This window comes from Gossypium raimondii, chromosome 7 (assembly GCF_025698545.1).
Source record: "Gossypium raimondii isolate GPD5lz chromosome 7, ASM2569854v1, whole genome shotgun sequence".
Classification (NCBI taxonomy): Eukaryota; Viridiplantae; Streptophyta; class Magnoliopsida; order Malvales; family Malvaceae; genus Gossypium; species Gossypium raimondii.
In genome coordinates, this window is record NC_068571.1 from 41952625 (window position 1) to 42013572 (window position 60948).

General features: G+C 31.1%; 8 protein-coding genes and 1 long non-coding RNA gene across 12 annotated transcripts; 3 read left to right on the forward strand and 6 right to left on the reverse strand.

The window, feature by feature from the left end:
- Nucleotides 1–11023: 11023 nt before the first annotated feature.
- LOC105770647 (uncharacterized) lies at nucleotides 11024–12001 on the forward strand. Its single transcript, XM_012591945.2, has one exon. It carries the CDS (start codon nucleotides 11024–11026, stop codon nucleotides 11927–11929), a length of 906 nt encoding a protein of 301 aa, XP_012447399.1. The 3' UTR covers nucleotides 11930–12001.
- A 4171-nt stretch (nucleotides 12002–16172) lies between these two features.
- LOC105790591 (60S ribosomal protein L32-1) lies at nucleotides 16173–18259 on the reverse strand. 2 transcript variants are annotated; one of them, XM_012618289.2, is made up of 4 exons: nucleotides 18099–18259; nucleotides 17880–17975; nucleotides 16571–16752; nucleotides 16173–16494 (listed from the first exon to the last, which is right to left on the reverse strand). In XM_012618289.2, the coding sequence occupies exons 2-4, from the start codon at nucleotides 17967–17969 to the stop codon at nucleotides 16365–16367; spliced, it is 402 nt and encodes a 133-aa protein (XP_012473743.1). In that variant the 5' UTR covers nucleotides 17970–17975; nucleotides 18099–18259; the 3' UTR covers nucleotides 16173–16364. The 2 variants fall into 2 exon arrangements, with proteins under 2 accessions (XP_012473743.1, XP_012473758.1); XM_012618304.2 differs by having other exon boundaries at nucleotides 17880–17978; nucleotides 18099–18140.
- Nucleotides 18260–21026: 2767 nt separating this feature from the next.
- Nucleotides 21027–21869, reverse strand: LOC128031935 (L10-interacting MYB domain-containing protein-like). Its single transcript, XM_052633215.1, has 2 exons — nucleotides 21504–21869; nucleotides 21027–21428 (listed from the first exon to the last, which is right to left on the reverse strand). Exons 1-2 carry the CDS (start codon nucleotides 21867–21869, stop codon nucleotides 21303–21305), a joined length of 492 nt encoding a protein of 163 aa, XP_052489175.1. The 3' UTR covers nucleotides 21027–21302.
- Nucleotides 21870–23473: 1604 nt separating this feature from the next.
- On the reverse strand, nucleotides 23474–27301 carry LOC105790628 (uncharacterized). Of its 3 annotated transcripts, XR_008197636.1 has the most exons (6): nucleotides 27124–27301; nucleotides 26791–27035; nucleotides 26162–26211; nucleotides 25195–25288; nucleotides 24729–24790; nucleotides 23474–23741 (listed from the first exon to the last, which is right to left on the reverse strand). It is a non-coding gene; the product is annotated as an uncharacterized LOC105790628 (long non-coding RNA). The 3 variants fall into 3 exon arrangements; XR_008197638.1 differs by lacking the exon at nucleotides 26791–27035 and having other exon boundaries at nucleotides 26162–26269; XR_008197637.1 differs by lacking the exon at nucleotides 25195–25288.
- Nucleotides 27302–28459: 1158 nt separating this feature from the next.
- On the reverse strand, nucleotides 28460–30548 carry LOC105790611 (60S ribosomal protein L32-1). Its single transcript, XM_012618317.2, has 4 exons — nucleotides 30415–30548; nucleotides 30196–30291; nucleotides 28852–29033; nucleotides 28460–28774 (listed from the first exon to the last, which is right to left on the reverse strand). The coding sequence occupies exons 2-4, from the start codon at nucleotides 30283–30285 to the stop codon at nucleotides 28645–28647; spliced, it is 402 nt and encodes a 133-aa protein (XP_012473771.1). The 5' UTR covers nucleotides 30286–30291; nucleotides 30415–30548; the 3' UTR covers nucleotides 28460–28644.
- A 2163-nt stretch (nucleotides 30549–32711) lies between these two features.
- LOC105790617 (60S ribosomal protein L32-1) lies at nucleotides 32712–34589 on the reverse strand. The gene is made up of 4 exons (XM_012618325.2): nucleotides 34454–34589; nucleotides 34236–34330; nucleotides 33098–33279; nucleotides 32712–33019 (listed from the first exon to the last, which is right to left on the reverse strand). The coding sequence occupies exons 2-4, from the start codon at nucleotides 34323–34325 to the stop codon at nucleotides 32890–32892; spliced, it is 402 nt and encodes a 133-aa protein (XP_012473779.1). The 5' UTR covers nucleotides 34326–34330; nucleotides 34454–34589; the 3' UTR covers nucleotides 32712–32889.
- Nucleotides 34590–37921: 3332 nt separating this feature from the next.
- On the forward strand, nucleotides 37922–41144 carry LOC105790587 (cytochrome b561 and DOMON domain-containing protein At3g25290). The gene is made up of 3 exons (XM_052633254.1): nucleotides 37922–38738; nucleotides 39482–39736; nucleotides 40428–41144. The coding sequence occupies exons 1-3, from the start codon at nucleotides 38091–38093 to the stop codon at nucleotides 40737–40739; spliced, it is 1215 nt and encodes a 404-aa protein (XP_052489214.1). The 5' UTR covers nucleotides 37922–38090; the 3' UTR covers nucleotides 40740–41144.
- Nucleotides 41145–47507: 6363 nt separating this feature from the next.
- Nucleotides 47508–56228, forward strand: LOC105790542 (uncharacterized). Its single transcript, XM_012618196.2, has 14 exons — nucleotides 47508–47957; nucleotides 48188–48297; nucleotides 48567–48629; nucleotides 48712–48892; nucleotides 49079–49183; nucleotides 49262–49392; nucleotides 49491–50061; nucleotides 50599–50664; nucleotides 50833–50909; nucleotides 52208–52489; nucleotides 53304–53643; nucleotides 53727–53879; nucleotides 54360–54896; nucleotides 55745–56228. The coding sequence occupies exons 1-14, from the start codon at nucleotides 47685–47687 to the stop codon at nucleotides 55928–55930; spliced, it is 3075 nt and encodes a 1024-aa protein (XP_012473650.1). The 5' UTR covers nucleotides 47508–47684; the 3' UTR covers nucleotides 55931–56228.
- A 92-nt stretch (nucleotides 56229–56320) lies between these two features.
- LOC105790565 (asparagine--tRNA ligase, cytoplasmic 2) lies at nucleotides 56321–60554 on the reverse strand. Its single transcript, XM_012618231.2, has 8 exons — nucleotides 59928–60554; nucleotides 59613–59855; nucleotides 59074–59529; nucleotides 58175–58360; nucleotides 57307–57371; nucleotides 57067–57196; nucleotides 56924–56982; nucleotides 56321–56628 (listed from the first exon to the last, which is right to left on the reverse strand). The coding sequence occupies exons 1-8, from the start codon at nucleotides 60360–60362 to the stop codon at nucleotides 56445–56447; spliced, it is 1758 nt and encodes a 585-aa protein (XP_012473685.1). The 5' UTR covers nucleotides 60363–60554; the 3' UTR covers nucleotides 56321–56444.
- Nucleotides 60555–60948: the final 394 nt, after the last annotated feature.

Below are 60948 nucleotides of genomic sequence, written 5' to 3' on the forward strand. Positions count from 1 at the left end.
AAAACGCCTTGGCTCTACATTTTATGTTATTTCTGCCATATTTGTATATAAATGAAAATGCAAACCGAACTTTCTTCTTATTGGATGGCAAAGAGTAATAAATATAATATAATGCATGTTGATACTTTAATATGTTTACATCCAATCCCAACACTGTCACTTGCCGTAACCATTTACAAATCAAAACCCTCAAATTAAACAAATGCTTTTAAACATGATTCTACATTATATTTGAGTTTATTCTTTTTTTATTACTACCAATGCACTCTTAAAATTTTAGTATTTTAGACATTAGGAGTGAGCATTCGATTGAGTCGACTTGAATCGAGTAAAAATATTTCGAGTTGACGAATCTTATTTTAGCAACCGAACTCAATTTTATTTTTTTTCGAATCGAGTCAAATTGAGTCAAGTTAACGAATTCTCTTATTTATGCTCAATGTTGTGTTTACATGGACCAGTTATTTAACTAGTAGACGAAATACAAGATTGTTTAACTACATAAGGTTGATGGGTAAACATTTATTAAAACGACGTAGTTTTGCCTTTTGACTTAACTTTAGAAAAGATAAACATTTATCAAAACGATGTAGTTTTTGTCTTTTCTTATTCAAATTTTTAAATAACTCGAATTGTGTAATTCATATTCGAGTTAAACCGAAAATTTTAATTTTTTTTTGAGTTAATATGAATAACTCAAACTATTTAATTCAAAATTTAAATTTAGACTAGCTCCAAGTGGTATCACATCTAGATTCATATCCTAGAAGTCATGGATTTGATCCATGCCTTACACTCTTCAAAGTCATGAATTTTCATCATGCTCTTCGACCACAATCCTTCTGCACTTTTAAGCATAATTTAGTCCAAATAAATTCAAATCAAATTTCAATAAAATTAGCATTAACTATTTAAAGATACCATTTAATGTCTAATATATCAATTGGTTCCAATTCAACAGGCAGTGCAGGCCAGCTTGTTAGATCATCACTGACCACTACCTTTTTTTTTCTTTTACTATATTCCATAAATTTATTTTATCTTAACAATAATTAAATTTGTCAAAAAAATTATTGACATTATTACTTTAATTCCGGATGTTCTGTTTCTTGTCTAGTACCTGACATGACATGGGTTTAATAAATTAAAGGTGAGTTTGGATGGACGATTGGGTGTGGTGCGGTGCGGTGTGTTTAGTTTATTTTTTATCTCACGCTACAGTATCTAATCTCACCGCCACCGCTGTTTTTACACTAACCGCAGGTAAATACACCGTCCATCTAAACTCACCCTAAACCAGTTTAATACGACAAATCAAACCCCACAAGAAAAGGTAAAAGATGATAAAATGAAAATGACATGTAATTTGAAAGGTTAATTTCATGATAAATCTATTAATTTTATATTTTTTATGTTAATTAACTAAATATAAAATATTATCAAAAATTTGTGTAAACTATATCATAGTCAGTCAATTATCAATAAATTCTTTTTTGTCACTCTATGAAAAATTACAAAATACTCACTCAAGATTTTGTCTTTCTTGATCACTAGTCGTTAAACTAGTAACAAAAATAACTTGGTAACTTTTAATATTGGCATATTAGCAACTTTAACCCTCAACATTTATACATTGCATCAATTTAATATTGATTCTAAAAATTTAGTCTCTTTTTTTTGTAGTTTTGCTTTTCTTTGTGACATTAAGGGTTAATTTTAGAAAAATGAGAAAATATAAAAATTATTATCTTAAATTTTAAGTATTTTTATTTGGTATATTTTCAATTAAATTTAACCGATAAATTCATTTTTTAACTTTTTAAATAAACTATAAAGCAAACTAAATTATACAATTTATAAATGTTAACGGTCATATATTTTTAAAATCAATACTAAATTGACACAATGTATAAATGTTGAATATTAAAGTTACTATTATGTCAAATTTAAAACTAACGTATCATCTTTCCATTAGTTATTTAACAATTGATGATTAAAAGGACAAAATCAAATAATTGAGAAATTATTTTATAAATATTAATTTTATATTGATAAGCAAGTCTTGTGTTTGTTGCGTGATTTGGTGTTCATTTTTATTCGAATGTAATGATGGGTTAGTGGTGGAGTGCTTTTGTTGCTTTAGGGTAATTTAAAAATGATTTATTAGCTTAATTAAGTGATTAAGAAAGTATTATAATATTTAATTGTTTAATTTAAAATATATATATTTCTTTTGGGTTAAAAGCGGTGGTCGGTGCTTGGTCCAAAACCAGAAATTGTTAAAACTAGCGGCGGCGACACGAAGAGTAAACCGCCATATTGGAATATTTTAAATGTGTGTATATTTATAAAACACTAATACGCGGGAGAGGAGTTTTGATAAGTTCCCCAATGAGTTCACCGTCACAGATCTCTGGTTTGACATTGACCTTTTTAATTTTTTAATTAATTAATTTATTACATAATGTCTAATTTAACCTTTAATTATTTTAGTTAAATTTGACTTTAACTTTTTAAAAAGAGTCAAAATTGATTATTATTTTTCTTTAAAGAGTTGAATTAATTTTTTACACAATTCTTGACAAAAATGTTAAAATTTTAAATATGATAGTCCGCATGACAATTTACGTGTACTTCGTGGTAATTTTTATGAATTTCTTTTGTACTTTTGAGTTTTTTAATATTTTATAAATTTTAAATTATTTGCTAATGTGGCATATAGGATAAATAATGTTATATCATAATGAAATGCATGTGATTTACCCAACAAGTTATCACGTCAACATCATTAAAATTTATTTTAGTCGATATTTTCGTTAAAGAAAACCAATTTAACTATTTTAACAGGTTCATAACTAAATTTAGCTCAAAATACGAATAAGAGTCAAATTGATAGAAAATGTAAATATTAAGGACTAAATTTATCATTATATCATAGTTAATCAATTAACCATGTTTAAACCACTCTTTAGGAGTGAGCATTTGATCAAATCGAGTAAAAAATTTTCAAGTTAATTGAGTGGACGAGTTCTATTTTATCATTCTAACTTGATTCGAAATTTTTTCGAATTAAGTCGAGTGAAATGAAATTTGAGTCGAGTCGAATCAAGTGAAATCGTTCGAGTTAAATTAAAAAATTAAACATGTCAAATTAAAATATTGTTACAGTACTATAACTAATTCCATGTTAGATCACATAAATTTGAAACCATATATATTTAAAAACTTTTTCAAAGAAAAATGATAAAAAAAGATACTTTAGTATGATAAACTTGAATCATTATTTAACTTATTTAGGTCCCAAAATTATTATTTTAGAAATTTTTATAATATTTTAAAATATAAATTTTAGAATTTTAAAATTATTTTGAAATTATTTTGTAATTTTGTTGAGAGAGACCAATTTGCTTATTTTCAAAATTGAGGAACCAAAGTGGTATTTACATCAATCATTATTCAAATTGTAAAATTCAACTTGACTCAAAACTTAAATTACTTATTCAAGTTTACTTGAATAACTCGATTTGATTAACTCAAAATTCAAAAAAAAAAATTTCGAATCAAATCGAGTTTTTCTCACGCTATCACTCTTAACTGTTAAAATTTAGCAGCAGGACCAAACTTTTAGCTTGAAATTTGCTCAAAATTTGCCCAATTTATTATTAACTAAATTTAGGGTAAGTTACTCAGTTTTTGTTAATAACTTCACAATATAATTTAGATTGGTAACCAAAGATAATATGGGCTCCAATGCTTTTTATGTTATTACCCATGACGAATCTTTTAATTAAGTTTAGAGGATTTAATTAAAATTTTAAAAATTTTAAGAGTTTGATTAGAATTTTTTTAAAAAAAATTGGGAGCCTAATTAAATTTTATTGAAATTTTTCTAAGGAAAATTGAAGTTTTTAAAAAATTTGTGCCCCTGGCCACCATTATGGTCCGTCCTTGGTTCTTACAAGATAAACATATGTTCTCTAATATTTAAGTTAGTACCAAAGTTTCATAAAACAAACAAACAAAAGAAAAAAGCAAGAGCCTAAAATAGTAAGAAAGAAGTGAAAATGGAGATAAAAGAAAGACCATGTGAGAGTAATACTTACAACTTGTGCCCCTAGACACGGGGATGGATGCAGGGGGGGCTGAAGGGCAGTCACCCCCTTTGGAATTTTCAGATTTTAAATGTTATATATAAATTATCATTTATTTTAGATTTGGTGTCTATATTGTATAACATTCGCCTCCTTGGTCAAATTGTACTTCATACAATTCGCCCCCTTAAGCTATAATGTTATTTTTATAATAACAGAGTATCTTCAGTTTTTAATTATATAACTTTAATAATAATAATAATAATAATAATAATAATCAAATATTAATGTATGATGGACCTTGAAAAACTAAACTTAAAGGCTCAACATGGACTTTAAAGTCAAATTTCAAAATTAATTGATCTAGCCCATACCCATACATATTAGGTTAGTGATTTTCTTGTATTTTGATTTGTATGTCTTGCTAAGGAATTATCTTCCTCTGGTAAGGCGCCGACATTGCTGAAACAAAAAGAAAGGAGCTTGATACCGAAACTCAGAGTGCAAAGTAAAAAATACAAATTATCTTCCTCTTGGTTCCTTACGCAAAAGACCTCTCGATAATTTTTTGCATAAATTATGTTCTTTATTTATTTGACTTATTATTTTTTTATTTTTCCTATTATGTTGTTGTTTAATATATTATTACAGTCTTCAGGTTTTTCGATTAAATTATGGTCAACAACAAGATTGAATATTTTTTTCAAGGGTTCAAAAAGCACTAATGATCAATCGGTTCCTCAACCTTTTGTTATTAGTGGAGAAAAATCAAATATCAGATCTTCCCAAGCTCCTGAACGAGATATCAGATCTTCTCAATCTCAAGATCTTGAATGAGATATCAAATCTTCCCAAGCTCCTGAATGAGATATCGGGTTTTCTCAAGATCCTAAACATTCTCGTAATCTGTCGAAAGTCGAAACAAAGGAGTTTGATCCTTCTTCTTTGGAGCATGATCTGGGACTTCGAAAATCTATTTGGGATTACCCTCCAAATCAATAGGACGAAATCCGTCGAGCTTACAATAAGTTTGGTGTTATCACCCGATTTCCTCCAAGTGAGGCTCCAACATCTCCTTAGTATATTGACAAGAATGTATGTCAATTTCTCCCGTCTTGGTACAAGTTATTCTCGGATTGACTCAAGTTTTCACCAAGTAATATTGTCTCATATTGCCTTCCTTGTTTTCTTTTCAACAAGTCATTTAGGCATCATGGAAATACTTTTACCAGCCAAGGATTTCGATCATGGAATAAGGTCGATGAAGGATCTAATGTCATTTTGTTACTCATGTGGGCAAGGATACAAATTCTTTATATAAGAATGCAATGAAAAAATATATCGATCTTCAGAATTCATTAAAAAATATTGAGAGGATTATTGCGAAACAAAATTCTGAACAAGTTGCAAAGAATCGACTATAGCTCAAGGTGTCAATAGATGTTGTCAAGTAGCTTGTATTTCAATGTTGTGCCTTTAGGGGACACGATGAAGCACAAGATTCAAGAAATCGAGGTAACTTTCTTAAACTAATAAAACTCCTAACTTCTTATAATAAAGATGTGTGGGCAATTGTCTTAAAAAATTCCCCTCAAAATGCATAATATGTCAGTTCGACTGTTCAGAAGGACATTATTTCTATTTTGGGGAGTAAAATCCTGGGATTCATTCGGGAAGAGATTGGAGATTCAAAGTTTTGCATTATAGTGTATAAAGCTCGTGATGAGTCATAGAAAAAACAAATGGCAATCGTATTGTAGTTTGTTGACAAAGAAAGTTTTATACGTGAACAATTCTTTGATTTGGTTCATATGAAGGACACCACATCGTTAGCTTTGGAGAAGGCAACCTATGAAGTTCTTTTACATCATTGCCTTAATGTAGATGATATTCGTGGTCAAAGATATGATGGTGAAAGTAATATGCGTGGAAAATGGAATGGCTTGCAAGCGTTATTTGCTAAAAAGTGTCGGTTTACAAACTATGTTCATTGTCTCGCTCATCGTCTCCAATTAACTCTAGTAGTTGTATCCAATGAGGTTATTCATATTTGTCAATGTTTTTCATACTTGACTGGTATAATCAATTTGGTTGCTTCTCCAAGAAAGCGACATGATCAATTAAGAGACATTGAGGCATCTTATATCGTGGAGTTGATTGACAATGGTGAGCTTGAAAACTGGCAAAGGAAAAAATCAAGTCGATACTCTCCAATGTCCAGGCAATACCTAATAAGGGTCTCATTTAGCTTCTCTCAATAGATTGATGAAAATGTTCGATTCCGTCTATGTTGTATTACAATATATCATCATGTCCAACAACCTTACTAAAAGGAGTGAAGCTGATAGAATATAAGATGCAATGACATCCGTTGAATTTGTTTTCATATTGCATTTCATGATTGAGATGCTTGAAATCACTGATGATCTGTGTCAAGCATTGCAGTATAAATCGCAAGATGTACTAAACGCGATGCAACTGATGTTATCTACTAAAACGCTTCTCCAAAAATTAAGAGAACCTATGTGGGATCCTTTGTTTGAGAAAATAAAGTTATTTTGTAAAGTTCATAAAATAGAAGTCCCTAATTTAAATGCTCTATACAAAGCTGGTCGAGGTCGGTCTCACATCCAGAGAGATAACCTCACAATTAAGCATCACTATCGGTTTAATATATTCATTACTGGGTATTCATTCATGGCTAATAGAAATGAATTCTCGCTTTAATGATAAGGTAGTGGAGTTGTTCTTATCTTTGCTTTGGATCCACGCGATAATTACAAAGCTTTTCGGATGGAAGATATCTGCAAGCTTATGAATGATTTTTATCGAAATGATTTTATAGAGCAAGAAAAGCTACACATGAAGATTCAATTGGAGAATTTTCAACTTGATGTTGATCAAAGCACGGAGTTGCAGAAAGCTTTTACAATTGTCGAGTTATGTCAAGTGCTAGCTAAGACAAAGAAGTTAATTATTTATCATCTTCTTGATAGAATTGTTTGTCTTGTGCTAACTCTTATCGTGTCTACTGCAACAACCGAATAAACATTTTTAGCCATAAAAATTGTGAAGACAAGTGCTAGCTAAGACAAAGAAGTTAATTATTTATCATCTTCTTGATAGAATTGTTCGTCTTGTGCTAACTCTTATCGTGTCTACTGCAACAACCGAATAAGCATTTTCAGCCATAAAAGTTGTGAAGACAAGGCTTCGCAATACAATGGAAGATAATTTTCTTTCAACTTACTTGGTGGCATACATCGAAAAAGAGATAGCTGGAGAATTTTAACATATTCTATCATTGATGAGTTCGATCTTATGGAAAAACAGAGGGTGCAATGTAGGATGTCTAGTGTTGAGAAATAAGACTAAGGCTAAGTCTTTTTAATTTAATTTTTGGAATTATAATGATATTTATGAAATTTTTAGTATAGTATTAGTCATTCTTTTTAACTTAGTGGAAAGAAATATTTAATTTTCTATAGTTTAATTTTTTTTCTTTTAATTTTTTTACAGTTAAATCATTCATGCTTTTTATATAATATTAAATTAATTTATTTGATAAGAAAAAAAAGTATCCGAAAAGAATTTACATCTTTTTGCGTTAAAAAAAAGGTCATTTGAATTTAAAAATTTCGCTCCCTTACTTATATCCGTACATGTCTACTTAAGGGCTAGTTTGGATGGGCGGTGTGTTTACCTCCGGTGAGGTTAAAAACAGCAGTAGCGGTGAGATTAGTTACTGTAGCGGTGAGATTGGATACTGTAGCGGTGAGATTAGAAACAATGGTGGAGTGTGTGTTTGGATTCAAACGCAGCTGTAGCGATGATGTGAGAATAAAAAATTACTATTAAGGACATCAGATTAGAATTGATATATAATAGAATTTTTTAAAATTATTTTAATTTTTTAAAATTATTAAAATATGTGAATTTATAAATTCATTTAATAAAATATTAAAATGTATCTTCTAATATTTTAATGAATTATATAATCAATTTAAATTATTTATTAGATAAAATGATAATTATTTTTAATTTTTTATAGTTAAATTATTTATTAGATTTTACAAATTTAAAAGTGTACAACCTTCTTTATTATCATTACTCACCACTAATTTTTGCCAAGTACCCCACTTATTTCTGATGCAGAAACACCATGCAGTTCCTTTGACCTTTCCTATTTGAAGCATATATCTTCTAATTTTTGTTGCAAAATTTTTTGAATGTAGAAAAGAGAAGATAGAAGAAAAAGCTGCAGTGAGTGAATGCGATCCTACTCCGGCATTGGGTGATAAATACATTTTATTATTGTGCTTCTAAATATTGTTAGTATTTGCTAGTCTCTAAATGCTTGCCCGAGACTTGTTTGATAAAATGCCTGAGAAAGGTTGCTTGCCGAATGAGTTTAGCACTTTACTGCACGGCTACTGTCGTAAAGGGAAGTTATCTGAAGCAAATGCTATTGTAAATGAGATGATGAGAAATGGTTGCGTCCCTAATACTTGTAATATTTTGCTGCATAGCCTATGGAAAGAGGGTAAAATATTGGAGGCAGAAGAGTAAGGGTATTTTTGTCTGTTAAAAATACCAACAGCTGAAATCTCCAACTGAAATCTCCATTGCTGCTAAAATCTACAGCTGATTTTCAGCTGACCAGCGTGGTGGAGATGCCTTATCACTGGACTGACCTGCTGAACCAAACAGCATACCAGTGAGGTTGGCACCATATTTTCCCCCTCAACTGCACCTCACTAGCATTAAAAGCCAAACTAAAAGAAGCCTAAGTTTGTTGGATTGCCTAACCATTTACAATATGTCTGCGTCATCTGTCAAATGGTCAGCAGTCATTTTCTTGAGAAATCTCAATTTTAATTATGCTTGACGATTAGAATTCAGTTTTATTAATCTTTTGGTATAACAAGTTTGATTATAGATTTCTTAGCATTGATTAATGGGTTAGATTAATCTTGTCAGCTTCTTAAATCTCTAATTTAATTGATTAGATAACCCGAATAACTAAGCTTGGAAATTCGAGTAAGTTGAGAGCATCTCTATGTCCGCCTCTAGCCAGATTAGTCAGATAGTTTGGTGAGGCATATGAAATTATAATCTGGGCCGAGGCTTCAGGATCCAAAATATAATTTGGGCCAGTGAAACTGTCTTAAGTAACTACAACAAAGCTAAGATAAAATAGTAATGTTTAAATTCGTGGAAATCATATGCAGTGGTTGACATCGCATTCATCTTTATTATTTGTTCCAACTAGATTTGATTCTATATGAAGGTCTATTCCAAATGTATAAACTCAGATTTAGATAATAAAAATTAGGTTATTTTTTATAGTTTCAACTTTGAGTAGGATTTTAGCTCAACTCATATAAATTATTTTTTTGTTATTTCGCAATTGTTTTGCTATCACTTCGTTGTTATATTTCTATTGTTTTATTGTTATTATTTAGATATTATATAATTCTTGTTTTATTGTCAATTTTACTATTATTTTAGAGACATTTGTTTGTTAAGTATAATGTCTGTTTTAAATATATTTTCAATTTGTTGAGAAAGCAGTTATTTCAATATTTTTAGTGTATTTGATGTATTATATATTTTAAATTTGTTTTTATATAAAAAATAATCTAAAAAATCTCAATACAGACATGCTTGGTCGAGCTCGAGTTTTACATTTTTAATCTAAGTTGAACTTGGACAGAATTTTAAGTCTATTAATTTTTGAGCTGAACCGAGCCCAGGTCTAAAAACGAACTTACAATTTTACATCGATCTAGCTCAAACTCGACTCAACTCATAATCAAATCTAGTTCCAAGAAAACAATTATTATTTTAGTATATAAGTTAGGGTAATATGAAGTCGGTTTTGATGTATGATTGTTACATTAAAATCTAAGCATTATCGGTTTTCATCTTTTGAGAAGTTTTACTTGATGATTTTGAAAAATACATAAAGTAAATATTTAATCATACTCATGCTCGGCGTGTAATAAATTGTTGTCCACGAATCTAATACCAAAGAAGAAACTTGAGTTTCGCAAGTGGTACCATTTATGTACTACGCACCCTCGCTGGAAATAAAATTAAACTTATTCGTGAGATAAAATTTTCATTGAAAATTAAATTAAATTTATTCAAGAGTCTAAATATAATATCCAACTTGATGACTGATGATATTTCATAAATTTGTCTTAAAGAATCTAAAATTTCTCAATAAATATGTACCAAACATCAAAGATGAAGCTTGGAGATAGGAAACATACAATAAAAGAGCTGAGCCGGGGAAGGAGGAAGGTCAAATGTGATAAAATATAACATAAAATAACGAGGACAGGGAAAGTTAGGAAGCAAATGTTAGTGCAGGTTGGGTCAAGTGGTAAGATATTCAGTGTTCCTGTAGTAAAATTTTGAGTTAAAGGAGAAAACAACATTTAAAGAACTTTTAATCTTATTTAGTAATTTCACTTAAATTTAATTGAAACCCAAATCAAAACTCAACCAATATATCAAACACTAGATATTTCGAGTAATATTTTAGGTAAGCATCAATTTATTCCAGTCATTCAATTAAGAAATATAATATCTAAAAGGAATAAATAAACACATTAAAATTAAAACAACTCAAGTCAAATCAAATAATGTCAGCCAACAAGTCGAATAAACCTTAGGTACTGTTGAATATGCTATAGTACATTTAGAACCTAAAAGCCGAATATAAAAGGGGTATAAGTATATCCTCTCTTTTTTGGGGTCAGTAAATTCATTCAATTTAAACCCTAACTGATGCCAAAAACTTAATTGGAATATTCCACTTTTAATCCCCAAAATACTCTAATTTAAGCACCTCATCCTCAGATAAACTAAATCCATACTAAAACCCAAACCCTTACAAAGCGACGTCATTTTTAAAACTTCTAATGGCTAGAAGAGTAAAACGAGTTACTGACCCGCTTGACGACAGAGTCAAAGCTCAACTCGTCGGCGCTGGTTACTTTAGTAGCGGAAGCGAACACTCTGGCTCCGACGCCGTAGCCGGAGATGACTCTCCCTGCCTCTCTGAACTCGTTGATAGTTTCCTGGAAGATAACCACTATGGTACTGATGAGACTGGTGGCGGTAATGGTAGTACTACTTACATCTCCGATGCCGATTGCGTCGATTCGAATTATGACAATACGGCGTTGTTGGAGATCATCGTCAGGTCAAACGCTGTTAACGATAGGGATTGTTATAGGAATCTGCTCGTGGATCGCGTTTTGGAAGCAAAGGAAATGGTGTCCGTTTTCAAAATGGATAAAGCTGTTTTTAAGCGTAAAGTAATGGCTCACCTTCGCGAAGCAGGTTACGACGCGGCGATCTGCAAAACGAAATGGAGTTCCTCGGGAGGCATAGCGGCTGGGAACTACGAGTTCATTGACGTGATGCGATCGGTGTCATCGTCGAGGCAAAACAGGTACTTCGTTAACCTCGATTTTGCCTCTGAGTTTGAGATCGCGATGCCGACCGGCGAGTACTCGAGGTTGTTGCAGTATTGCCCTAAAGTTTTCGTTGGAAAAAGCGAGGAACTGAAAAAGATCGTGAGGGCCATGAGTGATGCAGCGAAAAGATCGTTGAAGAGCAAAGGATTGTCCCTTCCTCCTTGGAGAAAAAACCGTTACATGCAAAACAAATGGTTTGCTTCGTACCGCCGGACGACAAATCAAACTCCGGCAGACTCCGGTTCGCTGACCACGATGACGATCCATTCCGTCAACGTCGTTCAATGCCGCTACGTTGGCTTCGACGACGCCGTCAACAGTCGTATGTTTGTCCGTACGAGATAATAATTTTGACAAACGAAAAAAAAAACATTTTTCATGAAATTAATATTTAATAAAAAAAAAAAACTTAGTAAGATGCGAGGAATATTTGTAGTCTCTATCTTTTTTTTTTATCGTTAAAAAAATTGTAATAAGAAATTAGATAAAGTGGTTAAAATATGTGATAGGTTACCGTACTCTGTACAAATTTGTAAATTAGTCCTTGTATTTTATTTAGTTCTTCTACTTTTCATATTTGGTGGTGTGAAATTTTGAAATTAGATAAAGTTCAATTTTAATTTTTTTGTTAAATTTGATGGTGTGACATTTTAAAATAAAAAATAGTTGGTAGCAATGTAACTAAAAATGACATTATAATAAACACGAATTTAAAATAATTTTAATAGTATTAACAGTTGGATGTAAAGTTTGAAATATGAAAAATAGAGGACTAAATTTCTAAAATATAAATATAAATACTAAATTATAAATTTATGAAGAATATAGGAATTATGAAATATTTGATATATAGAATAAAATTATGTTTATGTTTCGATTGCAGAAAACACACTAAACATGTCCTGTGGCAAAGTAAAAAAAAATTAGAGGGGCATAATTAAATTGTATATTTTATGACAGTAAAAATGTAATTTCATCATTTTAATAGCCTATACATTTATAATTTATAAAGGGTTAAATCAAATATTTATTATTTTAGGAAGGCCAAAGTGCAATTTTACCATATTAATTTAAAATTTTACAAATAGTAAAATGCCTAATTAAAATTTACTAGGCTCCGCCATTGAACACGTCATTTTATTCACATAAATATGACATTTAAGGAAACTATTTAGCATACTATCGGTGGAGTTTTTAAATTTTACAAGTAGATTCCATTATAATCTAGCAAAAAAATATATGAAAGATTACAAGGATAGATTAAAGTGGGAAAGAGGTGAAAATGTTTTAACTATGTATTTATAAATCAAAGAGTAATTGCACATACATGCCTAAACTTATAACATTCTTTTAAATCAATCCCTAAACTTTAAATCATTTCAAATACATCGAGGTTATATCAATAAAGTCTTTCCATTATTAAAATTGATAATTTAATAAGTATATGAGATGCCAAATCTTATGTTGTGTGGTTCAAAATGAAAATTTTAAAGAAAAAGAATACTACAAGCAAAAATCTTGATTTTAAGCCTTTCAATGCTTTCATAAAAGCTTTATCATTACTCTCCTTTTTTTATTTCACTTTGTTTTAACAATTAAATTAATAATTTTAATAATGGCAAGATTTAGCTAATATAATATTAATAATTTAGGAACACAATTAAAACATTTTAAAAGTTTTGAGGACCAATTTAAAATTTTAAAACATTATTTTTTTAATAGTAAAATATAAAAAGTAATAGAATATTATAGAAAGAAAGAAAACACATATTGTTGTGTGCCCTCTTTGTAATGGTCGTTGTTGACACCATTTTTTGGATGAAAACGGGGTCGACTTGGGTTTTGAAAAATGAAATGGGAGTCGCCACCAATCCTTTTTTATGAGGTGTGATTGGATCACCTCGAAAAGTGGTTGTTTTTAATAAATGGTTTGATTTTATTAAAACAACAAGTTTGGTCCACGAAATTCAGAAAAACGGGTTCGGGAGTCGGTTACGCACGAGGTAGGATTAGCACCCTCGATACGCCCAAAATTGGTACCTAGTTGATTACTTAATGTCTTAGTGTCGAAAAACTGAAAACTTTAAAGAAATTTAAAAATACGATCCTTGTATTAAAATGTTGAAAATTTTGGGAAAATGGGCACGTTCCACGTTAATCGAGAAAGAAAGCATCATATCCAGTAAGTTAGGACACAATGTCTCGAATTCCCGATATGCGAATGAATGTCAAATTTTACTTATTTAAAAGATATTTAATTATCTCGGGTTTAGAAAAGGGAACATGCCCAGTAAGTTAGGACACGATCTTTTCTTAATTCCCGAGATTGTTTGAAACTTGAGTTTGAAAAGATTTGGGTATTTAGATTTATTGTGAAAATCGAAACCCAGTAAGTTAGGGTACGACCTTCTCGAATTTCAAAATGCAAAATTTTGTTCATTTTAAAACCATATTAAATAAAATTAATTTAGCATGAAATGGTAGGAGTAAACACAATATTAACTTGTATAACAAAATGATGATGATGATACAAGCACAAATAATATAAGCAATAATCAAAAGAAATAAAATACATAAATAAAATAATCAAGTATATGAAATAACAAATAAATAAATAAACAATAAAAGAAAAACTAAAACATTTCCTAAAAATAATAACAAACATATGAATAAATAAACAAATAAATATCAAATAGGAAGACAAAACAATACGAAAAGATAAAATACATATGTATGTATGTCCATACAAATTAAAAAGTACAAAAATACAAGAACGTACATATATGTATAAGTAAATTATAAAATATACACATGCAAATATATATACTTTAAGCTTATAAAATATAAGAGTATGTAAACATCTATATATATATATATATATATAAAGCTAAAATAATTAAAAAAAAACTAATTAATATATTAACAATAGTAATGAATAAATAAAAGAAAAATAAGACTAAGAATAATAAATAGTAATAATATATTAAAATGATCAATTTAATAATAAAACTAAAAATATTAAGGAGAGGATTAAATTGAAACTAAACAAAAACCTTAATGCAGAAATCGAAATTGGAAACAGAGAAAAGGATCAAATTGTGACACACGCAAAGGAACGGGGACCAGAACGGAAAATATCCCTCCCTCCAAAACGCATCACTTTGATCGGAACTAAAATGAAACAAAAGTAAAGTTATGCGGCTAAATTAAAAAACAAAAAGGGACCAGATTGCACTAAGGCGCAAAAGCGGAAGGACCAAAAGGATAAATAACCCAAATTTCAAAAACACGCGGATCCCCAGATTGGGTCGGGTCAACGCGTGGGTAAAAGGGCACTAAGGCCAAAGTGACGCCGTTTCAACCCTTTATAAAAACCAAATTTTTTTTTTAAAAATTTCATTTTCTTTCTTCCCTAAAAAAAACTCAGAAATTTTCTCTCAAGTCTCTCTCTCTCCCTTTTGAAAATTCGGCCAGGAGTCCGTTCATCAGCCGCCGCTCCGGCCGCCGGCCGTCGGCGACGGCGCCACCGCGCACGGTGGCCGAAAAACTAAAAAAGCACTTTTTCACTCTTTTTTTTCGAGCAAAGCCCCGATTTGGGGTTAAAATAGCTCAAAAGGCTCTCAAAAGTCAAAAAAGAGAAGAAGAAAAAAAGAAAAAAATAAAAACCCTTCGGTTTCTCCTCGCCGCCGGCGGGGTCCTTTCGGCAAGCCAGTTGGCCTGACCAACCTCAAGACGAAGGAGTCTCCGATTACACCCCAAAGGTAACAAATTTCTTTTTCTTATTATTTCCTTTATTTTGAAATAAAAATAAATAAATAAATAAAGCACCTTTGTTTCTTTGAATCTGTTTTTTTGCTTTTTTATTTCTTGAAATTGTGAAGAAAAGGGTGGGGAACCCCTGTTACAGAAATGATACTTGGCTTTATAGCCAATGCTATTTTAGTTTTCTTTTTTCATTTTTCTCTGTTTGCTACTGTTCTTTGCGTGTTTTCTTCTCATTGCAGGTGGAGCAGGTGCACGGCGCCGGTGCAGATGGGACGTGCGGCGATGGGACAAGGGCAGTGGTAGCAAGTCCTAGCATGCGGCGCCCTAGGGTTAGGTTTTTTTGATTTTTGCTGAAATTGTTTTAAGTTTGGGCCGTTTGGGCTTGTAATGACATTTGGGTATTGGGCTAGCGTTTAGGTGGGTAGTGGGCTAAGTTTATTGGGTAATGGGCCGGGCAAGTATTGGGCTTGTACAGTCGTTATGAGAATGTGGAATACAATCTCCACACCTGTCTTTGTGCTATTACATAATCGATTTGACTTGAATTGTAGCTTTGTTAAATACGACTCCCGTGATTTACTTGACAAAACTTGCCTAGTGGTCAACGAATATTTACCCATAAAACTTGTCCAAATTCAAGCTTACGGATTTTTGCCCGGTCCAACCGATTTGTACCAATTCTCAAGTTAATCGATTCAATTCCCTTCTCCAAACTAATACTCCGGACAACTCAACCAACCGGTCCGACCAGATGGACAGGTTCAAACAACCTTGCCGGTATCTTAAACCTTTAATTATTGTAGAAAAGCATGGACAAAGAAGAGATCCCTCAAAACATCAAGGATACATTAAATTAGAAATGGGGTTCTATATTCAAATCACAACAACAAAAAAAAAGAGACAATGCTACTCAGATAAAAATATAATAATTTTAACATTGGACCAAAAGTTCTTACTTCCTAAACAAGAGAATATCATACTAAAAAGAGCAAAATCAACATTCAAGAACCGACCTTCACTCGTTCTCCTGGCTGCGCAACCTAGCCAATTTGTTGGTAACGACAACATCCAACTGAGCTGCTCGCTCAACGATTTCCTTCCTCTTCTTCGTTGAAACATCATGTGCTATCTCAGCACAGTATGTCCTAAGAATGCAGTAATAATAAGAAACAATCTAGAAAATTGCTGATCAAAACAAGGGTTAAACATCATGTATTATACCTGTTGTGCATCATGAGAAGCTCTAGCTCTTGGACATTGTGCACCACAAATTTCTTAAATCCATTGGGAAGATAGTGGCGTGTTTTCTTGTCTGACCCATAACCGATGTTGGGCATCAAAGTGCATCCCTTGAACTTCCTCCTAACACGGGAGTCGATACCCTTGGGCCTTCGCCAGTTTGTCTGCACATATGTAAGTTTGTTAACAATATAGCTGAGAGCTAGTTTGTGTGGTTTTGGCTAAACGAGACTTCAACTAACAAGGATGTGCCAAATTGTCGTAATAAACATATTTAAAGACCATAAGACATATAGGCTGAAGCATGGCATCGGACATCAAAATAACACAGAAGCATGAAAGAAAGAGCTTAGTTTCAACACAGCACTGAAACAAAAAGAACAATTATCCTTCGCCGCTACACCCTAACTAAATGTGAAGTCGCATAAGCATGTATCTAAAAGGTTTACCCTGCATAAATTTATTAACACAAAAGGAACAAAAAAAAAAAAGATTTCTATACTTATGTTTGCTTCACCTAGTTAAATAGAGAAGATAATGTGAGGCTAGGCTCATATTGTGAGAAATAAGTATCAATAAGATGATTGACATTGCTTCTATACAAATATTATTCCACTTACAATCAATAAAACCAGAATAACATATCGATAAAGCAATTTTCATATGCAATTCATAAGCTCACCTAAAGGAGCCATGTCTAATCTTCACGATCTTAATGGAGAATAGTGATCATCGAGCAAAACAAGCAGCCAGAAGTGTGCTAATTCTGCTAACATTCTCTCATTGAAGTTAAATGAATTCAAACCCATTCTGTGGAACAGGCAACCCCAAAGATTGCACGTTCAGTGGCAGTCATGTTATACATCAACTTGAAAAAGTCTTAAAAAAATAATTCTAGGCTTTTAGGCTTCTACCAGTAAAAAATCCACATTAAAACAGCAGAGAAAAAGAAAACAGAGTCCACTAGCATCCTCTGTAATAATTTCTACAATGCAAACACGAGTACACCATTGAAACATCCTGAATTGATTATATTTGTTCTTCTATATATACATCCTCAAAATTACGCTCGAACCCCCAGCAACAATGCCAACTGCGCTAGTACTCAATCGGCATTCATATTTTTTCTTTGTAACCTCAATTCTCTATAGCATTCTAAGGGAAAACACACATATTCTTCAGCTAGGGAGATACCCCAATTAAGATATTAAGATCACAGTAAAAAAGAACCCAGTAATACCAATTACAGCAAAATACTATAAGAAAGATAAGAATTATCTTTTGCTATAACCTTGACGGAGATCTTGCGATCACTTTGGGGCCTCTTGAACTTCTTAACACGCTTCTTCACAATCTTCTTCGACAGCAAAGGGACCGCCATTTCTTCCTGCTTAACGAATCAATTAAATGACAGCCAATTTGCAAAGAGAAATCATTTCGAAGATTCAGACGACAAATTAAACTCTGATATAACAAATTGAAGTAATAAATCGAATGAAAAATGAGTTACCTTATGGAAACGCTAAGCTGGCGTGCGGCTGTTGTAAACCCTAAAGGTGAAGAAGATAGGAGTCAAGCGGGAATTGTGTATATATGGGGAAGAGGAGCGATCTGGTGTTTAGGTTTGAGAGTAGAGATTATTGTTCTCATTTCAAAGTCCAGCCCCTAGGGGGTTGGATTCAAACCCGAACTTTTCTACTTGAAATTCAAAACTTAATATTTAGGCTTTATTAAATTCGTTTATCAAATTGTATATTTAATACTCGAGCTTAATTAAATTATTTAGTAATATTTGTGCTCGGTTAAATTCGTTTATCAAATTGTGTATTTAATATTCGAGCCTAATTAAACTATTTAGGTATGATAAAGGATTAAAGTATAATTTTATAATAAAATATTTATATTAAAGTGAAAAGATTAATTTTTTCTTGAGAGCCATTCAAATAAAATATTATAATACTTAAATTAAGCTCGATCTATATCAAGTTATTCGATCAGTTAAATGAAACATTTAATAATTATAAAAAGAAAGTTGCCAATAGAAGAGAGTAATCGGTTTAATCGGTTAGTTTGGTCAATTTTTTGAACCGATTTAACTAATTTTAATATGAGAAAATCGACCCAACCGATTTGCGCTGAGAAAATTGACCAAACTGAACTGATTTGATTTGATTTGGTTTGGTTGGGTTTAGGGTTATTGGGTTGGTTTTATATGATTACATATTTATTATATACTAGAAAATATAAATATATTTAAAATATTATAAAAATAAGTTGGTTATGTTCTAGGATTCAAAAATGATTAATTGATCGAATTAACCGATTAAACTGAGATCAAAACTAACCAATAGAATTGTAAATAAACCGAGCTTGAACAAGCAGACCTCTGTTCATGTTTGTTTGTTTAATTTCATGTTCATTAAGAATTTCAAAAATGTGTTTATTTATTTAGAAATATGTATATTCATGTTTGTTTATTTAAGTTAAACGAACATGTTCGCTAACATATAATTGAACATTTTCACGAATAATGTTCATTAATAATAATAATAAATAAATAAACGTGTATCTTATTTTTAGACATAAAATAATCAAATATAAATATTAATAACATATTATAAATAAATAAAATAAGGATACAAATAAAAAATTATGAATATATAACAATCTTAAACAAGCTTTAAACGAACATAAACGAGTTTATTCATTAACCTAAATGAACTTATTTAGTAAATAATTAAATGGGGTATTGAATAGTATAAGAACTAAATTGATGGTATATTAAACTAGTGGAAATTGATTTAGAATTGAGCAAGGACTTAGATGGTTATTTAACCAAGGATAATTGAAATATGGTTATCATGGTAAAGAATTTTGAGAAATTGTTGTAGGAAGCTATGAAATCTTGATGGTTGAGCTTGGTTTAAGTAGGAAGCACACTGATAGTTAAGTGGACAATGATGTAACAATGTTAATTAAGTTTACTGGTTATTTTTTAGCATTTAGAGATAAACTTGAATGGAATGCTATGGATTAACACTATGAGATCCCTAAAGAATAAATACGAAGTCGAATTTTGATTCGATTAAGTTAATAACGAGATACGAGTATTTTGGATGATAAGATTATAAGGGAACTTAATTGCATAACTAATGAGGAGAGTGAAATAGTGGAATCAGATTGTGCTAGCATAATTTGCTTTATTTAAGTTATAAAAATATTGATAATAAAAGATAGTTAGGTTTTGAGAATGATGGATGGGAATGTGTAGCTATTTTCATTTGATAATCTTTCGTGAAATTAATAATTTAAGTGTGTGTAAGGTAAATTAGTAATTAAGCTTAGATAAATTTTGTTATAACATAATGAATTGAGTCATAGTAGCATTATTAAATGAAACAGGTTATACCATGGCATAATGTTGATGCTTAATTTCGTGGAAGGTAAAATAACTTTTAACCAATTAAGATGCTTTATACTTATTCTTGCGATTAGGCGATTTATTGAGTTGATATGTATATGTATGTTCGTGTTGTGATTTAGTGAAAATCATAAAAAATAAATATTTGAAAATGAATATAATGGTACGTTTGGTTCATTGTAATGGAATAAAAGCTGTAATCAATAATTCAATTGTTGGGTTGAATGGAATGGAATAGAACTGTAATAGTATTCTTGTATTTGGTTGAATGGAATGATGTTGTAATATCATAGGAAAAATTAAAATGACTAGAATACCCTTAGCAAAATTTTTCTAGGTAGATTGTTATTGTTATTAAATTTTAATAAGATTATTATTAAAATAGTTTAATAAAAATAATAAATAATTTAACCATATTTTAACATAATTATTATATGAATTAAAAATCATAATATATAATACTATAAAAATAATATATAATCTACTTTATTATTTTTAAACTGCAATACATATTTAATTTGCTAAAATATCATTAGTAAAACAAATAATTTAATTATTCTACAATAAAAAACAAAATATTAGAAGTAATAAATAATTTGGGAATTATATTTTACATCCAAACATAATATTCATATATTAACAAAAGTTACATGATTTCATTAGTTTATATGTCATAATCCATATGTTATAAAATTTTACAACATCAAAAAGTTACAACATTGTAATGACATTCTATCATGTCATTATACCATCCAAATATTACAAACAAAAAAAGTTACCAAAATATCATCAACACAACCATGATTTTTAATGGTTAGCAAGAAATCTTCTAACTCATTCCAATCGCACAGAAGAAAGTAAACTAAAGAAAATGAGCATTTGCATTGGATGACCTAAAATTTTGCTCAATGCGCGATAGCGCTCATCCACAATTAAACCTTCTACTTTACATAATGTTGGATATAATGTTAGAGCTCTTTCTTGAATGGTCATTTCTAACTTTTTTTGAAATAGCACTTCGGAGGCAATACTCCTACTGATTTCAACGCCAACAGTCCGTATGTTTTCCGCCAATAAAGTGGCAGCATCGTGAAATGAAGTAGAAGAAATATGATCACTTGCATCAAAAATCTTTTTTTTCTTCTTTGAAAATGTGGAATCACCTTGGCTTCTAGCTGGTTACGGTTGTTTAGCTGAAAGATCCATGTCATCCAAAGAAACATCAGCTTCGCATCCATAGAAATCGTTTCTTTCTTCATGAGTATTTGTAGTAGCTACATCCTCAACATCTATTTATTCAATAATATCAGCGGCTATTTGAGCATCTTTCCTAGTGGCTCGATCTTTTGCGTAAATGGCAGTAAGTTGGTCATAATAAGGGAAACTACGATGTTTGAATTGACCGGCTTCTTTATGACTCTGTAAAAATGAGGAATTCATATTAGTTATAAGTTTGGTCAAAATAATATAATAAAGACTTGAAATAATTCTTACATTTATATATGAGTTCCACACCGCATCTTCAACAACAACAAGCTGCCTATGCTCATCCCAACCAAAACCGCTATTGTTTTTTCCACTAAGCATGTCATAAACGATTGACCAATCTTTTTTCAATGTCCTAATCCTCGATTCAAGATTAGGTTTAGCCTTCAACATGGCATTGGGTAAAACTTTTTTTAACATTTTTTTCAACTCATTTAAATAACCAGCTTTGAATCCCGTATCAACATTGAAGGTTCCAACATTGTGCAAGTCGACCATACAGGCAACCAATGCAACATCTTCTTCTGGAACCCATTTCCTTTTGGTTCCTCGAGAATTTTGGGAAGAAACACTTGATTGTGAAAAACTTGACATAACTATCTTAAGAAAAAAAAACAAATTAAAATTAAGTTCAATAGTATGAATCAAAAGGTCAACACTTTATAAAATTGTAACACATGATGAATCAAAAGAAAATAAATTATAATTCAACAAGTCTAGTACAATACAAAAAACAATTCAAACACCACCAAAATTTCATAAACTAGATACATGAAATAACATAAACATATTAACGTTTACTATTTTTACCCTAAACCTAACTAATTTCTAGATGCTTGCCATTCATCGAACATTTGGTTGGCTAGTTTCATCCTCCAAGTAGCCCATGCATCCGATGGATGCATATTTATGATATTCGATTCATCGTCATCTATCACATTACTAGGTAATCCTTCTCCCAACTCCGCTTCAATAGGATCAAGACTCATATAGGTTCGAATAAAATTATGGAGCAAACAACATACAATAATGATTCTATTGTGCACCTTCACAGGATAGAATGATGGACTCCTAAGTATTCCCCATCTAAGGTTTAATAACCTAAAGACTATTTCAATAACATTACGTGTTGAAGCATGTTTCATATTGAAAAATTCTTCCGGAGTACTTGGCTGGTAACCTTGACACCACCCATTCAAATGATATCTTTATCCTCTAAAAGGTGCAAAAAATCCCTCACAATTTGTGTATCCAGCATTAACTAGATAATAACAACCTATAAAAAAACTATTTGTCATGGTTAATTTCCCAAAAAAGTATGATCTTAAAGATTAATTCAAAGTCCTCTAATTTTGCACTTTACCATGAGGAACTTTTAGTTCATATCTCCTACTAATGGCATCTCAAAGAACCCGTCCATCAGCAACAGAACCTTCCCAACCAGGAAGAACATAAACAAAATGCATATCAGGTGTACAAACACCTAACATATTATACATGTGATGTAGAATTGCTTAGGTGCTTTAGATGGAATCCACATCAAGATTAGGGTTCCAACAGTTGATAAACCTAGATATCGAACGCGAAAAGGTGACATAGCAATCTTGATGTGGGTTCCATCTAAAGCACCTAAGAATTTCTACATCACATGTATAAAACTTTGAGTTAGGATATTATATTTAAATCTAAATCAACTAAATTATGTACAAGCTATATATAGAACTCACTCCAATACCTTGAACCATTTCCACCTTGGGTCTGTAAAATTAGTTGTAATTGGCTCTGCCTTTTTAAATAACACATCTTGTAAGCATATGATAGCATTTAAAACATTGTGAAATGATCTGCTAACGGTTTCCCCAGACCTATTAAAGTGATGATTGATAACTCGATTTTTAAGGTGATGGATATGATATGTAAAAACATTGCCACTTGCTCATCAACAAGCATGTTCCTTGACGACTTCAATTCCCCTAAAGTTTGTAACATCTCACATAGTTTAAAAAAGGTAATTCTATTCATCCTAACTTGTTCAATACAGGTCTCGTCACTAGCATATACAAGTCTTTTCACATAATCTTGTTTTGCATAAAAATCTAAAATATAGGATCTAATCCTTGGTCTATAAGTATGTAGGCTATGGAGGACACCCAATGTAACTAAGAACCAACTCGCAACTGTACACATTTGCAACCATATTGTCAATACAATACCAATTCTTTTATGCCTCACACTTTGTACTATTAAAGGCAGACGAGCCATTACCGTAAGATATTAAAGTGTTACATATCTTTAAATCGTAGTAAAAGGGTCATATTTCTCCAATACTAATTTCAATAACAGTAAAATAAAATCAAAGAATTTAATTGCCAAAGAACTTACAGTGATTCAGTGAATACAAGACGCTCAATTGTGGGTGGAGGAAGCAATCAGACAAGCCAAAGAAGAAGAGGAAGCAATAACACACTATCAAAGAAAAATTAACAATACATATTAAGAATCTTTACAAAGCACAAAATAGAAATTACAAGTATCTTTGCAAGTAAAAAATTTGAAATTCATTTCTTTATCAATCACCCAAAAAAAAGAAAGAAAAGAAAAGAATGTGTTTTGTGGATTTGATTAATTGATGATTGACGTTTACTAATTATTTTTAAAAAAGTACCCATTTAATACATCCACATCCAAATAACATAGTTTCAGTTCTCTGAAATATACATATATTATATGAAAATTTTAAAATATTCGATCTCTAATTTACCTTCTAAAACGTTTGTATCCATCCTCACATTGTAATTAACTAATGTTTTATTTGAATTAATAATTGTGAATAGAAAAATATATATTATTTTGTTTGAATAGTTAAAATTAGTAAAAGGAAAAAATAATATGAATTTAATAATTTTTATGAGAAAAGAAAATAAGGTCTTAATTTCTTTTATTTTGTATTAACTCAATTCGATTATAGGTATATAGTGTGTTAAATATCTTAAAAATTATGTATTTTAAAATATTCGATTATTATTTGTATTTAAATAAAATCTAAAACTCCATATACATTACATTCTTACCATAACATGATTTGTTTGTAGCATTTTACTTTCTTTATTTTTTTTTGGTTTCGTTTGTTGAGATAATTTTGTAGTGTTAATTATAATTTTAATCAAATAATATAAGTAATACAAAATATTGTTTAATTATAATTTTAATCAAACAATATAAGTAATATAAAACATTATTTGAAGACCAAAATTAAATATAACATAAATTAAAGATATCGAAAATAAAAATAGTTTAAAAATATATTAAAAGATTAAAATAGTTTTAAATGAAACATATCAAAAATAAAACATATCAAAAATTAAATATAACCAAAATGTTCTTGCTTAAAGTAAAAAGATCAAATCCAAATTGTAAATGTAGTTTAACATGTATATTTTGTCTTGTTGCTACCTTAGCACACCCTTGAGTGATATTTTTCCCCTTCTTGTTGCTACCTTCAATCACTCATTTAGCTAAAACACAAACCATTCCATTATTTCAAGAGGATACACATTTAACACATAATGGTTCCAACTAAAAAAATCCAAATAAAAATAAACTTAACAAAAAACCAAAGGCAACATGAATGGAAAACATGAAACCAATAAAACTAAAAATAACACATAATGTTACATAAGGTTGAACAATTAAAGCATACTCATCTAGCATATGACTAAACTAGAATAAGAAAAAGGCTTGCATAGATGACTAGACTAGAATGAGAAACACAATGTTACAAGTTCTATCAAGCGGTTAAATACCCATTTTCCCTCAATTTTATGAACAACCAAACAAGGAAGAATGAGAAACACAATGTTACAAGTTCAAAACCACAATAATTCAATAATCATGATAAGATACAACATGCACTACTTACAACTGAACATGGCATCGAGAAACAGTGAAAAAAAAAGTTGTCAGAAGAGAAACATGAACACTATCAGCTTCTGAAGAAATTAAATATATGAAACCTGGAAAATGAGAATAGAAATGGATAAAGAATTAATCATTCCAAGAAAATGTCCTTAGCAACCATGTAAATTCCAGATAAAATCTGTAACTTTTGAATCAATCAAAATAGATGAAAACCAGTGGAAAATGAGGGAAATAAACGATTGCCTGCAACTCAATACAAAAATCTTACGATAGACTGGTGATCAAGTTATAATGTCTTTGTCCAATCAACTATCAACATTATGAACAATACCCTTAATTTAAATTGCATAAAACAAATGAAGATAGGTACAAAATATGATCATGCTTTCATTAGTTTTTAAGGAGAATTACTATACAACCTTAGAAAATAGAAACTCAATTATTTGTTGCCTTCAAAATGTAGGGACAGACTAATAACAAAGAAAACTAGTAGAAATTTACAACTACGAACTTAAATATTAAATATTCGAGATTCGTTGTGCCAATTCAATATTAAAAAAATTGAAACTTTGAAATTATAAATGAACGAAGCATACTAGATCAAATTAGATTTAAATTAAATATACTACCATTGACTCACTGTGGTAAGCAATCACCAATGATTTGAGCACACATATATGCATAATATATATTTGAAGTCAATATGGTAAGATGGTCCATCCTCATGCAAATGTTATCAATACAAATTAGCAATGATTAAAAAAAACCAGCCCACATTAGCTGCAATCTCAGAGTCAGATCATACAAACAATTGACTATCAAATGATTAAGATGGACTAAGATTCATGCTTGTGCTAAGTAAGAATTGCAAAAGCACAAAGCCTGAGTAAGTTTTCAAATACAGAGATACTAGTTAAAAGAAATCCAAATAATAAAGCAGAAAGCTATAAATGTAATGAGTAACTTACTCTTCTTCACCAGAAGAATCAACAGATTCCATTGATGGTATCTTTCTGGCCTGTATGACAAAGCAAATGAAGATTCAAGTGAGTATGGTTTTCCTCTGTCAACAGAAACTGTAAAAATAAATAAAACATCTCATTGCATTTTCGCATGAAACCAAAGCACATATACATCCACCAGCAAAATAAGGTACAACATTCAAGATGCACATATGCTTTACCGAGGAGCACAGTAATAGTTTGTAGAAATAGGCTTGTTCTATTATATAGTCCAAATATAATGATTTAATTAGTTGACTAACTTTGAAAGAATTTTTTTTGCTTACTTGCGGTAAACAACTTCATAAGAATTCAATTTAATTAATTAAGCTCGAAAAGAAACAAACTATAAGGTTTCAAATGCAATTCGATTTTCTTTTCAAATTTCTTAACAGGTAATCAATGACAATAAAGCTCAAAGTCTACACGATTCATGAGATAGGTACTGACTCAGAAAGAATCAAATTGTACCATATTTAGGTTAAATTTTTTATCTTTTCTAGGACTAAGAAAGAAAAATTAAATAACGTTGTTTTAAAGAAAAAGGTTGGAGGTGAGAGAGAAAGAGAGCTAGCAGCGCCAAAAGAGGTACTAACTCAGTTTAATCCGCCAGAGGTCGTTTGCTGCTCTGACAAGCCAACACCGCTTTTTCCTTTCAAGCTTCTTAAGCAAAGGATTAGCGTACTACCGTAACGTCGTACGGTTCAACCTCCTTACAGAGTGTTTCAATTTCAAACCAGGTCTGAAATTTCACCTCCCTCTCACACGCTGAGCTAGCAAGGGCCCACTCAACCCCTTCCCAAGCCAACTGGTTGTTCGATTCTCTCTCGTCTCAAGCCACCTTAATGCCCCCACTCGGCACAGAACTTGGGTAAGAAAAAAAAGACTGACAGGAAAATGAAAGGAACAGTAGAAGGAAAAATGTTTACCTGACCTTGGATGAAGGGGAGGAATGCCGGAGTTAAAGGAAGCAAGAAATGGCTTTCGTTTGAGTGTTTTTGAGGTGAGAATTTGGTGAGGGTAAAATAGGATTCATATGGCAACGAATGGGTAAACGGTGAAGAGGGAAGGGAATAGAAATCAACAAATATCTCTACTTAAGCCTAGAATGGAATACACCCGTAATAGGGTATTCCCTTGAACCAAACATCTGTTTAAGTGGACTTGCAGAATAGGCTTGTAATAGGCAGGTAATGGCATAACCATTACCTTCAACCAAACATCCCCTAAATGAATACATATATATTGGCATTATAAATGTCTTATTAGACGGTCTCGGATAGAGTTATGGGTATAGTTGACATATCATAGGATTTATTATAAGGAGAAACTTATTTCAGTTATATATCGATAAACGTTGGGCGCATATTAATTCGTACATAGCAATGAGTGCTAGGCACACTTTACTTCGGTTATATACTGATAAATGTTGGGCGCATATTACTTTAAATGTACTAATGAGCATTGGGTGCAATTTGTATTGGTGTGTTGGTGATTTAATCTGTTAATCCAATCTTGAGTCCGTGTTTGGTTAATAGAGCCGAAAATATGACCATGAGATGGTATAAAATATAGAAAGAAATGTGAATAAACTATGAAAATAGAAAACAAACTATCTAAATTATGATAATGTTTATAAAACTTGAATAACATGTGAAAAACCATGCAAGATTACGAGTTAAAAGTCTGAGGGCAAATTGATATGTGACCATACGAAGTATACTCAAAAAAACATGTGAAACACAATGCAAATTACAAATTAAAGGCTCTGGGGTCGTGCGATTTTCTGAATATCTCATTCAATTTTAAGAATTTTATCCCATTGATAATATTATTAATAAACATTTATAAATTTTATTTTAAATCAAATATTTAAATGATTTTGCTCGTATATCTATATTCAAGTCAAATGAAACCCATATCTTATTTTCTTACAAACTATTTTATTTGTTTGTTTTTAGTATTATTATCTTATCGATTGTAACTTAAGTTTTTTAATTTCAAAAGCAAAAATACAATTTATTCTTATAAAAAATTAAATAACGTATTTAATGGATTGATTTAGTATTTGTCCACAGGATCACAACCGTCCCAAATCCCAAAAAAAAACCCAACCCTATTGAATGGTTGAACCGATCCGTTGGATTTGATTAAATAAATTATTTAAAAATTAAATAAATTATTTAAAATTAAAAACCAACCCTAACCAATGGTCAAACGTATCTTAAACCTTTCATTATTGTAGAAAAGCATGGGCAAAGAAGAGATCCCTCAAAACATCAAGCATACATTAAATTAGAAATGGGGTTCTATACTCAAATCACAACCAAAAAAGAGAATGCTACTCAGATAGAAATATAATAATTTTAACATTGGACCAAAAGTTCTTACTTCCTAAACAAGAGAACATCATACTAAAAAGAACAAAATCAACATTCAAGAACCGACCTTCACTCGTCCTCCTGGCTGCGCAACCTAGCCAATTTGTTGGTAACGACAACATCCAACTGAGCCGCTCGCTCAACAATTTCCTTCCTCTTCTTCGTCGAAACATCATGTGCTATCTCAGCACAGTATGTCCTGATAATGCAGTAACAATCAATAACAATCTAGAAAAATGCTGATCAAAAGAAAGAGTTAAACATCATGTATTATACCTGTTGTGCATCATGAGAAGTTCTAGCTCTTGGACATTGTGCACGACGAATTTCTTAAACCCGTTGGGAAGATAGTGGCGAGTCTTCTTGTCTGAGCCATAACCGATGTTGGGCATCAAAGTGCATCCCTTGAACTTCCTCCTAACACGAGAGTCAATACCCTTGGGCCTTCGCCAGTTTGTCTGGAAATATGTAAGATTGTTAACAATATTGCAGAGAGCTAGTTTGTGTGGTTTTGGCTAAACGAGACTTCAACTAACAAGGATGCACCAAATTGTAGTAATAAACATATTTAAAGACCATACGACATATAAGCTGAAACATGGCATCGGACATCAAAATAACACAGAAGCATGAAAGAAAGAGCTTAGTTTCAACACAGCACTGAAACAAAAAGAACAAAAATCCTTCTCCGCTACATCCTAACTAAATGTGAAGTCGCATAAGCATGTATCTAAAAGGTTTACCCTGCATAAAGCTATTAACACAAAAGGAAAAAAGAAACAAAAAGATTTCTAAACTTATGTTTGCTTCAGCTAGTTAAATAGAAAAGATAATGTGAGGCTAGGCTCATATTGTGAGAAATAAGTATCAACAAGATGATTGACATTGCTTCTATACAAATATTATTCCACTTACAACCAATAAAACCAGAATAACATATCAATAAAGCAATTTTCATATGCAATTCATAAGCTCACCTAAAGGAGCCATGTCTAATCTTCACGATCTTAATGGAGAATAGTCATCATTGAGCAAAACAAGCAGTCAGAAGTGTGCTAAATCTGCTAACATTCTCTCATTGAAGCACATTAAGTTAAATGAATTCAAACCCATTCTGGGAAACCCCAAAGATTGCACGTGCAGTGGCAGTCATGTTATATATCAACTTGAAAAAGTCTTAAAAAATAAATCTAGGCTTTTAGGCTTCTACCAGTAAAAAATCCACATTAAAACAGCAGAAGAAAAAAAAACAGAGTCCACTAGCATCCTCTGTAATAATTTCTACAATGCAAACATGAATACACCATTGAAACGTCCTGAATTGATTATATTTTTTTCTTTTATATATATACAATTCTTTAACTACACATAAACCCTCTTCAAACCTCTAAATTGCGCTCGAACTCCCAGCAACAATGTCAACTGCGCTAGTACTCAATCGGCATTCATATTTTTTCTTTGTAACCTCAATTCTCTATAGCATTTTAAGGGAAACCATACATATTCTTCAGCTAGGGCGATCCCCCAATTAAGATATTAAGATCACAGTAAAAAAGAACCCAGTAATACCAATTACAGTAAAATACTATAAGAAAGATAAGAATTATCTTTTGCTATAACCTTGACGGAGATCTTGCGGTCACTTTGAGGCCTCTTGAACTTCTTAACACGCTTCTTCACAATCTTCTTCGACAGCAAAGGGACCGCCATTTCCTCCTGTTTAACGAATCAATTAAATGAAAGCCAATTCGCAAAGAGAAAGCATTTCGAAGATTCAAACGACAAATTAAACTCCGATATAACAAATTGAAGCAATAAATCGAATGAAAAATGAGTTACCTGATGGAAACACTAGGCTGGTGTGCGGCTGTTGTAAACCCTAAAGGTGGAGTAGAAAGGGGCTTAAGCGGGAACAGTCTATATATGGGGAAGAGGACCGATTGTTTGTGTTTCAGAGTAGAGATTATTGTTCTCATTTCAAAGCCCAGCCCTTAGGGGGGTTGGATTCAAAGCCCAACTTGACTTGGAATTCAACGGTTAATATGAGTTGGATTAAATTCGTTTATTAAATTGCGTTCAGCTTATTTAAAAATATGTGTGTTTATGTTTGTTTAATTGAGTTAAATGAATATGTTTGAGAATATATAATTGAATATTTTTACAAATAATGCTCATTAATAATAGACAAAATAAATAAGCATGTATCTTAATTTTAGGCATAAAATAATCGAATGTAAATATTAATAATATATTATAAACAAATAAAATAAGCACACAAATAATAAAAATATTTTTATTGGCATATAATAATCAAATAATAAACAATTTTTAATCGAACATGAAAGAGTTTGTTCGTCAACCTAAATAAACAGGATAATCTTTGTTCGTGTTTAGTTCATCTAATAAACCAGCCTCAAAATCTTTATTCATGTTCATTTAATTAGCTCAGTAAATGAACATAAGCGAACAGAGATTGAACTATTCATCGAACATTCTATTTATTTATTGTCTTACCGACTAACCCGTCCCACCGACTAAACTAAAATAGGAAAAAACTAAATAGGTTAATTTTTTTGAATTCTTTAATTAGAATTGAAAATTGCTATTACCATTGTGTTTGCCTAACATCTTAACTTTATATTCAATTCCGATCATCTTTCCCATTAACGCCATATCCTCGGGTAAATTAGCAGAATATGTCAATTTAGGCTGATTCTTTTAATATTTAAGGAATTAGTTAAATTTTGGAAAGAAAAATAGAAAATGCATTTAGTAGGACTCGTTTTTAGTAGAGGTGGCAAAAAACACATCCTATAGGCCACGTTTTCTATTAACACATTATTCATTTGATTAGATAGTTAAATGTTAATGATTTTTTCTTTGAGTCTAGGGTTTGATTCATTTCCTACTCAGATTTGTATTTTTTATTAAATGTTGTTTTACATTTTTTATTTTTAATTAATATATTTAATGCATTAGTTCTTCTAAATAGATGGTTAAATAATAGTGATTTTGTCCTTAACTAAGCATATTTGTATTTTTATTCATGTTGTTCCAAGCCCTTTTTATTTTTAAGTTTTTATTTTTATTTATCTTATAAAATCAAATCAAATAATAATCAAACTTGAGATTTTTAGATGAAATCACTATTATTTAACCAGAGCTAATAGACCAAAAATATTAATTAAAAATAATAAAAGTTTAAAACAATATGAAATAATATATATATATATAAATAAATTTGAGTAGAAGAGAAATCAAACCAAAGTGTCAAAAAAAACCACTAACATTTAACCATCGACCAAACAAACTAGTTATTATTATAAAGTCTAAACCTTGATGAATTTATAAAATAAAATATAAATATATATTGAAACACCTATTTTGATGGGTGTTACATATGTTTTCCCTATAATACCATTATTATTAGTTTCGATGTGAGAATGCATAATGTTTTCGTTTATACATATGTTATTTTCCATTAAAATTTAACATTATTTTTATTTTGTATATTTATCGTTCTTCTCTATACTTTTATTTTAAATTGTTTTGTAATATATTGATTTTTACAAATTTAACCCAATATATAGTATAAAATCTTTTGAATTTAAAAATTAAAAATTATAAAATTAAAACATATATAACAAAATTATTAAATTAAGAAATTACAAATAAAAAAAACATAAAAAAAACTATAAAATTATAGACGTAGTTTCGTGAATATATCGACACGGCGGATATTACCCGAAAATTTTAATTGAAGAACCGATCCACCACTTCCCCAAACCCAAATTTCAAAAAATAAAAAGAAAATCAATAGGATCAGGCCAGATCAAAACCTATGATTTGGTTTAAGGTTAATTAGCTCATCAACCCAGCATCCAAAATTTTCAGAACCGAACAGCTAATTGAATCAATCAAACCATCAATTTAAATAGTTCAATTAAATGAATCATTAAACAAATTTTTAAAATTTAAAAAGTATATTTAATATTAAAAATCTGGTCAGTATGAGTTCCCGAATAAACCAATTCAATTCCCTTTTCCCCAACCGGATTCCAATCTAGTTCAAACAACTTTGCAAATATCTTAAACCTTTCACTATTGAAGTTAAAAAGCATGGTCAAAGAAGTCCCTTAAAACATCAAGCATGCTTTTAAATTAGAAATGGGGTTTTATATTCAAATCACAACAAAAGAGAGAATGCTACTCCGATAAAAATAACACTACAAAACATAGGACCAAAAGTTCTTACTTCCTAGAAAAGAAAATATCATATTAAAAAGAACAAAATCAACATTCAAGAACCGACCTTCACTCGTCCTCCTGGCTGCGCAACCTAGCCAATTTGTTGGTAACGACAACATCCAACTGAGCCGCTCGCTCAACAATTTCCTTCCTCTTCTTCGTCGAAACATCATGTGCTATCTCAGCACAGTATGTCCTGATAATGCAGTAACAATCAATAACAATCTAGAAAAATGTTGATCAAAAGAAAGAGTTAAAACATCATGTATTATACCTGTGGTGCATCATGAGAAGTTCTAGCTCTTGGACATTGTGCACGACGAATTTCTTAAACCCGTTGGGAAGATAGTGGCGAGTCTTCTTGTCTGAGCCATAACCGATGTTGGGCATCAAAGTGCATCCCTTGAACTTCCTCCTAACACGAGAGTCAATACCCTTGGGCCTTCGCCAGTTTGTCTGGAAATATGTAAGATTGTTAACAATATTGCAGAGAGCTAGTTTAAGCGTTTTGGGCCTAAACAAGACTTTAACAAATCAGGATGCACCAAAATGTTGTCATAAACATATTTCAAGACCATACGATACAAAAGTTAAAGCATGGCATTCGACATCCAAATAACACAGAAGCATGAATGTAAAGAGATCAGTTTGAACACACCACTGAAACAAAAAGAACAATCAACATACACCGTTACAAGTTACAAGTTACAAGTTAAGACTTAAAGGAGAAATAACCCAGGAGCTTGGATGACATCCTAACTAATTGTGAAGTTACATGAGCATGTATTTAAAAGGTTTACACTGCATAAAATCTATTGACACTACAGAAAAAAGAAAGAATATTTCGCTACTTGTATTTGCTTCATCTAGATAAATCAAAAAAATTATGTGAGGCTAGGCTCATATGGTATGAAATAAGTATCAATAAAAAGATCGACATTGCTTCTATACGAATATTATTCCACTTACAATCAATAAAACCAGAATAACTTATCGATTAAGCAATTGCCACAAGCAATTCATATGTGCACCTAAAAGGAGCCTTAAGGATCGTAACAGTGAATAGTGATCATCGTAAAACACAAACTGCAAGAAGTATGCTAATTCTGCTAACGTTTCTCACGTTGAAGCACATTTAAGTTAAATGAAGTCAAACCCGTTCAGCTGAACAGAACCCCAAATATTGCACATCCAGTGGCAGTCTTGCTATCCATCAACTTGAAAAATTCTAGACGAAAAAATCCTAGGCTTTTAGGCTTCTACCATTAATAAATCCACATTTAAACAGCAGAGAAAAGAGAACTAAGGAGCCCACTAACATTTTAAGGGGAAAAAACACATTCTTCAGCTGGGGAGATCTACAAATTACAGTAAAATACTGTAAGATAAGAGTTTTCTTTTGCTATAATAACCTTGACGGAGATCTTGCGGTCACTTTGTGGTCTCTTGAACTTCTTAACACGCTTCTTCACAATCTTCTTTGACAGCAAAGGGACAGCCATTCTTCCTGTTTAACGAATCCATTAAGTTAAAGCCAATTTGCAAAGAGAAAGCATTTTGAAGACTCAGGCGAGAAATTAAGCTCCGATATAAGAAATTTAAGTACTAAATCGAAAGGAAAATGAATTACCTGATAGAAACTCTGGACTGGTGTGCGGCTGGTGTAAACCCTAAAGGTGAATAAGCTAGGGACTTAAGCGGGAAATGTGTATATATGGGGAGGAGGAGCGATCTGGTGTTTGGGTTTCAGAGTAGAGATTATTGTTCTCATTTCAAAGTTGATATAATGTAATTAGACTTGATCATGGGTTGGGTCGGACAGATGTGAAAATTTAGGATTGGTTTTAGGATTGGGCCTCACCTGAAAATGTATATAAATTTTGTCCAAGCATAAAATGTGCTAAACTCGAGCTCGGCCTGGTTCACCTATATTAAAAAAATCATGTTATTTTTATATAAAATAAATTTAAAAAAATAATATACGTCAAATACACTAAAAACATTAAAATAAATGTTTCCCACCAAATTGAAAATACATAAAAAGAAGCCTTTATAGATACTACTAAAATAGTTGCAACTTAGCAAGCAAATACCTAAAAAATTTAATAATAAAATATGAGTTATATAATATCCAAACAATAATAACAAAATAGTAGTAATATAATAGCAAAATGACAAAAAAAATAGACAGATTCAGGTCAAGCTAGGTCTGGACAATAAATTTTAACTTGAGGCTCAACCCGTTTAGAAAATGAGCCTTATTTTTTGACCAAGTCCATTTTCCAAACCTATATTTTTACTCAAGCCCTTCTACTTTTCTGATGGGCCTTTGAACTTGAACGAGTGTACTTGCCCATCAACATGTCTAAATCCAATTGAGCCATCCTCAAATGGTGATTAACTTGAAAAAACTTAATGTTCAAGTTAATGTTTTTGAAATAAGATCTGTGTTTAAATCGGCTAGTCTATCAGTTCGTCAGTTCAATTGGTTAAATAAATTTAAATACTTCGATTAAAAAAATAAAATAATAATAAATTAAAAAATTCAGTTTAACAGGTTCAATAGCTCAATTCAACCAGTTTATACCAATTCTTAAGTCAATTGGTTCAAAGTCTTTTTTCAAATCAATACTGCTATTAATTTCTAGTACAATCAGCCAATCCGATTCAAACAACATGAATTTAGATTACACATACATATTTTAAATAGATTTATTTAATTTTTCTAAATTTCTCAAATTTCTAATGGTGTTACAAATTTTGACAAATAACGTCACCCATGAATATATCTAAACAAAACTCTATCCTCAATTATAATAAAAATATAATAATCATAAAAAAAAAAAGAAAATAAAAGTAGACGATGATAATAACTTTTATTGTTAATACAATCGTAGATTGAAATATCTCTATGATTAAATAACGATCCCATCAATTCTTTTTAGTCATGTACCACATTATCTTTTGAATATTTTGAAATTTGATGTTACTTTGGACACAATTATAAAAAAAAAGTGCACTGAAGAAGTCTATTAATTTGAAATTAGAGTGTTACTTCTTAATTTAGTTTGTGATCTCCTAAAAAATCCCATAAATCTATATTTACATGGTAAAAGTATCATAAGACTCTTTATATATTATATTATGAATTGAATTTTGGTACATCACTATAAAATAGAAAATCGACATTTAGGGTGAAGCGAATATGTTTTTAAGGTCCGAAATTAAATTATAATTTTACAACAGTAAAAATATAATTTTACCATTTTAATAGCTTATATCTTTATAATTTTTAAATGATTAAATCAAATTTTTATTAATTTTTAAGGGGGTCAAAGTGTAATTTTATCTTTATTAATTTAAAATTTTAAAAATTTTAAAGAGTATAAATAAAAAGTTTTCTATTTTAGAGGGATGGCCCCCTTGCCAGGCCCCCTAACTACGCTCTGCTAGTATTCCGTGTGTTGTTAAATGTTTATTTTAATCAAGGTATAGTAACAAATTTAACACTTGATCTATACATTTTTCTCAAAATGGTCCTTGTACATACAACATAAACCATTTTCACTAACCCACTTTTTTTTTCACCATACATGAATCAATTAGCTATTTTTTCTTTAAAAGGACCAAAATTTAATTAAAATATAGTACAAGGGCTATTATGATGAATTTTACCATATTTATATTATACTTAAATTCTTTGACTGAGTGGAGGTGAGAATCAGTTAGGCAAAATCATATTCCTTTTAACAAAATAAGTTACAATGATAAGGTTTAAAAACTGGACAAAATTCTTCTACCTCAATACTGTGGTCCTATGTGTGCCTCACCAATGGTTTTATAACACATGCTTCACTTAGCCCCATAGTAAACGCCATTTATGCTAATTATTTTTGCGGCGTTATCTTTTTCTGTTTTACACCGCAAACTTGGAAAATAGCACATTTTTGTTGCTTACAGAATTATTTAAATTTTGGTTAAAATGTGCCACAATTCACCGTGGTTTTGGGGAATTTAATTATTATATTTTTATTTTATTGAATTTAATCTTTTTATTTTTATATTTGATAAATTTTTTGGTTAAATTTAAGTTTACTATAAAATATTTTTAATTAGATGAGTGAGTATTCATTTTCTAAATTCAAATTACTTTGAATTTGGGTCATTTTAGATTCTAATTGAAAGTATGAATTCAGGTTATTTTTACCATTTAGTTTAAATTTAATACATAAATTATTTTGAATTAAATCATTTTAGATTTGAAGTCATTTATATATTTTACTCATTATTTTTATTTGATTGTTAAAATTGATCATTTTCAAAAAAATTTAATTTTAGAATAAAATAAAATAAAATTTAAATAAATTATTTAATTGAATTAAATTTATTAAAAACATTAATTATTATAAATAATATAAGAAAATTTAACAATTTATTATAAATTTAGATTAATTAACATGTAATTAAAAGCAAATAATTTATATTTATTTAAAAATTTATACTTAATTTATTTCGATTATTTTGGACATGAAATCAACACATTCCAAATATATATTTTTCTATAAAAAAATACAATCAATTTATGGGCGGGGCACTAGGAAAGGGGACGATGTGGAGACGGAAGAAATTTATCCCAGTCAATCGAATTTTCATTCCGTTTAATGTTTGTATCGATTTTCGGTTAAATTAATTCGTGGTCTAATTAATCTAATCAATCAGCTCAGTTCAGTTCGAATATCTCAATTCAATTAATTTTAATTGATTTAATTAATTTATATTAATTTTTAATCTAATCGATTCAAAATTATTTTACCTTAATCAATTATCGATCCAATCAATTTAACAAATCAATCTAATTTGATTCAAACCTCCTTCAAAAATTTATCAAACAAATGTTTATTGTTTTTACTATGCCATTTGTGAAGAAAATAAAGTTAAAATATATTAAAAGTCCTTGAACTTTTAAAATTAAATATACTTTTATTTTATAAAATTTAGTTCATATTTTTGTTTGAATCGAGCAAATATTTAAAATTATTATTGTTGGAAGAGTTGTATTTAAACAGATACTGCCGACACTACATAATCTAATTATAAATTGAAATGGTGGTTTATTGCATGTTTTCGTTCGGAAAGGACCTTTCAGCAAATTCATCCTACAATCTGATAACTTCTTTTATAAATCATTGCTCGTTAACGATCTCCTTTGCTTAATCAAGATTACTTCTTGTTTGAATAGCCAAAACCAAATTACATACACTAGTTGCATGTTACGTTTTAAAATGTCTCCGTCGTCTGCCGCCGCTTTTCTTCGCTTCACTTTTTGGACACTGCTGATTTCGCCGGCGGTTTCCCTCACTTGCTCCACCCAAAAGTTCAACAAAAACCAAGTTTTCTCCACCTGTATCGACCTTCCTTCTCTTTCCTCTTACCTTCACTTCACCTACGACTCTCCCATCGCCACCCTCTCTGTCGCCTTCGTCGCCACTCCTCCCAAGTCCGGCGGCTGGATTGCATGGGCCATTAACCCGAAAGCCACTGGCATGGTTGGTTCACAAGCCCTCGTTGCCTACAAAAACTCCACCACCGGCGTTCCCGTCGTCCGAACCTACGATATCAGCTCTTACTCTTCGATCGTACCGAAGGATTTGTCGTTCGCGGTTTGGGATAAGACGGCGGAAAGCAGAAGCGATGGGAGCTTGGTGATTTTCGCTAAAATCAAAGTTACGGCGGATTTAGCGGCGAGTGGAAAGATTAACCAAGTATGGCAAGCCGGTCCCGGCGTCGGAGACGGCGGCATGTTGGTAAAACATGAGTTCGCCGCCGCTAATTTGCAGTCTAAAGGAACACTCGACTTGAAAAATGGACACACTAGTGGTAGCTCCGGAGGAGACACCACGATCAAGAAAAAAAACGTAAGCTTCTTTACTACTGATAGTTTACGGTTTAATTCTAGTTTTAGTCCTTCTACTATGGTAAAATTTAATTTTAAATTTTTATAGAATTTTAAATTGGAGGATAATAAGCGTATAGCACTCAAAGTCACCTCTTCTTAGTTGTTGCAATAATAATGATATCAAGTGAGCTACTAATACTTGATGAACAATTTTTTATTTTTAATTTGAGCTAGTTATTAGTATATTTAAATGGTTGAAATATAAAATTGAGGATGGGTTTGGATGTGTGAGTAAGTGCGGTGTGATGCGTTTAATTTACTTTTTGTCTTACGCTACAGTATCTAATCACACCGTCATCGCTATTTTTACACTAACTGTAGGTAAACGCACTACCAATCTAAACTCACCCTACAAAAGTATCAATTTCTAACTTATTTTTATCTTAAAATACAAAATCAACCAATACAAATATGACATTTAACGTAAGACAAATTGATAGTTTGATATTACTTTTGGAAAAAGAAACTCTAAGTACATGATTTATTTTTACAGGCAACAATAACAATTAACGATGTTGTTAAGTTGAATCTCTAGTAATAATATTATAAAGATAGAAGATAAAATTATGACCAATTAACATAGAATAGTTAAATTTCAAATTCAGATAAATAGAAGGACTAAAACTAGAATTAGACCAATGCTTTACTATATTTCCAGTGATTCATCTTTCTCACTAGAAAGAAAAAACATGGTGATGACAGATTCATGGGATACTAAACGGCGTGAGTTGGGGAATTTTGTTTCCGCTTGGAGCAATGATTGCGAGGTATATAAGAGCATTTGAATCTGCAGATCCAGCTTGGTTTTATCTTCATATGTTGTGTCAGATATCGGGTTACGCCATTGGAGTTGGCGGCTGGGGAACCGGCCTGAAGCTCGGAAGTGAATCGCCGGGGATTATGTATTCTGGTCACCGGAATATCGGCATCGCCCTTTTCGTTTTAGCTACTGTGCAGGTATTTTTTGAATCCCAATGCAAATAGTTTAATTAATATTAAAGTTTTGGGTTAATTGCTTCAAAAGTCCTCCGATTCAAATTCATCTTAAACTTCAAAACATTTTAATCATAGAATAGCTCATGAATTTAAGCATTAAAATATATATAGATCAAATTGTAAATGTATATATTTACACAAAGGCATAGCTAGGCGGGCAGGCATCGCCGGTGACTCCCTTTGATTAATTGAAATAATAACACTTTCGTCCCCAAGCTTTTTAAATTTTATTTCGACCCCTAGTATCAAATTCCTGACTTCACTCCTGTATTTACACTATGTCGGTCTAACATGTTAAAAAAATAATACTATTATAATTTAAGAGTGTTGTTTTTTTATGGAGTCCAAGTTTTCATGCAATAAGTATGTGTTTATAATTTAATGCATGTATTTAAATATGTTCCACGTCCATGCTCAAGTTATTATATAGTTATGTTGATAGAAAAACCTAACTGATGTAGTATTGTTACTTTAAGAATTGAATTGGGATATTTTTGAAGTTTATGGACCAATTGAAAATTTGGATAATGATTGAGCATATATGGAGCAATTAGTCCTTAACCTTTTTTTCTTATACTCCAATGACCATAGCAAGTTTTTTCGTTTTTTGTTGTGGTCAACTAACTTTGAATTTATTGCTTATCTTTCCCAGATTTTTGCCTTGTTTCTAAGGCCGAAGAAGGACCACAAGTACCGATTCTACTGGAACATTTACCACCACGGTGTCGGATACGCCGTACTCGTACTCGGCATCCTCAACGTGTTCAAGGGTTTCGATATCTTGAACCCCGACCGCAAATGGAAGTTGGCTTACATGATCATCATTATCGCCTTGGGCGCCATTTCCTTCTTGTTGGAAGCAATTACTTGGGTTGTAGTTTTGAAGGGAAAATCCGGAAAATCCAACAAACCTTACGATGGATGCAACAACGGCCAAGGTGGACGACAGACTCTTGCCACGTGATCCATCGAAAACAACATGATTTCGTATCGGGCTTGTTTTATCATCGATCTCTCGTGTTCGAAAGTTTTGTTTCGGGTTTGATCGCTTTCAGACCGTCTATTTATAACGGTGGTGTTGCCACTTGGGTCATTTAGTATGTGTATATTCACGTATTGTATACGTTGGTGAGTTTTAGGTTAATGTTTGTTGTCAATATTGTTCAAATCTATCTAATTTTAAATTAATATTTCAAATTTCAAAATATTCTAACTAAATCTTCAAAATAACAGTATTGTCAAGGGTGAAAAGCCAAGATTAAGTTATATACTTTTACGAGAGCTAGAATGCAGTTTTCACCATTGTATTGACATATATTTTTATAGTTTTCAGAAAAATTAAATAAATTGAAGAACTATATTTTTACCATATATTTAAAGTTCTGTAAATATTGAAAGGAGTAAAACTGAAATTTTCCATTTTAGGGGTCTCAGGTCTCTACCTACCCTTTTATTTTCACACTCGAGTATCATATTAAATATAAATCAAGTCACTCTATCATCTTAGCCATTAATTTAAGCATTAAATATCAACTTAGATTTCATATGCTAATAAAAAAAAACCCTCCTAAAATTAAATGATACATGTTAAATCCAACTTGTCCATATGTACTTTTAAATTTTATCTGTATATTTTAAAATGTTCTATTTCGCATCCGAATTGACCATTTAACATTTAAGTTTACAAAATAATGTGATCCATGAATATAAACTATTTTATCAGATGAACTGAATTTGACCTTTCACTATACCCAAATAAACAAAGGATGAATTTGAAGGCAACCAAAAATTATGGTGAAAATGATATTCAAAACGAGACAGCTCAAGGTGAATTTATTAATGAGGATAATACCTACTTTAGTGCTTGCTTGTTTGTTTTGCATGTCAATTCAAATTGATGCAATTTTGTCAAAATTTATGGTGTTAGGAAATTTCTTGAAGTTGTGGACAAAGAGACTAACTGTCCAAACTTGGATTGGATGAGGTTTCTTAATTATTAATTTTTCACCGGGATTCGATAGCAACACTGCCACCTTTGCTCGACAATTATGTCAACCAAAGTTGGGAATTATTTTAGGGTGGAATTGAATTATATAATTTCATGGGAGTTAAAATATTATTTTATTATTTTTATAATTTTAAAAAAATTAAATTAAAATTTTATTATTTTTAAATAGATTAAACTATAATTCTATCATTTATTAACATATGAGTTTATAAAATGTAAAGGGCCAATGTAATATTTTTTCATTTTAGGTAGACCCTGGCCTTCTATTAGTTTTGAATTTCTTGAGATTTAGATGATTTATTGATGTTTTGTTGTCGTAGAGGATCCTCACATGTGAAAATTTAATATTTGTAATGTGTGAATGATAGTTATATTTTTGGTGTTAGACATATAGTCCCATTAATATGTGGCCTCATAATGTATTGTGTTTGCAGAATCTTAGGCTATCTTAGGTGTCCTAGCTGCTTGCAAGATGTTCTCCTTAGTGAAGATGCTCTAACCCCCAAATGTTAAACTTCATATCATTACCAATATTGCATTTAAAAAAATTCGATTACGAAATCATAGGTAAAAAATATATAACGAATTAATAACATTAAAATTAAATGAAGCTTTAATTGAAATAAAAAAAGTTAATACAGTGAAAATTATAATTTTTTTTTGTTTAAAATTAATCATGTGTAAATATTTTTTAAAATTTTTATAAACATAAATAATATTTTAATAATTTCACAACCAAATTAAAATTCGATTGTATGAATCATTTCAAACGAAAGTATAGATATCATTGTCTATAGTAGGTAGGATTTTATCTTGGATTATTAACGTCCCTAGAAGTGAGAGATTAGCTTTAGCGACAGGATATATTATAATATTTTGGAACAAAATTATTGTGTTGGTAGAAAAGCTGTTTGACGTGCATGCGAACCAATTTGAGAAGTCGCCATTCTTGGTTTTTAGTGTTCAAAATGGTGACGAAAATTAAAAATCTAACGATTTGGTATTTTATTTAAAGAAAAAAGTGGGGACATTATCCGTAAATCTGGAATGGAAATGAATAAAGAAATGGATGGGTGTCATCATGATGTCAAGATGACCAAATATTTATAATTTATAATATATAATTATATAAAATTACGAGTTTAAATCAACGTAAATATTATTTATTATTCATTATATGAATATTCATTAAATACCCTTTATTACTTATCATATTATAAAAATAATTTTTCAGATAAATAAATAATAATTGAACAAATTGAAATATTGAAGATATAATTGAAATTTATTATTAAATTGAAACTAAAATCAAAGTTATCAAATAAAATGGTATCAATATTGAGCCAGACTATATATTTATATTAAAATTTTAATTTATTTTTAAAATTAATTATCATTTAATTAGTATTAGAATTATATATTAATCAAAACTATTAATATTATAAATATATACATTGGCATCCAACAATTTCAAAAAATTCAAAATAAAAAGGTTGAACTAGAACACTTTCATATCATACATATATATACACAATACTTTTTATTCAATTACACTTTAATTATAATATAATTTATTAAGTTTTATCAATAAGTAATATTATTAATTAGATTCAGGGTGAATTTAGGGTTGGCAGGACCGACCTTACCTATCTTAAAATAGAAGATTTTTATTTTAATTCTTTTAATTTTAAATTATAAATGTAAAATTACACTTTGTCCCTAAAATGATAAATTTTATATAATCTTTTAAAATTATATTTTTATTATTTTAAAATTACAATTTAATTTCAACCTCCTACAAATATTTTGGCTTCGCCCGGTTAACTTAGTAATTATTTGTAATTATTTATTGTAGCTCTAAGAACTAAGAAATAAAAAGAAGCACAAGAATTCGGTAATTTCAAGTGTTAACTAAGCATTTATGTAGAAGATATCAGTAATTTATCTTCCAATTCTTTTTATTCTAAATTTAATTTTATATTTTTAAGAATTTGGATTTTAATTTATCTAGATATAATTTTATTATTTTCAGGAAGTTGAATTATTTTATTTGTATAATATAAATTTGAATTTAAGAAAGTTTAGCCTTTATCAATAATTATTTGAACGATAAATTACCAAAATAGTCACTTTTTCATAAATAATTATCAATAATTTTTTATTTTTTAAGTAAATCTCGACTTTTCATGAATTCTGATAAGAACAAATACATTGAAGAAGTATGAGAGTTAATAAAATAGATTTTCAACCGTAAGATGTAAGAAGCACAAATCGAATTTTCAATAATTTTTTATAAAAATGGCAAAATTAATTTTTGACCTTTTATAAAAAATTATTTTAGGCATTCATTTAAATATTTTTACACTTTTTAGTCTTTAAAATTTTAAAATTTCAAAAAAATTATAAAATTATTTTTAAAACATAAAAATCATAAAAATTATTTTAAAAAGTATAAAATTATAATTTTTATATTTAAAATTTTAAAAATTAATTAAATGTTTATATGTGATCCACATGCATGTCACATCAACAAATTTAACAAGTGTTAATTTTCTCATCTATTTTAAGGTGATTCGCCAAAAAATATAAGTTTAAAGACTAAAAAACAGAAAAAGTTAAATAAAAAGTTAAGATGACTTTTTTGTAAACTTGAAGGGTCAAACATGTTATTATACCCAAAAAAAAATTGAAGCAGACGGTGGATAACCAAATAAATACATGCGTTAATGAAACAAAATTTCAATCATGAGATGTAAGAAGCGCAAATTGGATTTTCAATACAGTTTTAAAAAAAGTTTGACACACAATGGATAGCAACCCAGTTTTTCATTACTTTTGAAAAGTGCTTTTGAGAAGTGCTGTAGAAAAGTACTTTTCACTTTTCAGAAGTGTTTTTGAAAAATTTGAGTGTTTGACATTGCTATTAAAAAGTACTTTTGAATAATGAAATGTCCATTTTATACATGATATTATAAAGTAACAAATATGTATTTAAATAATGTTCAAATTAGTTAATATTATGATATTTTAGTAAAAATATAAAATTTTTTTATTATAACTTATTGTTAATATTTTAATATATAATATTAATTTTAAATATTTCTAAGTAATTAATATTAATTATTTATTAAATTTAATTAGAATATATAAACTATATTTAAATATTTAAATATAATAATTAAATATTTGTAATTAGATATTGACACAATTGTATTATTATAAAATTATTTTTATTTTTAATTAATGCTTTTAACACATTTGTATTATTTTATTTTAAAATGTATTTGAATATATAACTCATATTATATGTAAACATAACATAGAAAACATAAACCTAACAAATTAAAATATTACATATATTTGGATTGAAGTTTTAAAAAGGGATAATATTTATATATCAAATATAAATACTAAAAATTTTACAATAGCATTTACAATTTAAAGTAAATTAATATATATATGAATATACATATATATGAATATATTTAACGTAAAATAATATCTATATCTATATATATATATATATGAGAAAGCATTTTTCTCAATTATGTGACACAAAATGTCTGCTTTTTGGCTGGAGAAGTAGAAAGTTTCTGCTTTTTGGCTGGGTAAAAAAGTAAAAGTGCAGTATAGAAGCACTTTTTGGCTGGAGAAGCAGAAAATTTATGTTTTTTCATCTGCAGAAAAGCACTTCCCAGAAGCTAGAAATCTGACCCCAAATGAAGTGTGTTCTTCATTCCTTTTCACCCAAAAGCACTTTTATGTGTAAAAGTGCTTTTCAACCTGCCAGAAGAACTGGCCCTTAAAATTGGGATTAGGTAAAGAAATCAACGTTGAGAACATTTAAAAATATATATATATATATATTTAATATTATTAGTATTTATTTTTAATTAAATTTTATTTTAATTATTTATAGGGAGTTGAAGTTTTTTAATTTTTCCAAGTATAATTTAATTGTTCTTAAAAAATTAAAATTGTTAAATTTATTACATATTATTTTTAAGATACAATTAGATGATCCAATTTCAATAATTATTATGGTAATATCGTCTCAATCTGATAAAACCAATTTTCATCATGATTCATAAAATTTGATTTGGTTGTATTTGATTTAATTTTAATTTATTTTTCAATTAACAAATTTTTATTTAAATTTAAAAATATGTGTAAGATATAAAATGTTTAAATCTAGTTTTTTGGATAAATTTAAAATTGAAATTAATGTTTTGCCATTATATTTAAACTTAATATTTAACTTGATAAATTTTAACACATTAAAATTATAATATTGAATCATACTTTTATATTCGTCTTCAACTACAGTTATAATAATTTAAAATATTTAAATTTACCTATGATTTATTTATTTGTAGTTTTACTCAGAGCAATACTTAGAATTAACATTTTTTATTATATTTTGATGGATTAGCCTTTAGTTAAAATAAACGTGGTTTTAAGTATTTTTTAAAATTTTATATGTGTATTATTATATTTAAAAATATATGCAAGACAAATTTGAAACAATTTTACTTTCAATTAAATTTATAAACTTAAAAATAATTAAAAATATCAATTAAATTTTATTATTAAATATTTAATCCAAATATTTGTTAATAATAAAGTTTATTATAAAATTAAATATATAGATATTATATTTTAGTTAATAAGGTTAAATTTGTAATTTTCTATTACATTCCTAGTAAAATATTTAATCAACCAAACATTATATAAATTTCTTGGGATATTAAATAGTATCTTTCAATATATATCAAACATTGTAAAGTAATATTCCTCGTAATCATTTTCCAATAAATCACATCCCATTATAACATGGGAAGCACCAACCATTACTTATTAGCTATATTATTATATTAAAACTAAATAAAGTTTTTAAATAAACAAAATATAATGAATATTGAATTATACTTTACTTTTATCTTAAAATACAAATATTTTACATTACATGAAATAAAATATTTGATCTTTACTTTACTTTTTATCTTAAACAACAATCTTCTTTGATATTTGACATTGATTGTTACATCGACTTGGATTTTAGGTATGTTATTTTATTCGTCGATGAGTATTGATCTAACGTACTGTTCGAAAATCGTCGCTTAGAGCTTGCTAGAACATAAGAAAAAACCCTTAATCTACTGACTTAAATAAAAATTTTAAAAGAATTCAATAACAAAAATATAAACTTACTAATAATTTAACCACCTTTAATCTCGTTTAACTAAAAAAAAATGTCTGCTTTATTTTACTATGGCATCACTGGTTCTGCATTACTTGGGGTCTCCCTCACCATTGTCCAAATCCAAGGAGATCCAACATTATAATTTATTCCTTAATTGGTCCCTGGTTTCGGCCTTTTGGGCTTGGTGATGACAGTAATGATCTCAACTTTGGCCCATGTCATGTCCCAAAAATGGTGCTCTTTTATAAATCGAGTTGAATCGAATCTAAATCTTTTAGTTACAAAAAATTTTAAAATTATTTTCGCATAATTTATATATAAAATATTATTTTTATTACATAAAAATTACAAAATAATTATAAATAAAAAAATAATTTAGTTCAAAAACCAAACAAGCCATCATCAGTTAATGGGCCTGAAGTCATGAAGTGCCAAAGCTCAGCCCATGGATACGAAATATCAGGCTCCGGCTTTGCCACATTTATGAACCATAAAGAAACCAATAAAATTTTTATTTTCTGAGAAAAAAAAGAAGAAAAAAACTAAAACAAGGAGCACGTCATTAAGCATTTTTCATAGAGGCATATGCTTCTTTGGCTTCTTCTAAGGAAACTTGGATTCGCACCATATCTCTTTTCTTCCCAAATCTCAATTGTTTGTTTTATAAAAAAAATGGAAATTAAAATTATTTTGATCAAATGATGGAATCAATGCAGAGCAAAGTAGAGACGTGGATCAAGGACCAAAGAGCTAAGATCCTTAAAGTCTCGTGGGGACCGCTACGGTGGCGGATGAGGTGGCAGTGGCCACCGTGGAACACCGGTGGCAGAGAACACCGTCAGAGGCTCCAACAAGAGTACGAGAGACGGAAGCGACAGCTACAAGAGCTTTGCCGAGCTGTTAAAGTTGATTCCGTCTCCGATTTGCAGGACATTCTTTGTTGCATGGTGCTCTCTGAGTGTGTTTACAAGGTAATTTAGGCCGAGTTTGAATTTTAGGAAGTTATTTTGGTTTTATGATTAACTTTTACGAATGGTAGTATTAATCAGTGTTTAATTTGAATCATGAGCTAAAAGAAATTGAATAATTGATTACTTTTCAAAAAATTGAATAATTGATGCATAAGGCGCATGATTGCTCCCGGATGATGAATTTTATGTTATTTAATGCAAAATGTTTTTTATTTTGCCTTACATGGTAGAAACCTGCTAGTGAGATGATGCGAGCTGTAAACAAATTTAAAGCTGATTTTGGAGGACAGGTTGTTTCTCTAGAACGTGTGCAACCTTCTTCAGATCATGTTCCGCACAGGTGAGTTATTTTTTGCTCTGTAAGATGCAGTCCTTGTTTTGTTGACGTCAATTACCTGGTCGAAAAGAATCTCTAGCAAGCAGTAATTATGTAGTGAAGATGAAGGTGATTAATTTAGATGATTGCCTGCTTTACATTTAGTTTGGATTAGATCTTTGATGATACTCCACTTTGAATTACTACTAATCAGTTACATAGTCCGAGATAATAATCTTCGAATTCAATTGTTATTGTTCTCTTATTTTTCCTTTGCATCTTTCTTGTTGCAGGTATCTGTTGGCAGAAGCTGGTGATACGCTATTTGCTTCCTTCATTGGAACCAAACAGTATAAGTAAGCATGGTAGTTTTATAGTTTGACTGATTATTCATTACTTTCAAATGTTTATTCTTTTTTCTTTCTTGGTTTCATTAAGAGATGTCATGGCTGGTGCAAACATACTGCAAGGTGCTATATTTAATGAGGATGTTGACCGGATTGAAGTAACCGAAGCCAACCAAGGTGAAAGACAAAAAGGAAATGGGGAAAACAAGTCCATTTCATTGGGGTCAAAACCTAAGCAGATTAAAGATAGGCCTGAACCTGCCGCCCACCGGGTAGGGTGACAGTCATCATTTGCATATCAATAGAATTTATTTTCAAGGATTTATTGTTTGTGGTTTTGCCATTGATAAAGTGTTGAATATTTTTGCTCTGTTCACAATTTTATGTAATAAGTTATCACGTATAGTAATAAATACTTCCAGATTTTATTTATTTTCATTCCAATTAATAAAATTTAGGGTTTCTTAGCTCGTGCCAAAGGCATACCTGCTTTGGAGTTGTACAGGCTGGCTCAGAAAAAGAAGCGAAAACTTGTATTATGTGGACATTCACTTGGTGGAGCAGTAAGTTTTACATAAAACTTACCTGGCATGTTGCCTTTGACTATCTATTTCATGCCTTATTTGTGTCTGATGTTGTAGGTAGCAGCATTGGCTACCCTTGCCATTTTGAGGGTCATTGCTGAATCATCTTCATCAAAAGAAAGTGAAAAGGTTCATGTCAAGTGTATCACATTTTCCCAGCCTCCAGTAGGAAATGCAGCCCTAAGAGAGTGAGTGCTCCTCCCTTTTTCTGAAATAATTATCCTTTGATTTTTTTCTCTTCAGAAGCTAATGTGTTTGTTCTACTCTTTATATGCATCTTTGCTAGTTATGTTAATAGAAAAGGTTGGCAACACTATTTCAAGAGTTACTGCATTCCTGAAGATCTTATACCACGTATCCTTTCACCTGCTTATTTTCATCACTATAATGCACAAAGTTCACTTATGTCCTCTGGTGTGGAAAGTACCAGTTTGTCGACATCAAAGAATGAACAAGATTCACAGAAAGGAAAGACAGAAAAGCTAAATGAGAATGAAGGGGAGCAATTGGTTATAGGTGTAGGCCCTGTCCAGGGTCCCTTTTGGAGACTTTCAAAACTTGTTCCACTAGAAGGTGTTAGAAGACAATTTAAAAAATACAGAGGAAAGCAAGTTGATCCCATAGAACCATCTGCAGCTGACTCTTCAACTGCTTCAATTGAGGATGTAGTTGTTGGACCACAGTTTCTTGAAATTCAAGAGGGCACTGATGGCATATCTCTTAAACCATTTGCTGACACTGATAATGGTGCATCAGACCCAGGATCTGGCAAGTTAACAGGAAAAAACAATGGTAGTGAGGACAACAATAGATGGCGTAGGGTGCCTTCCTTACCTTCATATGTTCCATTTGGACAGGTACATATTATGAAGGAATACTTCAATCATTTGTTTCTTTGTCAATCATCTTATTTAGTGCATGAAGGTGGAGAATATTGATAATAATATGTCATTGTAGTTTATTTGCTGTGCATCAGTTAAATAGGCAATTTGAGATTGTTTAAAGGGACATTTGATAATCTTGTTGCTTTGGCATTCTGTGAAAGCTAATCCTGATTTGGACTGGTCCTGACTTCCAAGCTCTTAATTCTGCTGGCCAATCTATTTGAGGTTTAGAATTTGGAATTTCATGAAAGTTATGTAGCTTTCTTACACATCAATTTGCCTTATTGAGACATCTTTGGGAGTTCTGTAACCTTTTGTGATAGGTACAGCTGACAACAGTTCTCGCTCACCTATTATGATAGGTCACTATTTAACTTTCTTCAGCATCATGGCATCCTACTAAGCTGTTCTCTTAAATGTTACAGTGCATAATGGTTTCCACAAGTTTGTAGCACTGTCATTTCTATTATTTAGACAAATAAATTATTAACATAATTTCACTCATATCAGCTCTATCTCTTGGGCAATTCATCAGTTGAATCACTCTCAGGTGCAGAGTACTCAAAGTTGACATCGGTATGAGTTTCCTTTATTTATGCAGCCTAAGATTTGGAATTTTTTTTACTTCATAACTTAAGTGGTGCTATTTTCAGTGGCCATTAGCTTTTATGATTATTGCGCAGCAGATTTTGTCTTCTTCAGCTTCTCATTTTGTTTGCTTTCTTCTGGCAAAGCCATTTTCAGGTCAGATCTGTGATTGTTGAATTAAAGGAGCGATTTCAATCTCATTCAATGTATTCATATAGGTCTCGATTTCAAAGGTAATGATTGATTATGCAATATTTTAACTCTCAATGCTGTTTATGTTAATGTTTAGTCTGAAGTTTGCATTTCTTTTCTTCTGTTGAATTAGGTAGATCTTTATTCTCCTACATTGCAAATTTTGACCTTCATGTTTTGAACTTCTTATTATCCTACTATTAATATATCATGGAAAATGCATAGCAACTGACACAGAGCATCTGCCAATAAAGTGACCAAATAGGGCCTGTTTTCTAAACAAATTGAAGAATTTAAACATAAACTCCTGAACATATTGATTGTTGGTGAGTCCAACACTGTTGGGTCGTAATCCCTTGGCAGAGGTGTTGTTTAATCTAATTTCTTTATCATGTTCTCTACTGAAAATACATAGGCACTGCTGATTATTGGTGACCAGGTATAGAACTGGAGTTAGAACAAGATTGTAATTATGTACATTAACTACGAGTTTATTATTTATCCAAGCAACCTTTATTGTTTTATCTTCCTCCATGAAGGACATTAGAAGGAAAAATTGACTGGCCATTACTAAATTCTAGTTCCAGTTCTGGAAGTCTAATTAATTTCATGGTCACATCGGTTATCTGTTATGGTTTTATAAAACGAATATTCTAATTGAAGGCGTTCCTTTATATAAATCCTTAAGAGCCTGGCCACCACCTTTGTTTCAGGTGTTGGAGTTGCTGCCAACATCTTCTTTGAATTTCTACTGCTATACTTATACCATGTTGCTAGCTGCCTTAAGCTTAACCAAGAGAATGTATATGCTTGATTGAATACTGAAAAACCATCAATGGAACTCTTGGCTGGTCGGCCATTGATGATCCCAGACAGCTTTTTCTGTGCTTATTATTGCTAGGTAGATTGGCCGTTTGCAGTTATCTTTTGCTTTGGTCTTCCTGTTGTAAACTTTTTTCACTCTAAAGCCACTTTAAATGATGATAGCAGGTCTAAATATATCTTCATGTGATGTTTTACAAGTCATCATGTACTTGATATTGTGCTTCTTATTATTCATTGTTCATTCTTATTCATGCTTATTTGTTCTCTCTATCTGTTCTCTCTCTCTGTGTCAACTTTGGCTAGTTTTATGCCTAAAAGTAATGAAATTTATGAAATATTTAAGATATGGACATGTGTTATAAGTTGAAATTTTGGGAATCCATAACCTGTTGAGCATTTCTTGGAGATAACAAATATCCTCATTTGGGACATGGCACTTAAATACTTCCTCCTTAGACAGATTTTTAGCAAATTATTTAAGTGATCCATCATAATCCTTTCTTTCTTTTGGCAGAATTTATAACTTGTGCATGAATGATAGTGCTTCAACTTTCTTTGGAATGGAGCAAGTGCAACAGTTCCCACATCTGCAACAATGGCTTGGGTTGTCAGTTGCAGGTGCTGTAGAGCTTGGGCATATTGTTGAGTCTCCTATTATTCGTACGGCTACTTCCATTGTGCCTCTTGGTTGGAATGGTATTCCTGGCGAGAAGAGTACAGAACAATTGAAGGTTGATATTACTGGATTCAGGTTGCATATGTGCACTCTGGTTCATGCTCAAGTAAATGGCAAATGGTACGGTTATTTGTCATCATTTTCTTGTTTTACTTTTGTGAATTTATTATGTCCAGCTGATATGGGAAGATGTCATCATAAATCTTCAGGATGTTATTCTCTGATTGAATCTGCTTCATGGTGCTTCCATCCTAAGATATTGTTTTCATTAATATTTTTGCTGACATTGAGGTCAACTACTATTGATGATTCAAACCCTGTTATATTTCTGACTTGAAGCTAAGTTAACTAGTAATATATCAGCCAAGTACTCTTACCTAACAATAAGAATCCTGTTATAGTTAGGAATGCTAACCAGATTTGGGACATAGTGGTGAATCTTCAGATCAGTAAACAGCTTCAAACTCCAGTATAACGATTCTGCAGTTTAATACTAGTCCCCCTCTCTTCTTTTTCCTCTTCTATTTTCTCCCGTTCCTTGATAAAATATGAAGTCACAATCTTATAGGCAGAAGGAAACTGTGAGGGTTTCATCATCTTCGAATTGATTAAATGTACGGTTTTCTCTCTGTTATTTCAATCTGGGTTTGTTCAAGAATTTTCAAAAAAGAAATGTACTCGCTGCTTTTGCTGATCTGGAAAGTATCATTAATAAAACAACTCAGCCAAAATGCACACACATTTAAAATTCCTTATTTGATATGGGTCTAGTAAATACATGCTGGATCTTCTTTTCTGCACCTGTGACATTCAAATAAATGCGTGTAAAAATTGGTCACCTAGATCTATATCTTATAAGCCCAAAGTTGCACCAGTTTCTCTCTCAATCTCCTTGGTGCATGATAAGCACTTTTATACGATATTGCTTATTCAGGTGTTCAACTACCGTGGAATCATTTCCTTCGGCACCAGACTACTCAGCTGGGAATGGGCAACCACCCGAATTACAAAAAATAAGAGTCTTAGTAGGAGCTCCCTTGAGGCGACCTCCTAAGCATCAGACACTAGCTGATTCTTTGATGACGATGTTCCCTTCAATTAATTCAGAGACAGTTAATCTCAATAAAGAACATGATATGGCATCATCTCATCAAGAAAAATACGTAAGGCCAGAAGGCTTGAGTGACTTTTTCATTTTCTGTACTAGTGATTTTTCAACTGCGTCAAAGGAGGTTCATGTTAGAACTCGCAGGGTGCGACTTCTTGGTCTGGAGGTATTCTATTTTCCCTTCAAACTCTTAAAATTTTATGTTGTTTTTGCTTTCTACGTTCCTGAATGTTTTTTTATGGTTACCAGGGTGCTGGTAAAACCTCTCTTTTCAATGCAATATTGGGTAAAGGCAAATTGACTCATATTACCAATACTGAAAATCTACAAGTGGAATCTGATTTTCAAGAAGGTATTGCTGGTGGTTTATGCTATTGTGATTCACCTGGTGTAAACTTGCAGGTAATTTTGCTGTGAAAATCTGAGGAATATGGTTGAAACTAGATCATGTTCTGGAATTCAAAGTATTGTTTCCTTTTTTGTGGAAAGTGATCTCAGATTTTATGCCCTTTATCACGACATTCGATATTTCTTATTCCACTTTTAATGCAAAATAGATTTATTTTGTTTGAAACGATTTGTAGGGTTCTTGAGTGACACATAATGCTTATAAGGTGGGATAGGAAATATTATTTCTCCTTTTACCTTGAACTTTCTTTCTGTGAATTCATGGTTGGTGGTGAAGTTGGGATGATCCTGCTATTGAGCATTTTAAGTTTATTGAGTACATAGCATTGAATCTTACGGTGCTAAAAAGAAAGTCAGAGTGGAATTAATGTGCAGTTAGAACTGTATTGGTATTCTATAAATTAATATCCACCTTTTGTGTCTTTAAAGAAAATAGAAGTGTAATTTATTTTACTGTGTTTTTGTATGTTATAGGAGCTGGCCATAGAAGCTTCTCGGTTCAAAGATGAACTATGGAGGGGAATCCGTGACTTTAGTAGAAAGACCGATTTAATTGTTCTTGTGCATAACCTATCCCATAGGATACCTCGATACAATCATCCAGATTCATCTGAGCAATATCCAGCCCTTTTGCCACTATTAGATCAGGCAAAATCACTTGGAATACCTTGGGTCCTTGCAATAACTAACAAATTTTCTGTTAGTGCACATCAACAGAGAGCTGCCATTAATACAGTTATTCAGGCATATCAAGCATCTCCAAGTAACACTGAAGTTGTCAATTCCTGTCCATACGTGATGCCTGGTGCTGCTAGTTCTTCATTGCCTTGGGGTGTAATGAGTGAAAATTCTGATGGGAGAATGGGTGTTCAGAAGTTTCTATCTGCTCCAATTGACCTTGTTCGCCGGCCTTTCCGAAGGAAAGATACTGTTTTGCCTGTGGAGGGGGTTGATTCCCTTTGCCATGTTGTCCACCGTGTTCTTTGGAGCCACGAAGAGGCTTCCCTGGAGGTACAACTATAGATTATAAATAGCTTTGAATATGCATAGCAACTGATGGAGTTCCTTATCTGTAGGCATCAGAGAATTTATTAAGAGATCATAGATTTGGGATATGCTTAATTAGTTGAGAAACATAGCTGAAATAGTAGCGAAGTAATAATAAAGCAAAGTACATGGTAACTAATCTTGTGATAAAAACTGAAACTTTTGTGCAGTACATATTTGCTTTGATAACATTGACCTTTTAATTCCAACTGCAATGATGGCAGGCAGCAGTTAACGACTGACCTTATTTTCTGGCTGATATAATAGTTGCTGACAAAAAACATAATGCATATAATCTGAGGATCTATTTTGCTTCAATTAGTTGCAAAATGCAAACTTATTATTGTAAATGCCTTTGTTTTGTTGTCATCATACTTCTAACTGGACGGTGGAGTGGATTCTGGCCCATCTGATTACATTCACAATTTTTTGAACAGTCGCTATTTTCTTATTCATCATCAAATGATAATGATAATAATATTTCAGCTTATGTACTTATGGTTAATATAATATAACATAACATCTTAGATATGGCCCAAATGCAACTGATAAGCATTTATAACAGAACTACTTGGATATATTTGCCCATTATGAATTTTTTATAATTAATATTGGTAGGATGAACATGAATAACTGTTATCGATATGTTTGTACAGTATACAGGAAAAATGGAAACATGACTCACTTGTTATTTGTGGATACTCAAGCATTTCTACAGTGTGCTATATGGTTTAGTTTCTTCTTGTTTTACGTATTTAAGTTTACATGCTCATGAATAATTGTGTGTTTCTTGTTTCATTTCAAATTTGAAGGAGCTTGCTAGAGATAGGCTTTCATTGGAGTTGGCACGAGAACATGCTATGGCAATAGATAAGAAAGATTCTCAAGCCAAGGCGTCAGCTTTGACATCTGCCGCTGTAGGTGCCTCATTCGGGGCTGGTGTGGGCGTCGTCTTGGCTCTTGTCATGGGTGCAGCATCCGCATTGAGGAAACCTTGAAGGAACCTCAGGTATTCATAATTCGTTCTCTCATTATTAGTTGTAATATTCAAAGCAGCAAGCCAAGTCCCCTTTGATTTGGTCATCAGGTTCTGCTTTCTTCACTGCTCTAAATATGTGTTGATGGTAGTATAATGAAATCTTAGATGTCGCTATCGGGTGACGGCCAATTTTCCTTTTAGTTCTATCTATGTGTATTTATCTGAACTTCTTGCTTGTTTTTCGGGTTCAGCTGGTAGTCCACAATAGAGAAGGCATTTGTGATATTGAGCAGGTGAAAATGATTTTTTGAACTCCATTTATCTTTCCATTTGATTTAATGGCACTTCATTTTGCACAACAATGGTGAATTGGTGATAGTTCATCCATAACCAGTTTGTTTAAAGCATCTTTAGCTATAAGATTAAGATGTATTGCATTTAGAATATCTTTTTACACAAGTTTCTCTGTATCTGAAACACAACCAAGTTGAAACTATGATCTCTCTATTTTTATGAACTTTATAGACAGTTTCTTAGTTGTTGGCTTTGCCATGAGTTCGGGGAAAAGGAACTACATCTCTGACATCAGTGAGGCCAGTCATAAGAAGAACCATAAGATCGAACCCTAGTCTAAACCCAGAGTGCTTGACTGTTCCATGCTTGCGAAGATCTTGGTACCATTCGTACTGATCTCTTGACAAGTCAAATTCCTTCATTCTGAAATCAGAAAACCATAGCAAACAAGGAAAATAGGCTTTGGTATCAATAAGGATAGTATTGAGAATAGTTCAGTCCTCAAGAATAGACCCAAATTAAGATGGCTTTAAAGTGATCATTAGAAGAATTGAGATAAACCTAGAGTTTAGATCAGGTTGTTTTGGGTTCAAGTAGTTTTAGGTCGGTTCATTCACATTTGAGATTTGGATTTTTCAGATCGGATCGTTATGGGTTTGAATCATTTCAGATCATTTCTGGTACAAGTCATTTTGAGTTCGAGTTGTTTTGACATTACCTTGCACTTAGCATGTCAAGCCGCTCTTCACTTTGGCTACCCGTAATCACTGTTCCCATCTGCATTACCATTTATCCATCTTTCATAACCAACTCAAAACCACCCACTGTTTCAATATATTTGTTTCAAGTTTTAGGCTTTACCTTGGGTACAACCATATCAAAAGCGGCCACTGTTTTTCCATCATCATTCAAGCGTACATAAAATGGCTTAACTGCTTTTGGATAATCATAAATAATCACAGGTCTCTTATAGTGATCATCAGCCAAGTAGCTGCCATTGAGTAAATGGAAAATAATAAGAACATTTTGTAGGAAAAGTCTCGTATTGTTTTAGGATATTTGCATGTGATAGTTCTTTGTTAGTAGCCAGATTATATGTACCTTAGATGTTCAGCTGTTAAAGGGACTCCCCATCGAAGTTTTGTTTCGAAAGTCTTATCTGTCACCTGGTGTTGAAGAATGAAACACTTTGATCAGACATAAGTTGCTAAACATACGGCAGTCATGTTGGCCGGCTTAATGTGGGTTAATTGCACCAAACGTTCTTAAATGATTGCTTATATTATAAGTTGGTTCTTATTGTTGAAAATGTTCTAATTGAGTTTTTAAACTATCAATATTGTATCAATCATATCTTTCTATCAATCTAGCAGTCAATTTAGGCATTAAAGGCCAATTTGGATCTAATATGGAGCATATTTAGAATATGTGGATTAAATTATAAGTTCATGTACTTATTACATGAATGGATTTTATGTGTTAATAAAGAAGATAGTGCCAAGAGGTTTATTTATTAGTTGATTATGTAGTAGTTACACAAATGTTTTCAATTTGATTCACGTGTTTTAAATATGCCAATATGCTTCATGTTAGATTTGAGTTGAGCTGATATTTAACATTCACGCTAATGGTTCGACTGATGAAAGGGCCTAAATTATAGATACTAACCATGGCAGATCTTGGGATTAAATTTTGGGGGCTTAGGAGTTTAATGAGAAATTTTTAAGAACTCTCATTAATCTAAAAGAGTTTAATTAAATTTTTTTAAAAATTTCAATAGAAAAAATATTTTTCCAAAATTTTGGGGGGCCAAGGCCCCTTGCCACCATTTAGCTCCACCTCTGCATACTAATACTTTGAAAACCCGACTAAACTGTTTTAAAATTTAAAAATTAATTTAAAATCTGGGTTATAATTCGAGTAATATAAAAAAAATAATATATAGAAAATTTATGTAGCTCGGGTTTACCTTTCTCAAGATATCTACTGCCTCTCTATAAGAAATCCTTTCATAAGAAATTGACATCATATATTCAAGACGGTGAACAATAGTCTTGTCAATTCTTTTTGTGACAAACTTCATGTCTTGTGGACAGTGATCCAATATCCATTTGCACAGAAATTTGAAGCAGTCCTCTGCACATTTCATTGAGTCCTGGAAAACTCCAATCAAAGATATCAACCAGATCTTCAAATATGAAAACACAATTCACATTTAAGTTCAATAAGTAATATGATTCATTTCTTTTTTCGATATATTTTTCACTTAGGGAGGGAAATGGAGTGCAACAGGCATGGTTATTTGAACCGAATTGGACTGGTTGGTTGAATTGGGAACTTGTCAAGATACCGGTCCAAAGAAGCATTAGACCGATTGACTTGTGAATTGGTATAAATTGATTGAATCGGGCTAAAAAACTTGTTGAATCAACGTTAAGTCGGATTTTTTATAAATTTTTTAATGATTTATTTAATCGAATCGGCAAATCGATAACTTGACTTGTATGACCATTAGTTTGATTCTAAAAATTTTGGCAACAGGGTGAATATTAAATCCAAAAAAATATATATTTCAACATAAAATGCAGTTTTTTCTCCCTATAATTTAGTTATATATAAAGATAAAACAATAATTTAATATAGTGAAGAGGCAGAATGAGACTAGATAAATAATACTTTATCCTCAAATTGTGACTTATTGGTCGAATGTGAATTTTTCTTAGAAATAGTTTAGGTTGTAATTATGGTTGTCTCAAAAAGAAACTATTTGCCCCACCCGCATTTACTTTTTTTTAAAAATCATTTCATTCATGGATGGATTCAGGTTTTGCATATGATGCATGAACTCAGAAGATAACGAAGTATTACCTCTAGTTGTGAAAATGCTATTTCGGCCTCAACAACCCACATTTCAGCCACTTGTTTGATTGACCCTGTTTTCTCAGCCCGAAATCTGGGTCCAAACGAGTAAACATTCCCAAGAGCACATGCATAGCTCTCTAAATGTAGCCGACCTGAAACACTTAAATAGCTCTGGCGACCAAAGAAATCTTCTTTGACCTCAGGCTTCACTCCAGTTCCTAGTTTGGATTTGTCTCTTGCTTCAATATGTTGTTCAGCCTTAACAGTTTCATGCCGAACATCGGCATCGGAACCACTCCCCAACCCCCATTTCTTGCTTGTTGTAACCTGAAACTTTTCACTGAAACCTTCGGAGTCTATTGTTGTGATTATTGGCACTTGTACATGCAAAAAACCATGGTTATGGAAGAATGTGTGGGCCGCGAAATCAAGGGTGTCGCGGATTCGTGTTATAGATGCCACCTGCAATTCGAAACATGGTAATGAAACAAGTACATTAGGTGCCTTTCATATGAACATTGAATAGCAATGTATGCAGAGAATACCGTAGTCGTCCTAGGACGAATATGGGGATAATCCCTTAAAGAATCAAGGGGTAATCTTTTTCTTGATAACGGATATGTATCCGGTTCGACTGTTCCAATGTGAAGAATTTTCTCGACTTTAAGCTCGATTGTTTGTTTTCCATGTGATGATGATTTTTCTAAAACACCTTGGGCTAATATACATGTTCCTGTAGGTAGAACGTGGCCTGCAGATACTGGAACTACAGCTGAATCTATTACAACCTGAGAATTTTTCAAGTACCAATTAGGAATTTGCATAATTAAAGAGGGAAAAAATCCAGGGTTTTAGAGTACCATAAGACTTGAAATGGAAGAGCCATCACTAATTTGTACAAAGAACTTCGAAGGCGGTGGCGGCGGCGGTTTAGGAACTGGCTCGAACTTTTCTCGAACACCTGGATAACTGTCAGAAGAAACACCGAAAACTCTTATAATTTTCTTGAAAAAAGGGATTCGAGATTGAACCACTTCGACGCAACTAAGTTCTTTACGGCCCGGAGAAGGAGGGAAGGCTTCAGCCGCCGTCGGTGGCTTCAATGCCGCCGCCACGGGCTCCCTTTTAACTTCCTTAGAAGATTTAACCCATCCTCCAACCACCACTGTCTTACCAAACAACCCTATCTGATCATCACCACATTCCAATATCGTTTTCAACATCACCCGGTTCGAGTACTCCAAAGGGATCAAAGGGGGGATTGTAACCTTGGGTTCTTGTTGAGACTCCATCATTTGTTATGAAAAGAGAAAGGGAAAGAAAGAGATGAAATAAGAAGGAAGTTAGTAGAGGTTGCAATGCTGAATTTGGCAATGGGGGTGAATATGATGATGATGATAAAATGGGATAAATGGGTGCTTTTTTGAGAATATGAAGGAAAAGAAAGGGATTGTTTGCATCAATGGACATGGTTGTTTTGGTATAAGGGTAGATCAACGAAAGTGGTGAAGGCACAGATTATACAGAAAGAAAAGAGAAGAGAAAGGGTTGGTGGTAACGTTAGGTATATTTGTAAAGTTGGGTTATTCGCGGGAGTTTTCCTCAGACATTTTAACGGTTTTTCAAACTAAATTATTGGAAGCTTTATTAAATTCAACCCTCTGGTTGAATTAGTCACATCATTGATTTTTAACTCGTTGAATAATAATTAAATAAGTAATTAAAAAAATTATGTAAATTAAAATTTTATAAGATCGATTCGGATGTGGTTTCTTTTTTTGGTTTTTCATTTTTACATGTTCGGAGTGGTTCGTGCAAAGATTAATTCAACTCCTATGTTTAGATGGATACATCACCATCTTGATCCAAATGGTTCGTCCG

Coding starts and splice junctions, on each gene's coding strand:
- LOC105790587 (XM_052633254.1), top strand. CDS start 38,091: ATGTTACGTTTTAAAATGTCTCCGTCGTCTGCCGCCGCTTTTCTTCGC. Junction 38,739..39,481: donor CCACGATCAAGAAAAAAAAC/GTAAGCTTCTTT, acceptor TGGTGATGACAG/ATTCATGGGATACTAAACGG. Junction 39,737..40,427: donor TCGTTTTAGCTACTGTGCAG/GTATTTTTTGAA, acceptor TATCTTTCCCAG/ATTTTTGCCTTGTTTCTAAG.
- LOC105770647 (XM_012591945.2), top strand. CDS start 11,024: ATGGCTAGAAGAGTAAAACGAGTTACTGACCCGCTTGACGACAGAGTC.
- LOC105790611 (XM_012618317.2), bottom strand. CDS start 30,285: ATGGCGGTCCCTTTGCTGTCGAAGAAGATTGTGAAGAAGCGTGTTAAG. Junction 29,034..30,195: donor ACCGCAAGATCTCCGTCAAG/GTTATAGCAAAA, acceptor ACATATTTCCAG/ACAAACTGGCGAAGGCCCAA. Junction 28,775..28,851: donor CTTCTCATGATGCACAACAG/GTATAATACATG, acceptor CTGCATTATCAG/GACATACTGTGCTGAGATAG.
- LOC105790565 (XM_012618231.2), bottom strand. CDS start 60,362: ATGATGGAGTCTCAACAAGAACCCAAGGTTACAATCCCCCCTTTGATC. Junction 58,361..59,073: donor TAGCATTTTCACAACTAGAG/GTAATACTTCGT, acceptor GGAGTTTTCCAG/GACTCAATGAAATGTGCAGA. Junction 57,372..58,174: donor CAGTAGATATCTTGAGAAAG/GTAAACCCGAGC, acceptor CTTCAACACCAG/GTGACAGATAAGACTTTCGA.
- LOC105790591 (XM_012618289.2), bottom strand. CDS start 17,969: ATGGCGGTCCCTTTGCTGTCGAAGAAGATTGTGAAGAAGCGTGTTAAG. Junction 16,753..17,879: donor ATCGCAAGATCTCCGTCAAG/GTTATAGCAAAA, acceptor ACATATGTGCAG/ACAAACTGGCGAAGGCCCAA. Junction 16,495..16,570: donor CTTCTCATGATGCACAACAG/GTATAATACATG, acceptor CTGCATTCTTAG/GACATACTGTGCTGAGATAG.
- LOC128031935 (XM_052633215.1), bottom strand. CDS start 21,869: ATGTCAAGTTTTTCACAATCAAGTGTTTCTTCCCAAAATTCTCGAGGA. Junction 21,429..21,503: donor TGTGGAACTCATATATAAAT/GTAAGAATTATT, acceptor TCATTTTTACAG/AGTCATAAAGAAGCCGGTCA.
- LOC105790617 (XM_012618325.2), bottom strand. CDS start 34,325: ATGGCTGTCCCTTTGCTGTCAAAGAAGATTGTGAAGAAGCGTGTTAAG. Junction 33,280..34,235: donor ACCGCAAGATCTCCGTCAAG/GTTATTATAGCA, acceptor ACATATTTCCAG/ACAAACTGGCGAAGGCCCAA. Junction 33,020..33,097: donor CTTCTCATGATGCACCACAG/GTATAATACATG, acceptor CTGCATTATCAG/GACATACTGTGCTGAGATAG.
- LOC105790542 (XM_012618196.2), top strand. CDS start 47,685: ATGATGGAATCAATGCAGAGCAAAGTAGAGACGTGGATCAAGGACCAA. Junction 48,630..48,711: donor ATTGGAACCAAACAGTATAA/GTAAGCATGGTA, acceptor GGTTTCATTAAG/AGATGTCATGGCTGGTGCAA. Junction 50,910..52,207: donor TATAGGTCTCGATTTCAAAG/GTAATGATTGAT, acceptor TTCTTTTGGCAG/AATTTATAACTTGTGCATGA.